The sequence below is a fragment of the Papaver somniferum genome, chromosome 11 (genome assembly GCF_003573695.1).
Source record: "Papaver somniferum cultivar HN1 chromosome 11, ASM357369v1, whole genome shotgun sequence".
NCBI lineage: Eukaryota > Viridiplantae > Streptophyta > Magnoliopsida > Ranunculales > Papaveraceae > Papaver > Papaver somniferum.
The window spans coordinates 58562321-58634409 of record NC_039368.1 but is presented as its reverse complement, the minus strand read 5'-3'; positions in this window follow the sequence as shown (position 1 = coordinate 58634409).

The following is a 72089-nucleotide window of genomic DNA, read 5'->3' as shown; positions in this document are numbered from 1 at the left end:
ATGAGAAAACAAAATGCTCTCAATCATTGTTATACAGTGTCATAGTATTATTATACAACATCAAAGTTCAATTGTATCACAACTTTGACAATAACACTATGGTGATATGCATCACTCCCCCTTAGTCAATACATATCTCAACATGAAAACCACTCCTCCTTACATAATGATCCTTAAACCATATGTATTTGTAGTGTGAACTACATTAATTCTCCCCCTTTTTGTCAAAAAAATTGGCAAAGGTACGAAAATTAGTGAGATCCTGATGAAATTTCCACGGAGATACATAATGACCAAAAGGTGTGTTAACATACCAACAAATTTAGATGCAATCATAAATCCGGAGCTAAATGCATTCATCAAGGAGTTAATGAAGATACAAGATAACCCCTAAAAATTCCACAGCCGCACTCCCCACAAAGATTTGGAAATTAAGCACAAGTTCAAAAGAACCCCCCCCCCCCCCCCCCCCCCCCCCCCCCCCCCCCCCCCCATAAAATGTCATCCTCGAAGGAACAACAAAGGCGACCTTACTTTCACAAGAAAAGAAGGATTTCTTTGGACAACCAAATCACATGAAAACATGAATTTGTATCCAAAAAATTCAATTGAAATAACCACAAGAGAACCCATAGTTAGTTCAATCGAAAAATAACAACCAAATTAATCACAAGAAAACCCATGATTAATTTAATTCGAATACACAACCAAATTAACAACAAAAAGCGATCAATTTAATTGGTCATGCTCGACGTAAGTGAACTTACGGAGCAACAACTAAAATAACCAAAAGAGAATGATTAATTTAGTTGATCATGTTCGACATAGGGAACCTTACGGAGCAACAACTAAGTTAATCATAAGAATGAACAACTCAGTCGATTGTGCTTAACATAAGAAACCTATTTTGGAACAACACAGTATATGCACAAAGATTGTAGATGGAGATCGACCAATACTGCGGAATAGACAAGGATTCATTCTATTTTTCATCACTATTTGCACAATGACATATTTAATCCTTGTAAACAAAAGTTTTATCCTTTATTTTTATCAAAACATGACATAAAAGGCTTTAACTTTTGTAATGTCAAAAGTTCATTCTATCTTCCATCAATACATTCATATCGACATAATAGAGATAACTTTTGAACAAGTACGGGACAATCACAGGTTCACGGACGTAAACAACATATCCCATAACAATTTGCAATATATAAAATCATAAAGATTAAAATTTCAAAAATCATCTTCCAAAAAATACTTTAGAATTTAAATAAATAAATCTAAAAACAATGAAGATGAAAATCATTGGACATAGCTATGTGTACTCACAATAATGGCTATTCCAAACCCTAGCTATTTTTCTAAAAACATAAAAAGAAGATTTAATAGACATTGTGGAGCTTTCCCATGGAATCTACAGATAATTCCTTCTCATTATTGAAAACACCATTGATAATGGGACCATTCAATTCCTCCAAATCTTCAGAAATATCAGTTAGCTCACTAAGTTCTCTTTTTTCGGTTTACTCAAGGTGTTCTTTATTAGAGACAACATTTGTTCATAGTGAGAGATATCTATTATCAGAAGAAATTCCTTCACATAGATACACATTAACTGCTTCTATAGCATCTCTGTTGGTGGTACCTCTAGTTATAGGGGCCATGAGATTGTATCTTTAGAGAAGAAGGTGAAGAACAATAATAAATATACTCTAGGATAGTAAAACCCTAAAGGACCCTGAAAAAGTCTTCACGGTTCATGATCCATTATCACTTTTTAACAAGAAGATATTTATTTTCTCAAAATGGAACAGAAAAATCAACAAAAGATTTACAAGACTTGAACCAACCTTGAAGTAATCCTTATTTTTCAAGTCCCAAAGAATAAGTATATAATCTATTAATATAGTTTAAATAGTAATAGATCAACAGAGTGTTCACATCTTGTGTCACTGAATGACGTTTCAAGGTTTGTTGAGTAAAACAACTTACCTCATTTAGCTCTGATTCTTTTGGATTTCTTCTTGTGCTCAGGTATCTCTGACTGTTTCCCAGGGTAAGATTCATCTTTTGCATGTTATTTTGAAGTTTGGTAATTCTATTAAAGTTCCTCTTGAATCTCCAACACTTACTTTGAACATGACTTGTATTTCCACAAGGAGCAGAGCAAAGGAGGCTTGCTCTGTGAAGATGACTCATGTTATCACAACGCTCAAGATCTTTTGTTCCAGAACCGGTTGAATTTGTTGTGCATACAATCTTACTTTTGAACCCTAAACCTCGTGTGTTTCCAAAAGCCTTTTGACCAAATAACATTGTTGAGATTTTGTCTGAGCTTCCTGACAACCTTTGCAGGTCACACTTGAGAGAGTTGATCTCTTTTTCTTTTAGAAATAGGGTTCTGGTGAATTCATCATTAAGACAGTCAATCTCAAGAGTCTTCACATACAGTGATGATTCAAGTTTATTCAACAATTCTTTCAGTTGAATATTCTCCTGATGAATTTTTTCATATTTATTCATAAATTCTAGGATTTCAGTGTCCGACTCGCATTTACTGGAAATTGAGTTACATGGAACTTCTGCCGAAAAGGCTGAACTTTCCATACTCACTTCAACAATGTGAAAGGTATTGGAACACTGAGGTTCTTCTTGACTTGGATCATTAGAAGAAATAAAGAGAGAAGATGATTTCTCGGATCCTTTGCTTTTCTTTACCATGTCCTTGATCTTTTGTGAAATCAGTGATTTATTAAAATCAACGTGATTAGGAAAACATTCATCATCCCATGAAAATATAGAAGCGTTACTTGTGATGATCACAGCATTGAACGTGTAGGTTCTGACTGTATTCTGATCAAGGTCAAGTAATTTAATCTTTCCCACAAGAGTACTTCTGGAAAGAGTTTCAAGGTTATTTCCCTCAACGATGGCATGCTTCTTAGAATCGTATCTAGATGGCAGCGATCTGAGAATTTTCATCACAATGTCCTTTTCAGGAATAGTCTTACCCAATGCAAAAGATACATTAACAATTTTAGACACTTTGTGATTAAACTCATCCAATGAATCTTCATCTGCCATACGAAGGTTTTCCCAATCGGAATTAATGTTTTGAAGCCTAGCTTCCTTTCACTGGTATTACCTTCGAATACGGTTTCTAAGATATCCCAAGAATCTTTAGACCTAGTGCACATAGTCACTTGGTGCTGAATATCTGGGGTAATGGCATGTATGATAGCATTCAAACCGTCGGAGTTTTGCTTTGCAGCAAGTATCTCGGGAACATTGTATTCACCAATGTTCTTTGGAACGTTCACATTCCTTACTGCCACAGTGGGAGCATCATAGCCATTAACTACATAAACCCATGATTGAAAATCACGCGCTTGAAGAAAGGCATGCATAACAATTTTCCACCATAAGTAATTAGAGCCATCGAAGACTAGCGGTACGTTTATAGAGATAACACCTTTGTCCATATCAGATCGCTACAAACACAGACTTATGAGGTCTTTAATGTGTCTGCCTGCTCTGATACCAATTGAAAATGCGGTGGTCTAACAACCACACCCAACAATTCGTTTGGCAATCTGAGAGGACTTACTCCAATACACTTTCTAGAGAATTAACTAGACGGTTAGACTCAATCTAGAATAAAGTATATCAAAGAGTTTAATATCTCCAACTCTTAATTCAATCCGCAATCAGCAAATAGAAATCTGCGAGCCTAATTGAATATAAGAGGAGTTACTTGAACGGTACCAAAGACCAATGTTCAATTGTCAATCAATGTAAATCAACAACCAAAGGTTGGGTATTCTAATTGATTGATCTTAACGCACAACATGTGATATTTCAATTATATAACAAAATATAATGCGGAATAGAAATAACACAGACACCAGAATTTTGTTAACGAGGAAACCCCAAATGCAGAAAAACCCAAAGATCTAGTCCATATTGAACACCACACTGTATCAAGCCGCTACAGACACTAGCCTACTGCCAATTAACTTCGGACTGGACTGTAGTTGAACCCTAATCAATCTTAACCTGGTTCAAGGTACAGTTGCGCTCCTTACGTCTCTGATCCAAGCATGATACTACACACTTGATTCCCTTAGCTGATCTCACCCATAACTAAGAGTTGCTACGACCCAAAGTCGAAGACTTATAGACAAATCTGTCTCACACAGAAAAGTCTATAGGAATGAATAAATTTGTCTCCCACAGAAATACCCAAGAGTTTTTGTTCCGTCTTTTGATAAATCAAGGTGAACAGGAACCAATTGATAAACCAGACTTATATTCCCGAAGAACACCCTAGGATTATCAATCACCTCATAATAAACTTAATCGACTAGCGAAACAAGTTATTGTGGAATCACAAACGATGAGATGAAGTTTGTTTGTGATTACTTTTCTATCTTGCCTATCGGAGATATAAAATCTCGAGCCAATTATTTCAATTGTACTCAACACGATAGAAACAACAAGATCATATCACGTAACTACAAAGTTAATAGTTGGGTATGGCTTCACAATCCCAATGAAGTCTTCAAGTCGTTAACCCTACAGGGTCTCGATAAGAAACCTAAGGTTAAAGGAGAATCGAATCTAGTTATGCAACTAGTAACATGATAGGATTTCGGAGAAACCATGTATGATAATAACCGCAATCGCATGACGTCTAACTAGTAGACAACGGCAAGTACGGGTTGTTCCCACGAGGAGCGGTGGAAATACTGTAATCAATAATTCTGATCGACTAACCACAGTTTTTGGATTTTTGAAAGAATTAAGGAATTAAAAGAATGGAAACAAAAACTCAACTAAAGTAAACTAAATACGATAAGAGAGAGCGTCGGTAACTAGGGTCAATGGATTCCACTACTATTTCTAATTGAGTACCGAGAAGAATTCGAATTTCAAATATGAGTCTATATCTTTGTTCAATTGCAACACCTATTATTGGTATAACTTTCTCTAATATGACTTGCATCTCCTAAGTATAACCCATCAAAGTATTCCAAGCATGGGCTATCAAATTATAATGACAAGAAAATTATTGAAAAGATAATTTGTAGATTCACAATTGTTATTTGTTTCGTCTAAGCATAACCCATCAAATGATTTAACCTAAGCATGGATTATCAAATACTATAACAAATTGATTTGCAAAACTATCACATTTATGCATTTAGGCTTTTGTATCGTACAAAGCCGGTGAGACAACAACACATATTCTTTATAAAATCAATAAATCATGATTATTGGATTTCGAGATTCATTTTCATAGCCTAATACCAAAATAATTTCAATTTATCTCATAATGGTCTATGTTTAAAGTAGCTTTTTCCATGAACCCTAGTTACGAAATTATTAGAAAGACATGGCTTTCTCAAAAGCCATAAACATATTACAAGAGAAGAGAAATCAAACCAATAATAAATTGCACGTCACCACAATTTAATCCGTCTTCTTCCTCCTTCCGTTTTCGGCCAAAACCTCCACAGCTGCTCGTCTCTTTTTTCTTCTCAATTTCGGCTCTCTAGCCGGCCTCCTCCTTCTGTCTGTTTCTTTTTCTTTAAATAGCAGCTGATGTTAGACATCCGACCAAGACCTAGCAGGTATTTCCCAAGCGCCAAGGCCCAGTCCATCTGATCCGAACCATTTTGTCCTCGAACTTCTGAATCTCGTCACTGCCCAGTTGTACAAGCTCCGACAGACCCTCACTCCACTGGATCACACAGCAACTCCAATCTTCTATCCGTACTAGTCCAACCACCAACACTGAACTCCATCTGCTTTTCTCAAACTCGAGCACAACACAAATTGAAACCAACTCGAACAGCCGCCCCATAGAGAACCAAATGATCCAGCATTCTTCATACGTCTCTTTATTCCCTGCATCATCTCTGCAATTTTATTTCTTCCTCATTTCAGCGCCAGCTTCATAGTTTCTTCCCATGTAATCACTACTGCCACCAACACTTCAGTTCAACAGGCTATAGCCCCTCTGGACACAAGCACCAGCAATAACCACGGTGACTGTTGCCGATTTGATTCTTCACTTCCACACATTACTTCCCTTGCCAGCAAAACCAACTCTCACGCACGACCAAAAACCAAAGTGGTTTGATCACCAGTTCTTCCATGTACTTCAAACTCAAAATGAGCTCATAATCGGCTCCGCTCATCAACCAACTCACGTAACCCAACTTCATTTGTCGATGCCCAGTTCTTTAGGAGAACCCCAACACCAATTTGTATTTCTGGTCTGCTAAGTAGAGCTCCATTCCCCCAGATTCATCTGAGATTCCATTCGTTGCTGTTGCTGTAATTAAGTCGATGCAATTTCAGTGCATGCTACGAACCCCCCTGATTCACATTTTGCAAAAGGTAACAGTAGGCTTGAAATCCTCTCGAACTCCACCTGTTTCTTAAGAATCATAATTCCAATCATTTTGACAAAGAGGAGACATGTGAGCACTTTTACACTCCCTTAGTGGTGATAATGAAGCCACTTTCACTTGCATGTCTCTTAAATCCTAAAGGACTCAGGTGCTTTCCAAACGAAGCTTTAGCCCACTAACTAATCTGTCTGTGAGCTACTTTAGCTGGTGCTAACAAGTAGAAGGTTAACACGGTTTCCCATAGTTATCTCTCTTGATTCTGATGCCTTGTCCAGCTATGAGCAACTTAGGTGATTTTTGCTGCAAATGTCACCTAGCTTCATATTTGAGCCATTATTTTCCGAATGAGCCGAATTCACTTGTACTTTCCACAAAAACACTAAAATCGTGTTATTGGTCAAGATATCGAGTCCTAACTAATAGAAATATGGGTATAAAATGTAGCATCTACATGATTATCATAAAACACAGGAGGTGTGGGGATTAGGTTTCCCAGTTGCTAGAGTTCTCCTTTTTATAGTTTTCAAATCAGGGTTTACAATCCAAGTTACCTTGGTAACAAAGCATTCAATAATCACCGTTAGATGAAAAACCTGATTCAACCAAGCTAATATCTTTTAACCGTTAGATCGAACTTAGCTTGTTACACACAAATGAAATGTACCCTCATTTAGGTTTATGTAACCGTAACTAAACGTGTACACTATGTTGGTTTACAAATAGTTAATCGAGGTTAGCCATATGATTACTCTCATATCGACCTTATTCATCTTAACCATAACTAGTACAAATGAGTCAAATGAAACTAGTTAAAGAGTTGTTCAACTGTTTAGAAAACACAATTGAAATCAAATCGGTTTGATTCACTTGAATCAATCATGAAAATCATATCCACGGTTTGCAAAGATTGCATTCCTTATGATTTAAATGTTTAAGTTCATGGACTTGACCGATTTGACAAAGTAACCAGCTTAAGTATGCGTACGGGTATGTGTACTTAAGCAACCGGTTTTGAGTTTGTAAAGTTTCCAAACTCAGCAGAAATTTTCGGTTCAAAAACTTCCGCCAGTATGCGTATGGGTACGCATACTTAAGGTGACTAGTTAAGAGATTTGCCAAAACCAAACTCAGCAGAAATTCTCGGTTCGAGAACTTCCGCCTGTATGTGTACGGGTACGCATACTTAACCTGTCTCCTTCACCAATTTCGTATACACACATATGCATACTCTTGGCGTCCGGTTTATGGACTTATACACTAATGTGCGAACACACTATATATGCTTATATCCAAAGATGGTTACATCATCAACTCTTTATTTCAATCATTGAAACATTCTTCTATAATGTCAACAGCCGTTTTCACACACTATTAGCATCAAAGCAATTTTCATGATATTGAAATAATCATTATTGAAACCTTCCAAGTCTTACACCAAATGATTGTATCATACAAACCATGTAAGATGTTACTCGGAAATTTTCTTATGATATAAGATGAACTTGGTCGAAGCGAAAGCTTGCCAACACATATTTCGAGAAATATGTAAGCGAGATATACTCAACTCGAAATCTCAAATAATGTATATAGAGAAAACTATATCGTAACACGACTTATGTCTCAATGTAGGAGATAGTATAAATAGTCTTTCCAAGTGATAGATAAGTTCAAGTCTCCACATACCTTTTATCGAAGAAGTTCCACAAGCTCCCCTTAATAGTTCTTCGTCTTCAAGAGATGAACGTCGAGAGATTTAAGCTCAACTACACTACCTATGTCCTAGTCCGAGACATCTACAAATAGGTTAGAAATCAAGACTTATAGTTTTGATCACTAACATTGACAAACATGCTTGAGATAGCAACACATGCGAGTTTGACCGAACAATGCTCTAACATAATGGTTTTCTGAATCTGTACTTGAGCTACATCTAAAATTAATGGAAGAATTTACACAAATTTTTTTTAACCTATAGCAGGATATCCATTCTTCTGATCCTCAACCACTTAACTGGTAATCATTGTTCTTATTCTTTATTACGAGCAGTCACTGGTATATAAACAATCTCAATTCCACACTAATATCATAGATCTATATAATAATTTGTTAACAAGCCCAATTCCACACTAATTAGGGGTTTTCGTAACTATGAATACATTTAATTCTTAAATAATAAATTATCTGGTTCAATTCTAGCTTCATCAGATAATTGAGTTGTAGTTTTTTGCTCTCTATGGACAGTAAAGATTTTTATGCTTATCTATTACACCATTGAAGATTTAAGGTTCATCACGGATTATTGCTATTGGTTTAGGAAATGGATTCTTAAGATTAATGTTTAGTTTTATTGTCGAATAAGGAAAAAATATTTCTACCGGAAATGAGAGATTATAACTGTGGTATTTGCAAAAAAATTAACATCAATTCATTATGGACAAATGCTATCCCACACGACTTTGCGGGATGGCTTCCCGCAAAAGCGACTTCTTTACCGTTGGATGATCAAATCAATGGTTAGATTCACATTCAGGAAAAGACCTGTCACTTTCAGGAAGGACCCACCATTTTTAGGAAAGGATGCATCATTTTCCCTAAAGGGTTCAAGGTTGTTAGATCTGGGTTTTAGTATGATCTAACGGTAAAGAAGCCGCTTGAGCGGGATAGCTTCCCTCAAGGTCGTGTGGGATAGCACTGCTCTTTATTATGTATGCAACGGTATGTAATGAATTTGCAGCAAACAAAGGAAGAAGAAAGAGATACCAACCATGAGAGAGAATAGAGAAAATAAAATAATAGATATGGGACATGTGAAATCTTTGACGTTTTAGAGGGAACAGAGTAGAGAGGTGTAGATACCGTCGAAATCAGTTAGGATCTCTAAATATCCAAAATGGGAATCACATGGAAAACTATTAATACGATGAAGCCGCCACCCAATTTGGGGAGTTGGGACCCAAAAGAGCATTGGTCTTAAACAGAGATTTGGTCCGGGAATCAAGATACGGGAAAGGAAGCTGTGAGGCACCTTGCCCGTCCAATCCGAAAATTGGCTTCTACTTTATAATTGGGACACTAAGGTTTTGATCACAAGAATATACATAAATAAATTATTTTAATAAAATTATAACCTGCAAAAGTACCAAATCATTAGATTTATAATCCAAAACTAGTCATAAAAACCCAAGGTGACCAAACTTGTGATACAAAAACCCCACTCAAATGTTGGGATTCATTAAAACTCCATCTTAAACTAAACTGATACAAAAACCCCAAATTTAAAAAAATTGATACAAAAATCCCAAATTTCAAAATTGGTTTCATCAAATTTTATGATGAAACCAAATTTGATTTCGTCAAATTCTATGAGGTTTCATCAAATTTTATGATGAAACCAAATTTTGTTTTCACCAAAATTTTGTTTTTTGGGGTTTTTGGGTTACTTTTGTTTTCGCGGGTTTTTTGTGGATGGATAGTAACACCTTTGGGGTTAGAACTCGCGGATCGTTTATAACCCGCAAAAAATACCAAATTATCAGATACGCACGATTGAATAATTAACTCAAATTCTAAAATAAAACTAATATTACTATTATTATTACCAAAAATAATCCTTATTGCCAAAAATCAATCAGATAAATATTATTATTATTATTATTATTATTCAAGAACATACAACAGATATGACCCGATCTACTATAAAAAGGGATGAAATCTATTTAGCTTGCCACGTTCATATACTTGACTAAATTGAGACAAAAGAAGCTAATGTTGTTTTTTTTTTTTTTTGCTTAATCAATCATTGTATTACTCAATTAAGAAAAATTACAGCTCAAAGTCAAAGACTGGAAGTCATGTACAACAACCAAAAAGAACTGAACATTTAAAAAGAAGGAGAACAAAAAAAGCCCATTACCAAGAATGAATAATAAAGCCCAAAGTAAAACTAATCTTTACAGAATCTGTAATAGATTTTGTCAGGCATTTCCAGTGCAGGCAGAAATCTGGGTTTTGTTGTGTACTTCTGACAAAATCCCTTGCTTAAACCTGCACCTTTCTTAGCCAAAATATCAGTTGTGGAGTTTATTTCTCTTATATTATGAACAAACTGAATCCTCCATAAAAGTTGCTTTATTCTATGCCATCTTGCTTGAATTATCCAAGGAAGCTTTTTAGTTGCATAAGTTGTTATTACTGCATTTGAATCAGATTGAATTTTTAGATCCAACCTGTTATTTTCCACTGCCCATTCAGCTGCTCCAATGATTGCCATCATTTCTGCTATGAAGTTTGTAGCTACACCCAGACCTCTTGATTCTGCAAAAATCAATTCACCATTTTCACCTCTGTATGCAAAACCATAACCTGATGCTCCTGGGTTGCCTCTAGAGGCACCATCACAACAAATGAGTATCTGATTAACCTCAGGGAGACAGAATCTCAGTTCCACAATTTTCTGGAGTTTATTGGTTGCATCTTTAGATCAAAACTTTTAAATATCATGTAGTTATAATTATAATTCCACATGAAACTTCTTATTCTCAAAGCATAGTCTTTAACATACTGTTTTATTCTCATCTTTACACCACCCAGATTTACTTTTTATTCTTCAAAACATATCATGTTCCTTAAAAACCAAATCTCCATCATAGTTATAGAAGCAGCCAGAATCCACACTTCTTTTACTGCACCACTTTTATGCTTTGCAAAGTTCATTATATCAAATAGAAAATTAGGATTGAAAAATAGAAAAATTCCACCTAGCCATTCCCATATAATCTGACTAAAATTGCACTTCCACAAAATATGATCTATATTATCGGTATCATCTCCACAAAAGTAGCATTTTGAAGCTAAGTTAAATCCTTTACCTTGCATTTTTTCATCAGTTGCACATATTCCTTGGACTATTTTCCATATGTTGCTGGCAGTAGTAGGGGTGCATCACTGGATTCCATACATACCTAGCCCAATCAACTTTATTACATTTCTTCCTTATGAGCTCTGCTGCTGAAGAAACTGTAAACTCCCCTGACAATGTTCCAACCCAAATTCTTCTATCCTCTTGTCCAAATATTACTGGTAGATCCTCCACCTGAAAATAGTTAAGCATTCTCGGAGGAATCAACCATTCACCATTCAAAATTAGGTCAGCTACTTTCATATTTTTATTTTGCCTCATATATTCATCTTCAAAAAATATTTCCTTCAATGGCTTCTCCTTGATCTAATAGTCATTCCACACTGAAATCTGAGTGTCAGAACCAGTTATCCATCTTGTGTATTTATTTACTTCTTAAATGACCCATTTCAAGCCAGGCCATATGGAAGACTTCTTATAACTTGTAATCCATTCACCTGTCAGTTTAGTATACTTTGCTCTCATAAACCTTGCCCACTCTGCTTCAGAGTTTTTAATTTTCAACACCAATTTCATTAACAATGACTTATTAATAACTTCAAGTCTTCTTATTCTAAGACCTCCTTCCTCCATTGGAGTACATGTATTTTCCCATTTCAGAGTCACACATTTTCTCTCATATGGATCTCCAGTCCATAGAAAATTCCTTATCAACTTCTCAAATACTTTCACCACATTAGAAGTCCACTTATAAACTGACATATTATAAATTGGAATACTACTTAAAATGGATTTTACAAGTGTAATTCTATCCATAAAAGAAAGCATTTTACCTATCCAACTTGTCAATCTGTTTTGTAAAATTTATACCACTCCCCAAACTGTACTTGACTTCACACTTCCTGATTTTAACACCACACCAAGATACTTATCAGGTAAAGTTGCTACATTCATTTTCAGCTCATTAGCAATCTGCTGCTTTCTTAAATATGTAACTCCCCCAATAAATAATTTACCTTTCTGTTGATTTATCATTTGACCAGAAGAATTTTGATAATCTTGTAACAGCTTCATCATTTTTTGTATATTTCTCTTGTGTCCATTAAAGAACAAAAAGACATCATCTACAAATAAGATATGAGTTGGCTGCACACCTCTATAGTTGACCATGGGTATGATCTTTCTTTCTTCTACCATTTTAGTAATACTTGTGCTAAGAACATCTTCAGCAATCACAAACAGAATTGGTGACAATGGGTCACCTTGCCTCAATCCCCTACTAACTCCAAAAAAGCCAACAGGGCCACCATTCACAAGCACAGAGATTATAGTTGAAATAAACAATTGATTTATCCAGTTAACACATTTTTGAGAAATCCATACCTCTTCATTACTTCAAAAAGAAATTCACAACTCAGAGAGTCATAGGCTTGAGTAATATCAAGTTTTAATCTTATATTCCCTCCCTTCCTTTTTGTATCTAGTTCATTTATCATTTCAGAAGCCAATACCACTTGTTCTAGAATACATCTACCCTTAATGAAAGCTCCTTGTTGAACAGAGACCATCTTATCCAACAAAGCATACATTCTTGTTGTTATGATCTTGGTAAATATCTTAAAACTGAAATTACTGAGGCCAATGGGCCTGAACTGATTTGGCCTTCTAGCACTTTGTAACTTTGGAAGAAGAAATAAGAATTTGAATTTAGTCCTCTTGGAATGTAGCCTTTTCTCCAACTGTATTGAATGACTTTGATCAGATCTTCTCCAATTATCTCCCAAGCAAATCTGTAGAAAAAATCAGGGAAACCATCTGGACTAGGAGCATTATCTGCATTGAGTGAAAAAACAACATTCTTGATTTCTTGAGCTGAAGGAATATCTTCTAACATACTGTTATCCTCTGATGTAACTACTTCAGGTATAGCATCAAAAATACCCTCAGCAAAAGTGACATTTTTAAATTTAAACTTCTCTTCAAAATGTTGTTCAAGTAACTGTGCAACTTGATGCTGATCATTAATTATAGAATCATTATCATCTTCTAGTTCAGTTATAGCATTTGCAGCTTGTCTAATCTTAATTGAAGTATGGAAAAATCTTGTATTAGCAGCACCATCTCTGAGCCACTGTTCTCAAGATTTTTGTTGTAAAATTGACTAGTGTTGTTGAGTAATCATTTCCTGTTTCCCTCTTGCTACAACCAAGTTATTCAATAATTTTGTATCACAGGGATTCTGATCTGACAAGGTAGTTGCAGCTAAAACCTTCTACTCTGCTTTTGCCAATTTAACTCTAACGTTATTCAATAATGTTAATTGACAAATCCTAATAAAGTCCATTTGGATCAACTGCATGCTTTTCCTTCCACTATACCTAAGCATCAATTGCTGAGAACTTAATTAATGTTCACTGCATGTTTGTAAACGTCAGTACACAAATCAAATATAGTGATGAACGTAAATGCATAGTCATGATATCGAAGAAAAACAAATACTTCTATATATCGGTGGAGCTTTACACAATCAAATAACTAATGGAGAAATGACAAAAAATGGAGAAATAATAAACGAAGTGCTCGGCTGACCTGTTTTGGCAATGAGTTCCAACAATTAATGTTTACTTAGCTCGATTAAGAAGACCAACAATATTACTGCTACTGCAAAACCGTATCCGATTTACTCTTCCAATTGTATTACTAACTTAGCATCTTCTAAAGATTTTTTCTCCTAATCTCTGTACTTATTTCTACAGAAAGTTTTTCTCTCCCTTGACACCTCTGTACTTATTTCTACCGAAAGTTTTTTTCTCTCCCTTGACACCAAAACTAGCTCCCTATTTATATTGTTTCTCCATTAATTATAATCGTAGGATTCATTGACTTTGATCGGACCGCTCACATTAAAAACCTAAATATCATTTCCCATTTTAAAAGTATTATTTCTCATATTCTAAATATTATTACCAAAATGTAAATGATTTCATTTCAACCTAGGATCTTAGTTGGAAGGAAAAAACTTCGGAATAAAGGAACCTAGTATGTCTGACATATTGCTTAGGATCGACGGCCAAGTTATGGGGCTTAGTCGATGGATAAAAACGGACATGAACTAGGTGGACCTAAATGATGGTTTCAACCAAATTTGCTGGGATTAAGTATCCCACAGCAAATTTATATTATAATGGGGTGCAAGAAGTTAATAGATGCATTAAGATATGGGAATCAAGTCAGCATGAGTACATCAGAGACATGGCCAATAATATGAGGATGAAATTTGATAGCTACTGGAAAGAAAGTAACACTTTGATGGGCATTGGGGTTGTTTTAGATCCTAGGTACAAAGCTAAATGGGTGGAGTTTGTTATGAAGAGAGTATATGGTGTGGATCACTATAAAAGTCACTATAACAAATTTGAGCTTGCACTCAATGCTCTTTTCTGTGCTTATGAAACAAACACTACAGCTCCAGATTATTTTGATACTGCAATGCATTCAACTGCATTTGAGAGCTGTGCAGGTACAAGTACAACAACATCATATGGATTTGGTTATGATGATTTCATTATGGAAAACAATATGTTTGAGGTTGAGAAGTCAGAATTGGAGACATACTTAGCAGAACCAGTTCTTCCTAAAGGCACGGATGCTGAAGAAATGAGGTTTGATATCTTAAGTTGGTGGAAGAATCATTCTGCTAAGTACCCAATTCTCTCAAGGATTGCAAGAGATGTATTGGCTGTTCCAGTGACAAGTGTAGCATCAGAATCCATGTTTAGTATTGGTGGCAGAGTTCTCACATCTCACAGGAGTTCATTAGCTCCAGATCTTGTTGAAGCTTTGCTTTGTTTGGGTGATTGGCTGCCAGATCTCACTCTTAGTGAGAGTAATAGTTGTGTTACTGGTAAGTTTCCTTATATCTTAATATTTTACTAGCTTTTACTGATAGTTGTGACTGCACTGACATTGCCACTTTTATTGGCTTATTGCACTGACATTGCTACTTTTATTGGCTTATTGCACTGACATTGCCACTTTGCCAACTTAAGTTGCTTCACTGACATCACTGTCTAACACTTTTCATTTTCCTTTCAAAATGCAGAAGTTGAGGACTAAGGAGGAATACAGTTGGCATTGGCAGTGGAGAATTTGGAGATGGAGGAATGCATTTGCAGTTGCAGATGCAGTTGGCATCCCTTTGTCTTTTCTTTTGCAAAAACTTGGTTTTTTTCTTTTGATAGAACATGTGATGATCTGAACATGTAATTTGGTTTAGAACATGAACATCTGTATGTTTTTTTTTTCTGTGTGTCATGGATTTAGAACTTGTTTGCTTGGATTTAGAACTATTCTATGTAATTGGTTTGTGTTTTAAACCTGCTTTTGTGTTGTCCTGTGACATACCGGTTAATACCGGAAAATTAACCGTTAGCCGATAAGTCCGACGTAACGGAAATGGTTTTGGATTTTACAATTCCGTCGGCATTTAACGGATAACGGTTAACCACTAATTTAAACGGCAACGGTAGCGGCAGAGCCATTATTTGTTACGTTAAGTGCCGTTGACAGGCCTATCTATTATTACCTTTGATTTCTACTTTGAAATCTTGTTTCTTTTCTTATCTGATTCTCTATCTGTTCTCAGATTTAGATCTGTATTTTGCTTCTAAATCAGTTTTCTTCTTCGTCAACTATGGAGAATCATACCTCAAATTCTTTTTTTAATATTCCACTATATCAGTTAAACAACTTTGTTCATCTCAAACTTAAGGAAGATAACTGCATTACATGGCGACAACTCATGAATCCAGTAATTCAGAAATACAAGCTTATGAAGTATCTTGATGGCTCATATCCTTGTTCTCCACAATTCACAAATCCAAGGAATCAGGCAAATGGAGTTGATAATTCTTTATATACAGATTGGATGGATGAAGACTCTTCTATTATCATGTGGATTCACTCAAAAATTTCGGACTCCGTCATCCCTTACTTTTCCAGAGAAACAACTTCTCATGAGCTTTGGACTAGCATTGAAGAGAGTTTTGCAAGGGATTCTTCCATTTATTCTATTGAATTGCGTATAAAACTGCTCTCTCTCACTCAAGGTACTAAAACTATATATATTTTAATCAATAAAATCAAGATCTTATCTGATCAATTGGCTGTTGTTGGTGAAGTTATTTCTGACAAGGAATTGTTTATTATTGCACTTAAAGCCTTAAAATTATGATTATACACCTTTTGCTACTTCTATGAGGCATCGCATTCCACCTATCTCTTGTATTGAATTACACAACAATTTTCTTAGTGAGGAAGTTGTTGTTAATGAAAAAGCAGCTACACTTAAACTTGAGAATGATGCAAAGGATTTCATGGAAAACTCTAGTAGAGGTTCATAAAGAGGTTCTTCTTCTAATTCTAGAGGTTCATATAAAGGTAGAGGCTATGGTGGTGGCAGTTGTTTTCCAAATCCTACTATATTTCATAGATACTTTGCTGTTAAAGGATATCCTTCTAATGTAAAGCAACCATGTGAGATACGTCTTGGTGATGATCATTTAGCACCTAATTGCACTCAAAGGATCAACTTCTCCTACAAAGGTAGACCACATCCTGCTAATTTAAGTGTCGTGCTTGCTACTGCTGATATATTTGATAATGAAGAATGGATTGCTGACAGTGGATCCAACAACTACATCACTCCTAGTGCTAGAAATATGCAAGATGTTACTTCATATTATGGTAGTGAAAAAATTCAAATTGCAAATGGTGCAGGTATGCCTATTGTGATTATCAATATTCTGCGGAGCACGTGTCACGGTTTCAGTGGTCGCATGCATGATAACTGTGCAGCCCTCACTATACAGAAGAACCTGAGTAGCAGAAGACACCTTCGCATATCTACTTTATCTTATCCTAAGAAGGGATACCTCGACGGTCAAGATAGAAAAGTAAAGCCTAGTCTAGAGAGAGGTAGCTGGCGAAGGGATAGAGGTAGATGACATATCTAATCAGCATTAAATGCACAAATCTCTTATCTACACGCTTAATCAAAGCACGTGGAGAGAGATGAGGTGGCAGAGTCTGACTGGAAAAGGTTAGCGGTGAACGAAGGTACAATCTGTACTGAAGCTGGGAAGTTCCCGAAGGAACGTGGGTCAGATGAGGTGGCAGAGTCCGACTGGAGAAAGCATGCGGTGAACGAAGGTACCATTTGTACGGAAGGTGTATCAGAGAACGATGGATCCAAAGACAATAAAGATATACCTGGAGCAGAAGGGTCTATAAATACTAAGCTTCACCAACAAATTAAGGGAATTCAATACCTAGGAGAAGAAGATCTAATCTTAAGCTTATACCTATTTAATGTTTAGAACTTAAGTATTTACTTGAACTTGAGTTCTCTCTATTACTTTGGGAAGCATTTAAGATCTTTGTAACCACCACAACTTAATACAAACAATCACTCATTATCCCGTGGATGTAGAAAAAAGTCGAACCACGTAAATCTCTCGTGTCTCATGATAACTTAGTTCCATTTACATTATACTTTTGTTCTTCGTTATTCATTGTGATCTTGAGTATCTTTTATAACTTAGCATCATCAGTTCAACGGAGTTATCAATACTACCTAGTATCCGATCCTCCGAGTTGTATACATTACGTAGACTATGGGAAAAATTAGTAGTCACAGTTTGGCACTAGAGGGATTTGCTCACCAGCTTGAGTTTTTATGTTCCGTTATTTTTTTTAGCTTACGCATCTTCTTTAACAAAGAGATCTGAGTTCAACATCTATGAATCTCAGTTTCTAGTGATTTGTTCATCCATTATTTTCGTAAGTTCTCTGAGTTCCTAGCCTCTGAAGACTTACTACCTTACAGAAATACAACGTTTTCTGATAAAACGCTTTCGCAAAACGTTAAAACTTTTGTTTTGTACTAAAACAACCTTTTCCGACAAGGTATCCTACAGATCTGAGTACCTCTGACCGCAGAGGAATCTCAGTAAGAATTTAAGGAAAAAAGATCTTCCAAAGCATTTAATAGCCTCTTTTCTTGGAAGATCTGACACCCTTTCTAATTTGTTTTCAACATTTAAGGTTGTTTTTTTCTTCCAAGGGTGTCATAAGAAGTTAAATACCCATCTTTCCAGACATCATTCTAGTATTTTTTCTGAAAAATCTGCTTAGATGTCTTCTGTGTCAGAGCATTAATTGCTACATTTTAACGAAGACACCCAAGTAGCAGATTTTGTCGTTTTTTATGTGACCGCAGGATAACAAAAGACCGAAGGCATTCAAAAACCAAGTGACATACCAACAAGCTCACGACCATCGGTTACGAGAGGAAGATCTCAAAACCCGTCTCCAACAAATCAAATGAATGGAGCAGAGGATGGAAAAGAGAGATAGAAAGAAGAACGACTGTTAACAAACCACATATCCCTGCTGAAGGGATGGCGCAAACATCGGGAGCACAACCACTTTATGGAATGCAGTTACCGTAGCATCCCGATATTACGAAGCCACATGCGGCTAATACAGGGTTACCCAAAACCTTAGCTCATACGGGACGAGGGTTGGGAAACCTAACTCCAATACAACTAGATCCCGACGCTCCGGTCATAAAAGAAGGAGTAGACGACTCTGAGGATCCAGCCGGCAGCACTCCCCAGAGTGGTGGAATCCACAATGAAGAATAAATGGCAGCACAAGTAGCAGCTTTGCTACTACGAAACAAGGAGCATGAGGACGCAATGCACATGATGTCCCAGGAGAACCAGAACCTAAAAGATATGCTGGACGTACAGATCGAAGGTTCCCAAACTCACCCTCCGTTAAAAAGGCGTGAGTACGGATCTATCTCAGCAAGATGAAGGGTGGATCTTAACCCACCAAAGGCTAACCCACCAGAAGCATCCTGGAGAGCACAACATGATACAAACGAGGTGGATACAACTTACAAGCCCTCCCAGTCTTATTACGATGAGACATTTTCTAGAGATGATCACAATGGGAACATGGTCATGGAGAAAGTGGAGAAAATCGGAAATAAATACAAGGCTTGAAAACCAGACACGCGGGAGAAAGGCTAGAAGAGGTACTCCAGGAAGCGCCAACATCTTCGTTGTCTTTTCGCATTTTGAAGGAACCTATCCCCGCGAAATGCCCAGTACCTACGTTTCAGACATACAATGGTACCTCAGATATCGCAGCCCACCTACGGTACTACACTCGTGTCCTTGCCATTGGGAAAGATATGAGGTAGTACTTTGTAGATACTTTCCTGCAAGCTTGACGGGATCAGCATTGGCATGGTATGATAATTTACCAGCAAATTCAATTGACTCTTTTGAGCAATTGTCTACGATATTCTTGGAGACATACATGTACAACAAGTCAACAAAGGCAGGGTTAGGTAGGCTATTTTCTTTAGCTATCATACCCTGGGGAACATTGATGCAATACACAGACAGTTGGAAAAAGACATGCCAAGCAATCGTGAAAGTCAATCCAGAAATTAACATTAATTGCTATAAGTACGGACTTGACAGAGTCTCGACTATCTTCGTGGAGCTTCACAACCGAGCCCTTGATTCTGAAGGTGAGCTTAGGGTTGTACAAGATCGCTACATCAGACTTGAAGAAATCTAGAAGGACAACCCCAGAGCGCAAACAAAGACAACTACAGCTCCGCAACGAACCAACTCTCTGGAACCGATTCCGGAGATACCTAAGAAGAAGAATGAATCCGGGGGCAGAACCATCTCTCGAGACAAAAGATCAAAATACAGGGATGGAAAAGGAAGAGGTAAAGGAAGAGAAGAGTTTGTAGATAAAATCTACACAAAGCTGAACACAACGTTTTCCCACATTCTAAGCAAGGAAGGAGAGAAGCTGAGCTTTCCTTACCCTAATACTAGGGGGAAACAACCTGATAAAACAAAGGATTCTAAGGAGTAATGTGAGTACCACCAGTACTACGGGCATACAACTGACACATGCTATCACATACGGAACACGATTCCGAGATTCATAAACGAAGGCAAGTTCATGGAATATGTGCAAATACAACCAGCGGATACTGAGGTAGCCCCCAAGAAAAGGTAGAACTACCTCAGGATGGAAAATACATCAACATGATCACCTTCTCCAGCGGAGACCAGGACGAGTTACTCGAAGACATCCTCGAGTTGGCTCGGAACAGAAGAAAGCTAGAATCCCACGAGGTGTTCAAGCTAAGTGGAGCACCTACTAGCACTTGGGAAGAATGGATAGCTACGCCATTAACATTCTCAACAAGAGACGTCAACCAAGAAGGCGAGATGCACAACGATCCACTTGTGATCAATCTTCCAATACATGAATGGAATGTTACGAAGGTCCTCATTGATAGAGAAAGCTCATTAAATGTATTGTTCTACGAACCCTACTTACTTATGGGTTTGACAGCTTAGAAAAATGGATTGATCCACTTGCACAATGTATGGTTTCAACGGAGCAGTCTCTAGACCAAAAGGAGAAATTTTCTTGCAGGTATGCGTAGGATCCTTAGTAACCAATACAAGGTTTTGTATTGTGGAAGCACCTTCGCCCTACAACGTCATTATGGGACGACTATGGGTCCATCTATTACGAGGAACAACTTCGACATATCATCAGTACCTTCGATTCCCTACACCCATGGATGAAATGGAAGTCAAAGGTGATCAACAAGACGCAAGGATATGCAATCTAGCATAGGTCAGATTCAACGAAGAAAGAGCTACTGCACAACAACACGAAAGGAAAAGACGAAGGGCGAATGCCAGCGGAGTACAAGACGGATGCTTCAAAGCCCCCGAAGCCCTCTCAGTTCAAAACGCAAGTACCTCCGCCATTCCAGTAGCGGACATCTCTGCTAAATGACAATTACAGAAATGCACTCCTCAACGACCTCAGAAACAAAACTTTTGACCGATGGAACCAACAAATAAATTCAACATCGGAACGGAGATTGAACCAAAGATGATCAACATCGGAACTTTACTAGAAGAGGACGAGAAAATGAAACTACAAAGGTTACTCAGGGATTACGCAGATGTATTTACATGGTCAATGGAGGACATGCCAGGAATTTACCCGAATTTGGTATATCACCACCTTCGGCTCAAGCCAGAAATGACACCATTCAAACAACGCAACCGCAAGGTAGCATACATCTACCAGGAAGCAGTTGAGAAGGAATTGCAAAAGTTCCTAGCAGCGGGATTCATACGAGAAGTCAAGTATCCCACGTGGATATCCAACATGGTAATTGTACCTAAGAAGAACGGAGGCATGCGCATTTGCATCGACTTTAGCAATCTCAACAAAGCGTGCCCCAAGGACAGCTACCCGCTGCCAAACATTGACAAACTGGTCAGTGCAACCGAAGGTCATCAGAGACAATCCTTCATGGATGGATACTCCGGTTACAACCAAATCGCCCTTGCAGAAGAAGACCATGAGCATACTGCATTCTTTACCCCATGAGGCTTGTATTGCTTCACAAGGATGCCTTTTGGACTAAAAAACGCAGGGGGAAAATACCAGCGATTGGTAGACAAAATCTTTACTCCATGGATAGGCAAGATATTGGAGGTTTATGTGGACGACATGATCGTCAAGATCAAAGAGGCGAAAAACCACCTGTCGGTCCTAAAGGAGATATTTGAATCCATGAGAAACTTTCACATGAAAGTGAACCCGAATAAATGCACGTTTGGAGTAACCTCAGGAAAATTCCTAGGATACTTGGTAACTAAGAGAGGAATAGAAGTGGAAACCTAAAGGGTCAGAGCAATAATGGAGATGCCATCTCCGAAAACACTAAAAGGAGTGCAAAAACTAAATGGAATCTTAGCCTCCATGGGAAGATTCATAGCAAGATCATCGTACAAATGCAAAGCATTTTTCGATACACTTAGGAAAGGAAGCAGGTTAATATGGACCAAGGAGTGCGAGCAAGCTTTCAAAAAAAATCAAGGAGTACTTGGCCTCAATACCTATCCTACGGAAGCCGGAGCCACTGAAATACCCACTCTATACTTAGCAGCAACAAGCTACGATGTAAGCGCAGTATTGGTACAAGAGCAAGGGCAAGGAGAAAAACCCATCTACTACATCAGCAAGACACCCAGTCCAGCGGAGCGTAACTACACTAATGTGGAGCAACTTATATATGCCTTGGTAGTGGCAACACAAAAACTAAGGATATATTTTGATGCACATACCATCTGAGTCTTCACAAACGCTGAGATACGTCAAATCCTCGATAGCACGGAGAAAATTGGAAGGGTGGCAAATTGGGATGCAATGATCAAATAGTTCCACATAATCTTTGAAACAAGGAAGGCTGAGAAATCACAAATTTTAGCAGACTTTTTGGCAGACATACCTCTCAGCGACAAATCATAGATAAACGACATCCCAGGAATGGAGGAAGACAAGCAAGAACCAGAGAATCTGCTAGAACCTCAGAATTCACTAAGGTGGGAAATATTCGTAGATGGCTCCTCCAATGGATAAGGCGCATGCATAGGGATTGTAATAACAACCCCTACCGGGGATCAACTCATTTACGCATCCAGGTTAGAATTCGAACAATACACCAATAATATCACAGAATATGAGGCGGTCATACATGGTATACGTTTGGCACAGGAGCTAGGCGTATCATATGTTCGGCTGACTAGTGACTCAAAGTTGGTCATTAGACAAATCGAACTCAAATACCAAACTTTGTATCCATTGCTGTCTTCGTACCTAAATCTAGCTCAGGAACATGCGTCCAAAATCAGCAAAGTAACATTCAGGCACGTATGTCGAAAAGACAACTGATGCCTTAGCATTCATATCATCTATGCTAAAAGACAGAAATACCATCGTCGTGCAAGTTGGAAGGATCTACGAACCTTTGACAGAAGGACCTATCTCAGGGGCTGAGGAGGCTTTGGTTGTTCAAACTCGGTTCATGAGAGAAGCAGATAAAGGAGAAACAAATGAAGAAATAAAAGAATCAGATGACGAAGCTAAAGAGTCTGACAAAGACCAATCCATGTCAGACGAAGATAACATAAACGAAGTGGAAGATGACTGGATAATTCCAATCCACCAGTACCTTGACAAAGGTACCTTACCAGCCGATGTTTAGGAAGCTCGGAAACTCTAATTAAAAGCAGCAATGTACAACATTCGTGACGGAATACTGTATATGAGGTCATTTCTCGGACCTCTAATGCGGTGTCTCTCACGAACTGAAGGAAGGAGAATACTCCAAGACATACACAGCGGAGATGCCGGCAACCTAGTGGAAGAAGGTCCTTGGCGGTCAAATCCAAAATGCAAGGATACTACTGGCTAAGCATGGACGAAGATTCAAAGAACGTGGTTAAGCGATGTGAAAGATGCCAACCCTTTTCTAGGAAGATGAAAGCAACAACAACGGAGCTCAACTCAGTCATCAGCCCTTGGCCATTTGTCAAATGGGGGGTTGATATTGTCGGACCCTTGATAGAGAGAACCTCGAAAATAAAATACCTTATTTGTGTCTACGGATTATTTCACCAAGTGGGTGGAAGAAAATCCTTTGGAAAGAATTGGGGACACATATGTTTTTAAATTACTGTTTGAGCAAATCATATGCAGGTTCGGAATACCAGCCGCCATAGTCTCAGACAACGGCAAGAAATTGCAACGAAAGAACATCGACATGTTGTTTGATACTTTCAACATTCATAAGAACAAGTCCACTCCTATCCTAAGAGCAATGGACAAGCGTAGGCGACCAACAAAACCGTAGAAATGAACTTGAAGAATAAGCTAGGAGCATACAAGAAGAGGTGGTGAGAACAAATGCACAATGTCTTATGGGCGTATCGAACTACAAGAAGGTCATATACGGGGGAAACTCCATTCTTGATGACCTACGGAGCCGAAACAGTCATCTCAATAGAGATAATACTTCCAAGAACAAAAACAGAGGCATGAGAGAAGAATCTAACAACAGACTTGATGTTAGAAAGGCTGGACGATCTTGAGGAAAGAAGGGAGGTAGCTTTGCAAAAGATGGTAAACTATCAACGGAGGTTAGATCGGGAATACAACAAGCGAGTCATCACTCGAAACTTTTGTGATCGAAGAATACGTACTACGTCAGATACCACCATATCAAAGAAAGAAGGAGTGGGGCAGGCTAGCTCCGACATGGGACGGGCCCTATATCATACACGGCATCGCCGGAAAAGGATCATACTACCTAAGAACCCCCAAAGGCAAAATAATACAACACCCTTAGAATGCAATGTACCTAAAAAAGTACTACCCGTAAGAGAATGATGATCACTCAGGAGAAGAAAGGAATGGGCAATAGCCTATCATGTTCTATCCCTGATCAAAGGTATTAAAAACCTTACTAATCAATGAAAGAAACTTTTTGATAAAGAATTAGTTTTGATTAATACAACTAGGTTAAAATAGATAGCCTCCGTCAGGATTGACGATGATGCAAGGCAAGGCATAACTGCGCATATGTCAATCTTGGATCCTCGGGGTGACATCTCCTTTCATGAGGCATAAGAAAAAATAATATATCCTCTACAGAGATACCTTGTCTAAGTAAAGCAGTCTCCGCGCTAAACGCGTAGGGTTACGGTAAAATTATTGCCCACGTAGGGACCTTCGCCACCATGATACCTTCTGGCCAAAGGATATCCGGGTAGGACGTTGAATGTTCCACCAAAGTTTAAGCATACCTTAGCACCTTGTGATAACTTAATTGTGCGATCAATTAGACACAACACGTCTAAACAAAATATTCATACAATAACATGAGTGAAATAATAATTTTACCAAAATATGTCTCACATATCTTAGCAGTTGCAGATAACAAAGGTTCGAACCACCAAAAAGCATTGTTTCAAAGAAGGGAGACATATTAGCTGGAAACATTACCTCAGCTAAGGACATCAACAACAAAGAGGAGTTTTACTTAAACAAAATCTCAAAACAAATCAAGGGTAAGGAAGAAGAGGAAAAACAACTCCATCATCCCGGCGTTTAGCTTCAGCAAAGGCATCATTGATGTAATCAATATCCGAACGATCGAACTGCACCTTCATTTGAGAGGCCTGAGTCTCCAGATCCGAGGCTGATTTTCGACGAAGCTCCATCACCGGAGCGCTAACCTGGTCATTAGCCTACTGAAGCGACTCAGCTTTGAGCTTTGCAGCAGCATCAAATTCACAAGCTATCTCCAACGAAGATACTTGGCCCTCGAGACGGTTATCTTAGCATTTTCACCTACAAGCTGCTCCTAGAGACCTGCGGAAGCGAAGGGGATGAATAAAGAATAAAGACAGTAAGGGGCACAAATTATGTTGTCGGAATAAAAGAACCCTAAGCTACCCCAGACATGGCTAAGGTATTCTTCTAAACTATGCCGGGCTTCGGCAAGATCCACCTCAGCGGCGTCAAGATCCTCCACAAGAGTATCTTGTTCAGTTCGGAGATCCTCAACATCAATCCGAAGTGAAGCATTCTCAGAGTATAAAATCGGGTAAAAATTCTCTAACTCTTCTAATCTCTTAACCAAATATGCATGAGACATGAAAGAAGACTCGGAACCAGCCTTGATAAGTTTATACTTAAGAGAGAAAACCTTATAAGACAAAACATTACACTCTGCAGTAACCTTAGCTAAGGAAGCGCAAGCATCCTCGAAATCTGAATAATACTTTTTACGGATAGTTTCCTGAGATGAGAGGCGCTTCTCCACTAAAGAAATATCGTCTTTTGATTTAAAATAAGATCTTATTTCCACTTAAGAGTTTCGTCACATTCTTTACGGAGAAAAGCCATCTTCTTCACAAGGTCTGCACTATGGGCAGCCTCAAGGGAAATTTGAGCTTCGTTATGAACAATAACGTTCATTAATATGTCAGACTTCTTCTGATAATACCAAACATCGGAGGTCAACTTGGCTACCTACTCCCGGAGATATCTAAGCTCACTAGAGCTACCAGCTGGCAGGCGTAGGTGGTCTCAGGACTATGCTACCAAACAAAAGTAAAAACGAAGCTAAATAAAGGAAGAAATGAACTTATAACTTTGGAGGATTCAACAGCCAAAGCAGAATCAACGGTTTTCGTCCCTCTTCGGTAACTTTTACAGCATTATTAGCTCGCTCAAGAGCCAGCAAGCAAGACTCTAGGAACCTCTGAGCTTTGCTCAGATCGTTCTCTAACAAAGATACCTTGGAAGAAGAGTCAGCATCACTGAAAGAAGGTTATTGCATGCTAGCAAGGGCATGATCCTGACGGGTACGCTCCCGTAGAGCACTCAAGTGAGTATACTTAGCCCTATAAAACTTGAACAAGGTAAAACCAACGTCGATCTGTTTGGAAAGCTGTAAAAAACGAAGCGTAAGGACAAATGGAGATTCAAAACGATGAATAAAACAATAAGGTAAGAATAACTTACTGATAACAATGAAAGACGAGGAAGGAAATCAGCGTAAGTATCCATGAAGGCCTCCATCTCTTGGATTCCACCCCTACGGATTTCACCAAAGTTCCGACCAGAGCGAAGGCAGTCAGGGTCAAAGAATAGATCATTGACCACACGATACTGAGCGGTCAAAACATCCAGCGTTGAGGCAACCTCCAAAGAATCGGTCAGCTGGTGACGATCAACCTTAGAAGAAAAGGGGTCCTTCGAATCACGCAGTATAGCTTCGATAATAGTATCATTAGAACTCCCAAGTCTCAAGTTCTCAAGCAGCTTACCCTTCGCAAGATCAGTAAGAACCCCACCAGTCGCCTGAGAGCGAACTTGGGCCGCAAGTACTAAATACTCACCACGATGAAGACACGACAAGGTGGATGATCTGGGAACATAGGGAAACACCTGACCATAACTACCACCCAAATCCGTATCACTGGAGGAATGAAGATTACCAAGTCCGGTCCAATCTGGCGACGAAGGTGGTGGTACAACAACTTTTCCAACAGGGGAAGTAGAGACGGACTGAGCACTCTTCAACAAGGAGTTGCAGATTGAGCACCAACTTGGCTCACCAATAAGGAACCGCCACCTACTCGAAGATTATCATCCTCCACAGAAACAGCACGAAGGGGACTGGGGTTATCCTTGGAAAAGTCTTCCTAAATTTCTTCTAAATGGGGACTAAGGGCATTGTCCTCAACGTCATCCATATATTCATCATCTTGCTCTTCCTCAGCGGCCTTCAGATCCTCATCAGATTCTTCAACATCAATCACAACCTTCAACTTGCCTTTCTTCTTGGAAAACTACAAGAGAACACATGCGCAAGCTAAGGATCAGGGGAAAAATAGCAAGGGATATGTGAACACTAAGTGATAGACACATTTTTGTGTCTAATTTGATCTCAATACTATATATTGTTGGCACTCGATTTTGTACTAATTTTGTTATTTTATGTATTTGTAGGTATTTTTTGGAAATAAACATTTTTGGAAAATTCTGCTCGAAAAGTTGATTTTGTCACCCGGAGGACAAGTGTTATTCGGACTCTCGCTTTTGGATAAGGGGTAACCTAATTACTAAGGGGCACCCCCAGGTCACCCCAAGGAAGCTGCTATTCGCACCCAAGTTCTGGTTAGGGGGAGGACATCTTCTTCCCAAATTCAAAAAAACAAAATTGGCGGGAAAAAATTGTTATCAACTGGCAGATTTAGGGTTGGAAGTTTGGACGGGATTAAAGGAGATTCAATGGCCCAAATTAAATGGGTTTGTTCCTAGGGCCTAGATAGAGCTGGTATGGGTGTTGGATTCGGTCAAAATTGGTTAGATAACCGGTGGTAATCAAATCAGGGAAGATATTCTAAAATAAGAAAAATATTCTATTCTTGGAATTCTTGGATGGAAGAGACGTGCATGGGTTGATTTTATTGGCTGGAAACAATCTCTACAGCTCAAGGATGACGCGTGAGAAGAGATAAAACATGGAACAATCCGTAACAAATCAGAGAATTAAAGAAAAAAATATCGGGAATATTTTCATTCACTGCCGAGTAATGGGAAGATTTTTTGGATTAATGGAGGAGATTCAATGGTTCAATTACGTATAAATATGTTCCTAATGTGCTACAGAGAGGGTGGTCGAGAGTTTTGGGGAGGTTTGGAGGCGAGCAGAGAGGCGCAGGAGGAGTTGCAGAGAAGTTACCTGCTGCTGCTGCTGCTGCCATTAACACGCCTGAAGAACACGAAGAACGGACCTGCCAGAGCAGTCGTTCTTAAACAGTGACAGCGACAGCGGCTCGTGGGTCGTAGTGTGGGTCTTAAAACGCTACAACAACAGTTTATCTTTTTATCGTTCTTCCTTTTGTAACGGTGAACAACGCCTTTGCAACAGTTATTTCTGTTGCAATTTTTCTGTTCACTTGTTTTACTCCCTTTAATCAACTTTTTGAGCTTAATACGTGTATTTTGAGATTATGATTAATATGAGGAGCTAAACCCCAACACTGGGGTGATGGAGAAAGCCTTATTTCACACTTGGGTAATTATATTTAATTCTTCTCATGACTTTTGCACTAATTTTAATTGAAATTATGATTTGAAAAAATTAGTTGTCATTTGATTTGATGCGGCATGCTTAGCTTAGATGATTTGATGCCTCATGCTTAACATTTACATCTAATATTTGGAGAATTTATCTTGGCAAAAATAAGAGTCAATATATTTTATATATTTACTGAGCTATAATTGTTAAAAGAATCATTATTTGAACCTTAAGAAATGAATTCGGTGGAATCCTAAACCCCAGTACCTCTTGCACCATTGTTAATATCTTTGTGTATATAATTTTTATAAATCTAAAAATCCATTACCTTCACAAGTCCGAGAGTTTGAACCTTTATTACTACAACCACACGAAAAATTTTAAATCAATTTGGCGCCGTTGCCGGGGAATTGTGTTTAGGTAGAATTTTTTTTTTAGATTTATTTTTCTTTGTTCTTTTTTACGTTCTTTGGGTATTTATCTATGTGATACAGGTTTAGAGGCTTGGATCGAAAAGAAAAAAGAAGAAGAAGTTGTCAAAGATTTTTGGCGATTTCATAAAGACTAGGAGCAAATCTTAAAGCAAAAAAAGAACGGAAAGAAGACGAAGGACTTTTTTTTATTATAATTTTTTTTTTTTTAGATATTTTTTTTTATTAATTTTTTTTAGAAACTGTAATTAAAGTTTTTATTTTTGTAATCTTTTATTTTTGGACATTATTTTTTTTTTCCCGGACATTGAACACTGGACATTTTTTTTAAAACCCTACGGAAGGGTTATATAATTAAAAAAATAAATATTATATAAACTGTGTGCAGGGAAGGACGACGATTACTATATCGTCTCGGCCCCTCGGGTTCGTACACGGTATAGGAGTCGTGGCCCGAGTCGACGACAACGGTTCATCGCCCGTCTGGTACGGGAGGTAAGTCCAATCGAAACACCCGCGAATCTCCTGCAAGCGGGTTACTGTCTGCCTTAAGGTGATAATTGTTTGAGGACGAACCGGACTGTCTTTATTTTCCTAGTAAAGGGCAAGGCCTGGCCTAAACAAGATAAGGGTTCGGATTTCATCACCGTTCCCTTCTTGCCCGCCTTAGGAAAACGAAACCTAACGCGAACCCAAGCTTAAAATTTGGAATAGAACGAGACCGATAGGGTAACGAGCTTAATAGGAAACTCGTTCGAAAAATATTGGTTGCTCTTTAAGCACACTCCAAAGTTCATGATGGTTTCTGTGGGTTGAATGCGTGACTGCGCCGCCTTGTGATAGCGGTGAGGCCTTGGGTATCAAAGCTCCACTGAGCTTCCCTCGCCTCAATTCAACTTACTTTGACTCGGATTGATTCCAGAGGGGTTTGCTCAAATTGCAACGAATTCCCTTTCGAAAGATAGAAGCTGGTCTAGAAACAATCTAAGTGGAGCCATCATGCTTTTTGTTTGCTAGAAATCTTTAGGTTTGCTTTGGTGGAGTCGAGTCGGCCTTGTTTGTGATTGTATAGAATCCCTCTGTAGTTTATATTTCTTCTGTGATGAATCCTTTTGAGGAGACGCCACCTGCGATGACGTTGCGAGAATATATGTCTAGAAATTCTCGTTATCAAGAGACGTCTTCGGAAATGACTCTTGGTGAATATATGCGTGGGCAGCGATATATGGATACTCCAACTTTTATTGAGGAATCACCTCTAACGATCTATGAGAAATATTATAAACATAGACCATGTAGTTTGGAACAAAGATTGAGAATTCTTGAATTTCAAAAATTGTATCATGATGATGAGGATAGTGATGATGAAGAATCTGAAATATGTGGGAATAGTGATCAGGAATTTGTTACCCCAGTTGAGCCTTATAATGATTATATTATTTCTGGTTCAGATCCTAATAATTTTAAAAATTATTCACCTATTCAAAAGGACGAGGATTTGACTAGAGATACCCACGTTTCAGACGATGTAGTATATCCTGTTTACGAAACCGATGATGGTTTAGAGGAACCAGTTTATCTTGAGATCGAGTCAAACGATTTAGAAACAATAGTCTTAGATGAACTCGTAGAGATTAGCGAGGATGAACCTGACTTAGAAAAATCAATTGCCGACCTAGAAATTAGGGAGGTTATGACCAGTCTATCTAGAGACGCCGAAAACTCTAAGTTTGGGGGTGAGTATCATTCTCCATGTGCTTTAACTCTTAGTAAGGTCCCTCACTTGGGACTTGACATCAATGCCTCAACCATCTTACAAGATTATCTTCATAATCGTTTTCCAGAACCTAATGATATCCAACAAGAGTCTCAAATGTTAGAAACCCATCCTCTGGTTGATGTGGTTAACCCAGGCAATAATACCAAGATTGATTTTGTTTTCCCACCAAATAGTTTTCTTCCAATGTGGGAACGTATTTCAAATGTGTCGAATATTAAGTTGTGAGACTAAACCTAAATGCCTTAGGAAATTAGAATCGACACATTTGCTTAAGAATGACCACATTCTCACTGTGGTCAATTTGTAAGTCATATCTGATTGACTTAGAGGATCCGCAATTATTTAGGTTATTACTTGTGATTCTAAGTTCGTATTTTGAGTTTTTACAGACTCTAAGACCTAGTGATTCGGATCCCATCTATGAAGAAACGCAGCCAATGAAAATATTCTATTAGACCCTTTCATAGAACCTGAACCTGAACCACAATTAGATATAAATATCTTAATCAGGAAACTAGATAAGGGCATGTTATTCTTGTTCACTTTCTGGGTTATTGTAGTTTCCTTTGGTCAGCTCTTTTCGTTTTGAAACCCACAGTTATTTCGACTGTTACTTTATGGTTCGAGTTGACTAATCCTTTCCTAAGTCTGGCTGAAGACTTTAAACTTAGCACTTCTTGGGAGGTAACCCAATCTCATGCAACACGGTAATATCTTTCCTTAACTCTTTCGCTTCAAATGGTAACAGTTTCTCCTTGTTCATGCTTTTAGTTTCATCTTTAGAACATTGAGGACAATGTTAGATTTAAGTTTGGGGGTATGGGAGAAACTTTTTAGTTGCAATAAATAAACTCCAGAGCCTAGAAATTTATGCGTATTTAGGACAGCACTAACCAATCTAAGTGGATGGAAACATTTTTGTTTTAGGAGTTGAGGAACCAATCTGACTAGATGGAAACATCTATAGAGTCTATTCATAAAAGCACAGAGCTCAGGTGTTAGAAATAACATGATAGTTTCGCCATATCTTGTCGAGTCCTTTTCACTTTCTATTTTTAGTTTTCTTTTGTTTCAAGTGATTTGGTGGGGCACACGATTCAAGTTGTTACCTTTGCTAGGGTGAAATAGAGTGACTGAGTTACCTTTTCCAAAAAAAAAAAAAAAAAAAAAAAAAAAAAGACCGGACCAGTTAGACCAATCGGAATAAGTATTAACACTTGGATAGCAATATGCGTGTGTTCTCCCTGTTTCCGTCGCCTAAGCAAGCGTGGAATGCAGGACCCGTGGGAACTATCGTGTAATCTGCTGACAAGAAGCATGCACTTGGATCCAAAAGATCTATTCATGCCGTTAAGTTAAAAAAAAAAAAAAAAATGGTTATTGTTATGTGTAGTCAACTGCTGGTTCCCTTGTATTTGCCAGTTTGTTGATCTAGATTTAAGTTATTGACCACTGGTTCCCTTGTATATGCCAGTGTGATAATATTAGTCAGACCGGTATCTCAGTCATTTAGGTTAGGTTCACCTTGGCAGAGGCCTTCAGACAGATATGGGAAACACCGTTCACTTTTCAACCATCTACATTTTTCTTTTTCCATCTTCTTAATCTTTTCATGTGATTAGTCTGACTCCGAGTATGATGTCCATCGTGAAACTATCTTAGTAGAGCTCTGTCACTTATATGAATTTTAGTATGCTTGAGTGCAAACTCGTGTACAGCAATTGGAATTTCGCATCAGGGTTCTTCCTCTTAAAGTCAATAATTGTATGCCAACCAAGGAGGTTCTTTAGTGCTTTCCAAGGTTCTGCGTAGATAGCTGGGGTCTGGAGTATTGGTTTTGGTGGGTACACCTCTGATAAACCCACCCGAGATTAACTCGGTCACTTTTCAAGAATAAATTTTGCTCGAGGACTAGCAAATAATAAGTTTGGGGGTATTTGATAGACACATTTTTGTGTCTAATTTGATCTCAATACTATATATTGTTGGCACTCGATTTTGTACTAATTTTGTTATTTTATGTATTTGTAGGTATTTTTTGGAAATAAACATTTTTGGAAAATTCTGCTCGAAAAATTGATTTTGTCACCCGGAGGACAAGTGTTATTCGGACTCTCGCTTTTGGATAAGGGGTAACCTAATTACTAAGGGGCACCCCCAGGTCACCCCAAGGCAGCTGCTATTCGCACCCAAGTTCTGGTTAGGGGGAGGACATCTTCTTCCCAAATTCAAAAAAACAAAATTGGCGGGAAAAAATTGTTATCAACTGGCATATTTAGGGTTGGAAGTTTGGACGGGATTAAAGGAGATTCAATGGCCCAAATTAAATGGGTTTGTTCCTAGGGCCAAGATAGAGCTGGTATGGGTGTTGGATTCGGTCAAAATTGGTTAGATAACCGGTGGTAATCAAATCAGGGAAGATATTCTAAAATAAGAAAAATATTCTATTCTTGGAATTCTTGGATGGAAGAGACGTGCATGGGTTGATTTTATTGGCTGGAAACAATCCCTACAGCTCAAGGATGACGCGTGAGAAGAGATAAAACATGGAACAATCCGTAACAAATCAGAGAATTAAAGAAAAAAATATCGGGAATATTTTCATTCACTGCCGAGTAATGGGAAGATTTTTTGGATTAATGGAGGAGATTCAATGGTTCAATTACGTATAAATATGTTCCTAATGTGCTACAGCGAGGGTGGTCGAGAGTTTTGGGGAGGTTTGGAGGCGAGCAGAGAGGCGCAGGAGGAGTTGCAGAGAAGTTACCTGCTGCTGCTGCTGCTGCCATTAACACGCCTGAAGAACACGAAGAACGGACCTGCCAGAGCAGTCGTTCTTAAACAGTGACAGCGACAGCGGCTCGTGGGTCGTAGTGTGGGTCTTAAAACGCTACAACAACAGTTTATCTTTTTATCGTTCTTCCTTTTGTAACGGTGAACAGCGCCTTTGCAACAGTTATTTCTGTTGCAATTTTTCTGTTCACTTGTTTTACTCCCTTTAATCAACTTTTTGAGCTTAATACGTGTATTTTGAGATTATGATTAATATGAGGAGCTAAACCCCAACACTGGGGTGATGGAGAAAGCCTTATTTCACACTTGGGTAATTATATTTAATTCTTCTCATGACTTTTGCACTAATTTTAATTGAAATTATGATTTGAAAAAATTAGTTGTCATTTGATTTGATGCGGCATGCTTAGCTTAGATGATTTGATGCCTCATGCTTAACATTTACATCTAATATTTGGAGAATTTATCTTGGCAAAAATAAGAGTCAATATATTTTATATATTTACTGAGCTATAATTGTTAAAAGAATCATTATTTGAACCTTAAGAAATGAATTCGGTGGAATCCTAAACCCCAGTACCTCTTGCACCATTGTTAATATCTTTGTGTATATAATTTTTATAAATCTAAAAATCCATTACCTTCACAAGTACGAGAGTTTGAACCTTTATTACTACAACCACACGAAAATTTTTAAATCACTAAGGTAGGGCTATAATATTTACCTCCATAGGTGTAGACTTAGATGCTTCAACCGAAGCCTTCCTTTTCATGGTCCTGGTATCTGCGGAGTTACCACCAGAGCCCAGAGCAGCCCCAGCAGCAGAACCCGGAGCAGTCCCAGCAGAAGAAGCAGGGCCTCGTGAGAAGCAACAGGGTTGACAACCCAAGACTGGTATCCATCATACTTAGCAGGAATAGAGAAAGTTCTACGAGGGACGCTGGGATCTGCGGTAGTAAAACTGTAGGCTCAGGGACCCACCACACGAAGAGGAGTACGCGCCCAGCGATCATCATGATCAAGACGAATGCGGTCAGGCTTCAACAAGAAAAGCTTAGCAGAGTAAGGGATGACAGTCAGACCAGTCTTATCAATCTCCTCCAACAGACGAAGGCTGTTTCCCTCCCTAATCTGCTTAGCAGTAACATGAATACGGTGGGGGACAACACTCCAAGGAAGAAGGTTACTTTTCTGGATGGCATCATCATAAGTAGCATTAAAGTTGGCAGGAATATAATCCTCTCTTGCTTAGACCTCCCAGGAGCAAAGGGGTCATAATACTTCATGGTAGTCTTACCCTTGATACAGTACCATCACTCACGTAGGGAACGCCAGTAATTACCAGTGTACTGCATAACCCCTCGAATCGGAGTTTTGTTCACCGGGTCATACTTAGTGGACATAACATCATAGTAGAAGGGATCTTTTCTACTATACAAAGGCAGAAGCATACCTGCGGCCAACTAGCTAACACTGATCAACAGATTGTTCTTGTCATAAGGAAAACCTCGAATCAAAGACTCGGTGAGAACTCAGGACCATCAACAAAGAAAATATCAAACTTGTGCAGACGAAAAGACTTGGAGATCTCAGACAAAGACAAATTCGAGTAGCTATTCTTATCGCGCAGATGCAACCTTTGGATCTCATAATGAGGTGGAGGAGAAGGAAGATCCTCGACAACAACCTCTTCTACCTCAGCATCCATAGCCATCTCAGGGTCCATATCCGCCTCAGTTCCCTCATGTATCTCAGTATCCTCAGAGGGTGGAGATGGCGTAGCATCAGGATGATCCATCCACGGAGGAGGCTCAGTCGACGATCTAGGCCTCATGTCTTTCCGCGCAGGCTTCTTCGGAAGTCTCATGATTCCTAACATTAACAGGAAGAACAGTTCTTCAACAATGGCAGACATAAAATTGCAGACGACTCAAAAACATAATTGGGGCAAAAATAACAGAACTTTGGGCATGGGTTTAATAAAACCAACCAAAGGAAATGACTTCACCCTCCCAAAAAACGAAATGGAGTATGATTGATCACCACATACAAAAATTTGCAGGAAAGAAGCAATCATGATACATTCAAGGTGAAAACGCGAAACGGAGACAAACCCAAGTTCTCATACAACATGGAGAGATAGAGAAAAATCGAAAATCTCGCATGCAAATACAACAACAACTTCAAACAACCAGAAGAAGAGCAACAGAACCAAACATGGAAGATACGGAAAGCTACGTCAAAATCAAAGGACGAGTATGTGCTAACCTGAATGATGAAGAACGAGCAATAGCTTTTGGGAGACAAAGAGCAAACCAGCAGTCGACATAAAAGAATACGAAAAATCTCTGAGAAAGGGATAGAGAGCGACAGTTCCAGAGGAAAAAAGGAAGTTAATAAAATTCCTTCTTTTATTCTCCTGTTATAGGCGGCTAGAGAATCCAAGAATTTGGATGTCCCAAAATTCAAGGGGAAGTTATTACATGAAAGGACACTTGGGGATCACCCAACCGGTATGTGCAAAAATGGAGGCTTTACGGAAGTTTTTTCTTCCAATCCTACCAAACGGTAGAATATGAAGGAAAAGGGGCAAACTGTGAATATCAATATTCTGCGGATCACGTGTCACGGTTTCAGTAGTCGCATGAAGGATAATTGTGCATCCCTCACTACACAAAATAACCTGAGTAGCAGAAGACACCTTCGCAAATCTACTTTATATTATCCCGGGAAGGGATACCTCGACGGTCAAGATAGAAAAGTAAATCCTAGTCTAGAGAGAAGCAGCTGGCGACGGGACAGAGGTAGATGACATATCTAATCAACATTAAATGCACAAATCTCCTATCTACACGCTTAATCAAAGCACTTGGAGAGAGATGAGGTGGAAGAGTATGACTAACAAAGGTTAACGGTGAACGAAAGTACAATCTGTACTAAGGCTTGGAAGTTCCCAAAGGAACGTGGTTCAGCTGATATGGAAGAGTTCGACTGGAGAAAGCATGCGGTGAACGAAGGTACCATTTGTACAGAAGGTGTATCAGAGAACGATGGATCCAAAGATAGCAAAGATATACCTGAAGCAGAAGGGGATATAAATACCAAGCTTCACCAACAAATTAGGGGCATTCAATACCTAGGAGAAGCAGATCTAGTCTTAAGCTTATACCTCTTTAATTTTTAGAACTTAAGTATTTACTTGAACTTGAGTTCTCTCTATTACTTGGGGAAGCATTTAAGATCTTTGTAACCACCACAACTTAATACAAACAATCATTCATTATCCCGTGGATATAGACAAAAGTCGAACCACGTAAATCTCTCGTGTCTCATGATAACTTAGTTCCATTTACATTATACTTGTGTTCTTCGTTATTCATTGTGATCTTGAGTATATTTTATAAGTTAGCATCATCAGTTCAACAGAGGTATAAATACTACCTAGTATCCGATCCTCCGAGCTATTGGGAAAATTAGTAGTCACACCTATAACTCACAATGGACACTCTAGTAAGCTCATTAATGATCATTCCTTTTATCTTCATAATATCCTTGTAGTTCCTCATGCCTCACACACTTATTGTCCATTCATAAATTTACCACTGACAATAATCGTTCCTTAACAATTGATTCTCATGGCTTCTCTGTGAAGGATCTGAACTCTGGGAAGACTGTTTTCCAAGGACCACATAGAAATGGCCTATATCCATATCATTCCATAAATATCCTATTTTTCTCTCCTCCATAACCAATGACAGTGTTCTTCTGCATAGAAGATTTGGCCATCCCACTTTTCAAACTCTTCAGAAGCTTTGTAATTTACTACATTTATCAAATGTTTCCAATAAACCTTTTTCTTGCTTAAACTGAAAACTCTGTTGAAGTAAAAAAATTCCTTTTCAAGTTTCTAATATTGTTGCACATCAATCTCTGGAGTTGTTACACATGGATCTTTGGGGTCCTTGTCAAGTTGCTTCAGTCTCTGGCAGTTTGTATTATGCTAATATTATTGATGAATATTCAGAATACTGCTGGCTTCTTCATTTACATTCTAAGTATGATTTCAAGCAAGCTTTTATTTATTTTGTACATAGAATTTAAAACCTCTTCTCTCATTCAATAAAAACTATCAGAACTGATAATGGTGGAGAAATTGTAAGTAAGTTCTTAGCACATTTTTGTGACTATAAAGGTATCACTCATGAACTTTCTTGCCCTCATACACCATAAAAATGGTGTTGCTGAAGTCAACACAAACATCTGTTAGGCATCACTAGAAATATATTGTCTCAATCTGGCCTGCCTCATGAGTATTGGGTTGATGCATTACAAACTGCAAACTATTTGATAAATAGACTTCCCACTATGTCTATCAACTACGCTACTCCTTTTCAACAACTTTTTTAAAAAGTGCCAGATTACAATTTTCTAAAGTTTTTGTTTGTGCTTGTTTTCCTTGGATCAAACCCTATACCACCAACAAACCTGAACCTAGAGGCAAACAATGCATTTTTCTTGGTTACAGCCTTCAACACAAAGGTTACAGATCCCTAGATCCTAACACTGACACTGTTTACATCTCTAGACATGTATCTTTTAATGAGGAATCATTTCCTTTCAAGCTATTATCCTCTCCTCCTGCTCCTCATCCATCTCAGCCTTCCTCTATATCTTCTGCTCATGTCATTCCATCTCATGTACCTCAATCCCCATCATTCTTCTTTCACTGTGAATGATCATTCAATGACTACTAAGGGTAAAATGGCATTAGAGTTCTCAAATATTATTTTGCAATATCTTACCCTCTGGATGTAGATCTCCTTAGGAAGGTTCATACTGTTCCTACTTGCACTAGTGCTGCTCATAAAGAAGAAGTTTGGAGAGTTGCCTCAACAACAGAATTCAAAGCTTTAAATGATGTAGGTACATGGTCACTTGTTGATCCCACTGGTATAGAAAATATTATGGGTTGTAAGTGGGTTTTTAGGATCAAGTACAAGGCAGATGGCACCATTTACAAACACAAGGCCATACTAGTTGCCAAAGGGTATCATCAACAACCAGGTCTTGATTTTGAAAAGACTTTTAACCCAGTAGCTAAACCAACAACTATCAGAGTTATCCTATCCATGGGTGTTTAGTACAACTGGAAAATTCATCAGCTTGATGTAAGTAATGCCTTTTTGCATGGAGATTTGAGGGAAGTGGTTTACATGACTCAGCCTCCTGGCTTTGTCGATAATTCCAAGCCTAATCATGTTTATCTTCTTCATAAGGCCATTTATGGTCTCAAACAGGCACCCAGGACCTGGTATGACAAATTAAGTACTGCTCTTTCATCCCTGAAGTTTGTGAATTATGTCTCTGACTCTAGTATGTTTGTTCACAAGATAGTCCTCATATTTTAGTGGCTTTAGTCTATGTTTATGATATTTTACTCACAGGAAGTTCTCCTGCATTCTTACACACAGTGATTGCTTATTTACGACTGCAATTTCCTATCAAAGATTTAGAGGACTTACACTTCTTTTTGGGTCTTGAGATTAAGAGAGATGCCACCTCATTGTTTCTTTCTCATACTAAATATCAGTTGATTTGCTCATTAAACATCACATGGAATGAGCTAAGACTTTTCAAACTCCAATTGCTGCTTCTGAGAAACTCAACAAGGATGCGGGTGAATTGTTGGAACAACAAAGTATAGATTTTTGGTATGATCCTTACATTACTTAACTTGGACCAGACCTGAGATATCTTATGTAGTTAATTTGGTCTGCCAGCACATGCAACACCCAAGAACACCTCATCTCATGGATTCCAAAAGAATTATTCGCTACATCAAGGGAACTATCAGCTATGGTCTTACTTCACCAAAGGGGATAACTTCTTATTAGGCTTTTCAAATGATGACTAGGCAGGCTGCACTAATGATAGACGCTCCACTGGTGGGTATTGCATCTTGCTGGGTCATAATATCATATCATGGAATTCTAAAAAGCAATCAACTGTGGCTCTCTCTAGTACTGAGACTGAGTACATGACTCTAGTCAACAGTGCAGCTGAAGTAGTTTGGATTTGCTATCTTATACATGACTTACATTTTCAATTTTCGGCATTCCTAAACTAGGGTGTGATAATATCAGTTGCATCAGTCTTACCTCTAATCCTATAATGCACTCAAGAATGAAGCATGTTAATATGGATTTCCACTTTTTGAGAGAGCTTGTACAGTCTAAAGCTTTAAATGTCTTTTATGTTCACACTCTTGATCAGCTGGCTGACATTTTACCAAGGGATTGCATTATCCCAGATTTTAGATGTTGCGTGTCAATCTCAGTGTGCTTGCTCTAGCTTGAGGGGGGATATTAGCATAAGAAATACAGTGGTGCAGGATAAGACTTGTTGCAGTGAAGGATAAAATTGTTATACAGATTTTCCCTTATTCAGTTCTCACGTGTTGTTCACAAGCTCTGCCATCTATCTTCTCACACGCTCTTCTTACATGTGTTAAATAAGGGTTGGTGAATCAGTGAAAACACCTGAGTCTATTAAATATCTGTATTATTGTTCTTCTTATCTTGTAATGAAGCTTAGCTTCTCGGACTGTGTAAAGAATTCAACTTTACCATTTATGCAATGTCATTAGAATAACATTTCCGTTAAAAAAAAGGGAAACAATATGCCGTATTGTCCATTATCCCTTTATGTCATAGTGAATTTTACACTCCATTAGTTAGACTCTCTTTTATTTTGAAAGGGATAGATTATTTTAGAGTTTATCTCATAGTCTGTGCTCTAAATAATGAAAGATGAATGGGAATCATGTAAAATAATATTAGGCTTTCTATCACCCATTTTGCAACCGGGTTAATAGTTTTTATACTACATTGATTTTTTTTTTTTTTGTAAATAAGATATTGCATTAAGAGACTAGGACTTAGAAAGAGCCGGGGTTACAAAAGAAGTAGAGACATTTAATCTGGGATTGGAAGAGTTCCCAATATTAGATTTATCTACTATAAGTTGCTTGATACTAAAAACTGGTGGAGATGTTCCCCATTCAACAGGTGAATTCAAAGTTCTAATAAACTTATCTAACATATCCACTACTTGATTTCCTAGTCTAGGAATAATGATAAAACCCAAAAATTGGTACAGAGATGAGCTATTCTATTTGCTTCATTCATACAGGATTTAGCACGCCATGAGATGTTTGTATTGTGTCCATGGATGTAGTTGAAAAGACTTTCACAGTCTTCCTCAATACTGAAATTCTGAATCTGCCTCTATTTAGCCCAAATCGTTGCCTCCAAAACTCCTATAGCCTCCGCCTCTTGTGAGTCGAAACCTGCTGTATGTCCTACTCTTCTCCTTTCATAATCTCATGTATCATTTATCAAGATAAAAGCATAATTAGAAGGTAGTAATTCTGAGATCCAAGTTGCATCTATATTAATCTTTAGTGTATCTGAACTTGGAGCTTTCCATTTAGGAGCTAATTTTTTTTTTATGTTTAAGTTTAGTGGTTTTTTTTTTTTTTTTTTTTTTGTATACCAAAAATCAATATGTCTTTATATTTCCAAAGCTAAAGTAGTAACATTTTTAGTTTTGTCCTCAAAAATTCTATCACATATTTCCTTCCAAATAAACCATATTTTAGTGATGAGAAGTTCTAAGGCAATGTCTGTCCTGGGATTAGTCATCTAGTTTTTGCAGAGCTCTAGAATTGTACTTGAGATATCTAGGTTTAAAGGGACATGATTAGGAGAAGAGTTCCAAATTGCTTTAGCATAAGGGCAATGGAAGAGAAGATGTTATGTTGTTTCTATTTCATTCTTACACATTGTACATAAAGATGTTACATCCTTAACCTTACCAGTAAGTTTAGCATTAGTGGGAAGGGCATTTTATAAACATTTCCATAAAAACAGTTTGATTCTTTCTGAGATGTTTAGTCTCCACGAGGATTTCCAAAAAGACTATGGCAATGATAAACTGACTATTTCTAGACCATTTTCATTCAATTTCTCATACATAGATTTTACAGTAAACTCACCAAATTTGGTTAGCGTCCAACAGAGCTGGTCTTTTCTAAGGTTTTGGTTACTATCTTTAAATAGATATATTTGGCTAATTTTGCTAGCAATGTCAGATGGGAATACTTAGAAAATCAATGTAGAGTTCCATGAGCCAGTTTCCATGTTAATCAAATCTGAGACCCAAACTAATAATTGCTAGAATGACTAAGGTGTTGAATTTTTTTTTTACTCTAGGTATCAAGATATCTTTCCAAATATTGATGTATTGTCCATTTCCTACTTCCATATACTATATTTTTGTACTAATTCTAATCCTTGCCTGATACATTTCCATGTCCAAGATCCCCTAGTTGAGGTTTTGGTCCTAAACGACGATTTATTTCTAAAGTACTTTGAACCCATAGTTTTTACCCACAGAGCATTTGGTTCCGTTAACATTCTCCAAGCAACCTTGGCCAGCATAGAAAGATTAAACTTGCGAGCATCCTTAAAACCTAAACCTCCTCTAATAATAGGTTTACAAATATTTGACTAGGCATTAGGGTAGAAACCTCTACCTCCAGCATCCTTTCCCCACCAAAAGTCCCCTTGAATGGCATTTATCTTATTAGTTATTTTTTTTGGCAGAAGAAAACACCCCATTAGGTAGGTTGGAACACTAGAAAGTGTTAGAGCATTGCTCGGTCGAACTCGCATGCGTTGCTATCTCAAGCATGTTTGTAAATGTTAGTGATCAAAACTATAAGTCTTGATTTCTAGTATACTAAAGCTAAGTCTCGGACTAGGATAGAAAATGCAGTTGAGCTCAAGAACTCCATGGCGGATCATCATACCAGACGAAGAACTACTCAAGGAATTGGTGGAACTTCATCGACAAAAAGGTATGTGGAGACTTGAACTTATCTATCACTCAAAAGTCTATCTACTCTATATCCTATCTTGAGACAAAAGTCGTTTTGCTGTATAGACTTTGATTATACACATTTGCTATTTCGAGCCGAGTTTAACTCGCCTATCTATTTCTCGAAATATGTGTTGGTAAGCTTTCGCTTTGGCCAAGTTCATCTTTACCTAGTGACGAAAGTTATGTTATGTTTCAATCACTTTGAAAATATCTTTGACGAAAAATGGTTTGTGAATAACAACTATATAACGTCCTCTAAGAATGTTTCAATGATTGAAAATGAGAGTTTAGCTTATATAACCAATGATGGATATAAACATTGTTGTGGAAACACATATATGTATAAGTCCTTATCCCTTGAACCGAAGTTTGTGAAATTTGTTGATTAAGAGAACCGGAACAAGAGACGTGAACTAAGTCCACGAATTCAGTCCGCGAACCCAGTCCGCGAACTGGCGGAAGTTCTCGACCCGAGAAAATCTGCTGGAGTTTGAGAACTCCTTCCGGGAACTTAAGTTCACGAACCCAGTACGCGAAATTGAGTTAGGTTATATCCAAAGACGATTGTTTTTGAACTCATATTTATATAAACTAAGGAATGCTAATTGAAAACCGTGGCTATAAAGTTCATGAACTGATTCGAGTGAATCAAATCTTTTTTGCTTCAATTGTGTCTTGTGTAGTTACATATGATTTCCTTGCAATTGAACAACTCTCTAACTAGTTCATTTGAGCTAGTTATGGTGAAGAATAATATGGTTGATATGAAAGTGCTCATATGGCTAACCATTTGGTTAACTATTGTTGAACCAATAAATGTACATGTTTGGGTACGGTTGCACAAACCTAGAAACGTGCATTTCATTTGTGTGTAACAAGATAGGTTTTCGATCTAATGGTTGAAAGATATTAGCTTGAATCTAATCAGGTTTTCATCTAACGGTGAATATTGAATGCTTCGTTACCAAGCTAACATTGATTGCAAACCCTGATTTGAAAGACCATATAAGGGAGAACTCTAGCAACTGGGAAACCTAATCCTCACACCTTATGTGTGATACTAGTTGTGTAAGCTAGAGTCGATTATCCTTTAAACTTTGGTTTCTTCTTCTAAACCAAGTTAACGACTTAAATACTTCATTGGGATTGTGAAGCTAGACCGATACTACTTTCTTGTAGTTGCGTGATCTGATCTTGTTATTTCTATCGTACGAGTGCAATCGCAAAGATTGGCTTGAGATTGATATCTCTGATAGGCAAGATATAAAAGTAGTTACAAACATCTTCATCTCATCGTTTGTGATTCCAAAACATCTTCTTTCGCCGCGTCAATTAAGATTATTATGAGGTGATTGATAATACTAGGCTGCTCTTCGGGAATATAAGTCCGGGTTATCAATTGGTTCCTGTTCACCTTGATTTATCAAAAGACGGAACAAGACTCGTAGGTATATCTGTGGGAGACTGATTTATCTATTATCATAGACTTTTCTGTGTGATAGAGATTTGTTTATTAAAGTCTTCGACTTTGGATCATAGAAACTCTTAGTTGTTGGTGAGATCAGCTAAGGGAATCAAGTGCGTCGTATCCTGCTGGGATCAGAGATGTAAGGAGCACAACTGTACCTTGAATCAGTGTTTGATTGATTGGGGTTCAACTAAAGTCCAGAACGAAATTAGTTTGTAGTAGGCTAGTGTCTGTAGCGGCTTAATACAATGTGTTCAATCTGGACTAGGTCCCGGGGCTTTTATGCATTTGCGGTTTCCTCGTTAACAAAATTCTGGTGTCCGTGTTATTTCTATTTCCGCATTATATTGTTTATCTTTATAATTGAAATATCACAGGTTGTGCGTTAGAATAAATCAATTGGAAATCCGACCTTTGGTTGTTGATTGATACTTGAACATTGGTCTTTGGTACCGTTCAAGTTATCTCTCTAGTATTTGATAAAGACTCGCAGATTTCTATTTGCTTGAGTATAGATCAAATCGAGAGATTGAGATATAAACTCTTTGATATACTTTTATCTAGATTGAGTCTGACTGTCTAGTTGATTCTCGAGAAAGTATATTGGAGTTTTTCCATACAGATTGCTAAGCGAAATATTGGGTGTGGTTGTTTTACCCCCGCTTTTTCAATTGGTATCAGAGAAGGAAAACACTTTAAACCTGATAAGTTTGTGTTTGCTCGATCCTTAAAAATTGTCCCATGGGAAATTTCTTTGGAAAACTTTCTCTTGGCATCTGTAACGCACACCAGAAATCCTTAAAGATTGCTCAAGGAATATTATGGATAAAACCTCTGGTTTCACATGATAACCTCATTTCATCTAAAAAGGAAAATTCAGATGATGAGAATCAATCTAAAGGGAAAAAAAAAAAGGAAAGATTAAGGAAATGTTCGTCACGCTCAAGGATATGGAACCTCATTAGACTAACTCTTAATACTTTTAAGGAATACTATCATAATGGATCAATTGACAAAGATCTATTCAGAGCGTTCGAAAGCGTTTTTAAATTCTTAGAAAAACTTAAGTCTGTTAAGCCTAAGAACCAATCTTAAAAAGGTTCTGTACATTTTAAGCTGTGGAATAATATTGTACATCCTAGGAATCGGAAGAATCTTCTTTCTAGTCAGATCAAACGAAGGATATGAAGCTCTGATTTCCCTGATTATCATCATTACATTGACTATATCACGGGGTCTGTTCACACATATCAACCAGAAATATTGCATGGGAATTCCTCTGCACATTATGCCTCTTGGTAACAAGCCTGGCACTACCCCATTGGTATATATCTTGGAATGGGGAAAAAAATTGTTTGAGATGTGTACAGTTTTGTTGTTCTTTGTTTAGAGTACCAAATAAAGCTTTCTACTGCATCCATCTTGTCGCGGGATGCATAACCTTTGATGTGCAAACGTCTAAGAAAACCCCACTTTTCTTTTGTGGGTCGCGGTTCACAAACGGGTCCAAGCCCATGATAGGGTCTTATAAAAAAGAAGTTCGTGCACTCTCTTCTTCATCCCATCAGTCCGCGTACGAGAACCTCTAGGGTTTTTGTGTTTCCTCCATTGAATCCTCTTTGGAGAAATTTAAATAAAGGGTGTTCAAGGTTCATTGCAAGTAAGTAACTTCCTCTTGGTTCCTTTAATTTTCTAGACCTCATGAATAGTTCAGAAAACTTAAGTGTCTCTAGCATGGATTTACCTTCTTGTGCTAGTGTTTTTGAAAAGATTTCATCTAAAGGTTTTATTCTAGAAAAGAAATTGGATCTATCTAATGGACATGAAGAGGATTTAGTTTGCTTCAAAAAATTCAATCTTGGAAACATCTTTGATGGTCATGGTCAAGGATTTGATTCTCTTACAAGAATTTTCGATGCCAACATTCATGATGTTGATCTCAATAAGATGGAATTCAAATCCATGATAAATAGAGAAAGATTTCTTGTTGATAGAGAATTAATCTCGAATATTACCAAAATTACGTTTTCCTACTAATGATCTTAGTATTGCATTGATGGCATTTGGAAAACTTGGTATCTCCAATCTTTGTCCCTCCACAATTGAAAATTCTTTGTGGAGTCATGAGTTGGCGAAATTGGTAAATTTCCTTGAATCGGGTGTTCAAAGTCTCGATATTTGTGGTTTTATCATTTTTCAAATGACTTCGATGACTTCACCCATCAAGATGTTAGGTTACCCTTGCTTTATTGGTCAAATTTGTGGTGATCTTGGTTTTGATTCAATTGGCAACTCTCTCGGCGTTCCCAAACCGGTTCGCCCCTGTACCTTCAGACGCATAAGGGAGAATGTGTGCAAAAGACAAAGAGACGCTTCCCTTGACGGTTGTGATCCTACCACCTTGAGTCTTCTTCAAAAGATTCACAAGGGTGTGTGTAAGGTCAATTCAAGGGTGAAGTGTGGGAAAGAACAATTGTCATTGGTTGCAACTAAGTTTCCCGTGCTCAAGGAAGAGTTGAACACAATTCAAGCATCTTGGAGCAGTTTCGATGAGGAAGATAATGATTAAATGATTTCTTTTGATTTGCCTATTAAATCTTCTTTTATTGTTTTTTAGAAGAATAACTAGAGTTTGGAATAGCCATTATTGTGTTTACACATAGCTATGTCCAATGTTTTCATCTTCATGTTTTTTAGGTTTATTTGTTTAAATTCTAAAATTGTTTGGAAGATGATTTTTGCAGTATTAATCTTTATGGTTTTATATATTACAATGTGTTATGGGATATGTATGTTTGCGTCCGTGAACTATGATTGTCCCATACCTTGTCAAAATTAAAGTCGTTCGTAAGTCGATATTCACGTATTGATAAAAGAATAAATGAACTTTTGAAAAATACAAAAGTTAAGCCTATTATGTCAATTATTGATGGAGGATAGGTTAAAATCTTTTGTTTACAAGGATTATGTCCATTGAGTGTCGTTATGCGAATAACGATGGAAAATAGAATGAATCCTTGTGTATTCCGTAGTATTGATCTTCCCTGATCCATATTTTTTGTATATAATATGTTTTTCCGTAAGGTGTCTTATGTTGAGAACTATCGATTGAGTTGATTATTTTCCTATGATTAGCTTAGTTGTTGCTTCGTGAGGTACTTTATGTCGAGCATGACCAATTAAATTGGTTACTTTTTGTCGTTAATTTGGTTGTGTATTATGATTAGATTAATTATGGGTTCTCTTGTAATTAATCTAATTGAGTATTTTTGAGTCTCCATGAGTTCACTTATGTTGAGAATTTCCGATTAAATTAATCATAGGTTCTCTTTTGTTTAATTTAATTGAGTATTTTTGGATTCAAATTCACACTCGTATGTGATTTGTTATGTCCAAAGAAATCCTTCTTTTCTTTCGAAATTAAGGTCGCTCTTGTTGTTCTTTCAGGAATGACATTATATGGGGGAAAGTTCTTAATTGAACTTGTGCTTAATTGCCAAATCTTTGTGGAGAGTGCGGCCGTGGAATATAAAAAGGGTTATCTTGTATCTTTAAACTCCTTGATGAATGCATTTAGTTTCGGCTTTATGATTGCATCTAAACAAGATGATATATGCTTTCTTTTGGTCATGAAATATCTCTTTTGGAAATTTCATTAGGATCCCGTGCTTGTACCTTTGCCAATTTTATTGACAAAAAGGGGGAGAATTAATATGTAGTTCACACTACAAATACATATGGTTTTCGGATCATTATGTAAGAGGGAGGGGATTCCATATGAGATGGAGTATTGACTAAGGGGGAGTGATACATATCACCATAGTATTTTTTTCAAAGTTGTGATACAATTGAACTTTGATGTTGTGTAATGATATGACACTGTATAACAATGATCGAGAATTATGTTTTCTCATTGTTATAGCTACGGATTTTCAACAACGATGATGCTGAACTTACAACCTTTGTGATCATTGGAGTACTTGGAAGTGACGAAGATTTCGAGTAATGTTCAAGATTAGACATGTGGAATAAGAGCTACATAAGTTTCTTTATATTTTTTGTATTCCATATGTATTGATAGTTTTGTCACTAAAATTGACAAAGGGGGAGATTGTTAGAGCATTGCTCGGTCGAACTCGCATACGTTGATATCTCAAGCATTTTTGTCAATGTTAGTGATCAAAACTATAAGTCTTGATTTCTATCCTACTATAGCTAAGTCTCGGACTAGGATAGAAAGTGTAGTTGAGCTCAAGAACTCCATGACGGATCATCATACAAGACGAAGAACTACTCAAGGAACTGGTGGAACTTCATCGACAAAAAGGTATGTGGAGACTTGAACTTATCTATCACTCAAAAGTCTATCTACTCTATATCCTATCTTGAGACAAAAGTCGTTTTGTTGTATAGTTGTTGATTATACACATTTGCTATTTCGAGACGAGTTTAACTCGCCTATCTATTTCTCGAAATATGTGTTGGTAAGCTTTCGCTTTGGCCAAGTTCATCTTTACCTAGTGACGAAAGTCATGTAATGTTTCAATCACTTTGAAAATTGCTTTGACGAAAAATGGTTTGTGAATAACAATAATATAACGTCCTCTAAGAATGTTTGAATGACTGAAATGAAAGTTTAGATTATATAACCAATGATGGGTATAAGCATTGTTGTGGAAACACATATTTGCATAACTCCTTATCCCTATAACCGAAGTTTGTGAACTTTGTTGATCAAAAGAACCGGAACAAGAGCCGTGAACTAAGTCCGCGAACTGGCGGAAGTTCTCGACCCGAGAAAATCTGCTGGAGTTTGAGAACTCCTTCCGGGAACTTAAGTCCGCGAACCCAGTCCGCGAACTTGAGTTAGGTTATATCTAAAGACGATTGTTTGTGAACTCATATTAATACAAACTAAGGAATGATAATTTCAAACCATGGCTATAAATTCATGAACCGATTCGAGTGAATCAAATCGTTTTTGCTTCGATTGTGTCTTGTGTAGTTACATAAGATTACCTTGCAATTGAACAACTCTCTAACTAGTTCATTTGAGTCATTTGAGCTAGTTATGGTGAAGAAGAATATGGTTGATATCAAAGTTCTCATATGGCTAACCATTTGGTTAATTATTGTTGAACCAACAAGTGTACATGTTTGGGTACGGTTACACAAACCTAGAAATGTGCATTTCATTTGTGTGTAACAAGCTAGGTTTTCGATCTAATGGTTGAAAGACATTAGCTTGAATCTAATCATTTTTTCATCTAACGGTGAATATTGAATGCTTTGTTACCAAGCTAACATTGATTGCAAACCCTGATTTGAAAGACTATATAAGGGAGAACTCTAGCAACTGGGAAACCTAATCCCCACACCTTACGTGTGATATTAGTTGTATAAGCTAGAGTCGATTCTCCTTTAACCTTTGGTTTCTTCTTCTAAACCAGGTTAATGACTTAAAGAATTCATTGAGATTGTGAAGCCAGACCGATACTACTTTCTTGTATTTGTGTGATCTGATCTTGCTATTTCTATCGTACGAGTACAATCGCAAAGATTGGCTTGAGATTGATATCTCCGATAGGCAAGATGTAAAAGTAGTCACAAACATCTTCATCTCATCGTCTGTGATTCCACAATATCTTCTTTCGCCGCGTCGATTAAGTTTATTTTGAGGTGATTGATAATACTTGGATGTTTTTCGGGAATATAAATCCGGGTTATCAATTGGTTCTTGTTCACCTTGATTTATCAAAATACGGAAAAAAACTCGTAGGTATATCTGTGGGAGACGGATTTATTTATTATCATAAACTTTTCTGTGTGATACAGATTTGTTTATTAAAGTCTTCGACTTTGGGTCGTAGAAACTCTTAGTTGTGGGTGAGATCAGCTAAAGGAATCAAGTGCATAGTATCCTGCTGGGATCAGAGACGTAAGGAGCGCAACTGTACTTTGGATCAATGTGAGATTGATTGGGGTTCAACTACAGTCCAAACCGAAGTTAGTTTGTAGTAGGCTAGTGTGTGTATAGGCTTAATACAGTGTGTTCAATCTGGACTAGGTCTCGAGGTTTTCCTGCATTTTCGGTTTCCTCGTTAACAAGATTCTGGTGTCTGTGTTATTTCTATTTCCGTGTTATATTGTTTATCTTTATAATTGAAATATCACAAGTTGTGCGTTAGAATCAAACAATTGGAAATCCGACCTTTGGTTGTTGATTGAAATTGATTGATACTTGAACATTGGTCTTTGGTACCGTTCAAGTTATCTCTCTAGTATTTGATGAAGACTCGAAGATTTCTATTTGCATGAGTATAGATTAAATCGAGAGATTGAGATATAAACTCTTTGATATACTTTTATCTAGATTGAGTCTGACTGTGTAGTTGATTCTCTAGAAAGTATATTAGAGTTCATACAAATTGCTAAGCGAAATATTGGGTGTGGTTGTTGTACCCTCGCTTTTTCAGAAAGAACTGCCCTGTTCAGAACAAATCTACAAGTTTGAGCAAGGACTAAGCTTTTCCATCCTTTAGACTTGGATTCCATTCTTTCCAGAATGGGAGTAAAGGTTTTTATTTTTTACCTTACCATGAAGAGTGGAGCTCCTAAGTGTGGATCCTTGAGGTTTATATATATTTAATCTTTAGTAATTTAGACAACATCCTTTGATGCTTTGGTTCAACTTTCCTACTAAAGAAAACACCAGATTTTTCAAAATTTATTAATTGTCCTGAGGCCTTACTAAAGGTTGCAATTGTGTCTAATAAGTTCTTCTACTCCAATAGATCAATCATCAGCAAAATAGATATGAGATATTGGTTCAATTTTAGGAGTTATCTTTACCCCATGAAGAATCTTGTTTTTCTCTTGAGTTAGAAGGATTCTGGAGAAAATTTCCATACGGATAATAAATAAATAAGGTGAAAGTGGGTCTCCTTGCCGTAATCCGCTAGTAGGTTTAAAGGTTTCTTCAGGAGTTCCATTTAACAGAACAACAATGGATGTTGTTGAAGTACATTGTTCAATAGGTTGACAAACATCATCATTGAAGCCAAAGGTTTTTAAAGCATTTAGCAAAAAACTCCAATTTACCCTATCAAAGGCTTTCAACATGTCTATTTTAATTCCTAGACCACATGTTCCAACTTTTTTCTTCTTAAATGAATGAATGATCTCATGATCTACAATAATATTATCTGATATTTGTCTAGAAGATAAAAAGGCTTATTGAAAAGGAGATATAATTTTTTCCAAGTAAGGTTTAATTCTATTTGCTAAGAGTTTATCTATAACTTTGTAAACAGTATTACAAAGACCTAATGGTCTGAAATGACTAGGATTTTTGGGTGTTTTAACTTAGGAATCAGGAAAAGATGAGTTATGTTTAAGTCAGGATTCAGTGTTTTTTCCTTAATTTTTTTTTGGATTGTGTCAGTCACCTGAGTTCCCACTAAGCTCCAGTTATGGATGAAAAAGCTAACTGGGAAACCATCTGGTCCCGGAGATTTATTTGGTTTCATGGTTTCAAAACAAGAAAGATTTCTTCCACAGTGGGAATAGCCAGAATCCTAGAGTTATCAGAATGAGAGATGATAGAAGGTATGTCTTTAAAAATAGGATTTTATACATCAGTTTTTGAACAAACTTCAGTAAAGAGAGATTTAAAGTAAGATGTTAATATGTTATAAATTTCCTTTCTATCTTTAGTTACAACATTCTGGTCATTGGTCATACTTTTTATAGTATTCTATTTTCTCCTTCTTATAGTAATAGTATGAAAATATTTAGTGTTTCTTTCTCCTAATTTAATAATATTGTCATCTTGATTTTTGTTTGGCTATAGATTTTTTTCTTCTTCTTCTGTTGATAGACAGTTACTCTATGTGATTTCAGTCTTTCAATTTCTTTTAGAAGTTTAATAATCTTTTTAACAGGAAGGCCAAAAATATTCTTTTTCCAGTCTGTTAATTTTATTCCTACATGCTTAAGATTTTGAACTAGGCTAGTTGGTGCTTCTACATCAGACGAAGAATTCCAGGATTCTTGAATCACTTGTATACATGAATGTTCTTTCAACCAAGTATCATAAAATTTGAAAATCCAGTCAGACTTAGGTAGTTGAATATCTAAAATCAGTAGAATTGGACTATGATCTGAGCCTATTGCTACCAAGTGGGATAAAGAAGCATCTGAAAATTGTATATGCCACTCTGCGTTTATCACTGCTCTATCCAGTCTTTCTTGAATATTTTGATTACCTTCTCTAAGGTTGTCCCAAGTAAAACCATTACCATTAAAGCCTAAGTCATATAAACCAAATCTTTCTTGAACTTTTGAGTAATTTCCTACTATTCACTATTGACTTTGTTAAAAGGAAGGCCTCCTATTTTTTCTGCATTGAAATGGAGATCGTATTCCGACAGATCGAAGGGCTCTCTTTGGAAGATAACGTTGTAAGGCCTATTCCTATGCACATGCCAAAAAAATGTTGTTTGGAATACCAGGTGGCATGTCAAAAGGATTACACCACTATGGGAAAACCAATAAGCGATAGACTTTCTAGCGACCTATATTGATTATATCGCTAGAGATAAAGAGATGCCAGCGATTTTGATTCTAGCGCCAGCGGCTAGTTCTTTATCGCTATAAATATGTAACTTTCAAACTCAAAACTTACCCCAATTTTTTAAAAAATTCTCTTTTTCTCAATCTATATTCTCTATTTCTCAATCTAATTTATTTCTTCTATTTTCTCCAAATGACACAATTAACCCAACTTGATTCGGCAACTCAACTTGATTTATCTGGAGTAGTGCTTGAAGGTGCCATTAAGAAGATATGTGATAATTATAAAGAAATTGGTAAGAAGCAAAGAAGTCTTCAAAACCGCAACTAAGAAAAGGCAAAGAAAGTTCAAGGCAAGGAAAATCATGGCAAAACAAATTTGAAGCCAAAGAAGAAGATAGACAAAGGAGACTCTGTTCATGAGCGCATTGATTGGAAGTTTGGTGAAATGAAGAAGATGAACAAGATGAAGAACATTGTCCCAAATTTTTATTTTTAAAGTCTTTCCAATTATCGTCTAGTTTTATGTCTTGTAAAATGACTATTAATGATTATATCGAAGTTTTAAAATTTTCGAAGTTTAATGAATTTGAGAATTTGACGAATATTGTTCAAAATTAATATTAATTTTATTCTTAATCCAATCTTACAATTAATGATTTAAACAAATATTAAAACTTAATACTTAAGTGGACAAAAGAGAAATTACAACATAAATGTTGGACAATATTTGGGAAAACATTTTAAAATCTGGAAACAACTTTCAAAATGGAATTTTTTTATGTAGATGCGACGATATTCCACACGACACCTTTTCTGAAATTCCATCGTGGTTTCACCACTTCTCAAGTTTGGACCTTCTTGCTGAAGTAAAGCAACATACCTAGTAACTTCCTGGATAATTATACCGAAGCGGTGAATCAACTCCGAAACATCACGATTGTAGAGATTCATTTTTTGTTCTTGAAATTTCTCAAAAATCCTTTGCCACAATGGTTGGAGATTAAATGATGGATCCTGAGTAAAATCAATATAATTCCTGCAAATACATTCATCTTTCGCAGTACTGAATTTTTGTTTTCGCCTCATAAATTGACGTCTCCTAATTTCACTGGCTACATTGGCACGATCAACAGCTCTTCGATTTTCGACAGCACGTTGGTTTGCCATGCACTCAGCATGGTTCATATTATCATCCATGCTCTCTAAGGAATTGGAAGAGTGATGAAAAGAATTGGAGATTGAGAAATTCTAGAGAGATTTAGAAATTATGGTGTGAGTTAAAATGAGACTGAAATTAGGTATTTATAGAGTGGAAAAATAGTAGTCGTTGGATGAGGAACTAATAAGCGTTAATCTTACCACCGAGCGACAGCTTGACTATCGCCGGCGCTTGAGTGACCAGCGAGCGCTGACTTGACCATCAAGCGATGGACACTCTATCGCTCGCTGGAAACTCTATCATGTATGCTTATATGTCAGGAATAACATATAGACATATGAATTTGGCAGTTTGGCATATCCATAATGAATGCATATATACCAAATATCAGTTTTTGCCATGTGCATAGGAATAATCCTAGGAGTATGGAAGGATTTCTCGGATCATATACATAATCTTTCTCCGTTTCATTTGTACAATTAAATGTCTCTTGCTTTTTAACCCATTCTTCTACCGAACTAGGTGTCTCCTATTTGAAATCAAGTGGTCATGTGAACCCCATGTGAAGTATGTTTAAAAATATTCAATAGTGTGGCTTATCTGATGAATGTCTTTTTTGTTTCCATTATATTATTTACTCATACACTATATCTTCTGGTTAATTTATTGGATTGTATTTTCGATCATAATCTTAAATTACTACCAGAAGTGTTAAAGGACAAACCCTGTACTCGGCGCCGATAATTGTACGTTAAACGCGGACAACATTCCTTGAAGCACATAATTGTAATCATATAAGATCAAGAGCTAAACGATTCAATAAACATCTACAATAATGCATTATTGTTTTCGCTGGGTATCTTGCTGGATCAAAAATAAGTCATCATACAGTAATCCCATTGGCGTATCAAAAAGAAATAAAAGGAATTTTATGCATAATGTACCAATAATAAGCTTACTATGTTCAATCCCGACAATCGTTTATTTTCTTTTAGACCACAATTAACAATAATTTTGAGTTTGTTTTCGTGGGTACTGCTGAGTGCTGAGTTGCTAAAGATACTGTTTTCTTGATCAACTTTTCGAATGATTAGTTTTTCAATTTTGTATAAACAGGTCGGTGAGATTCGCGATATATGATCATATGTTTTTGTTTGTGAATAGAAGATAAGAAATTTTCAGAGCCTATCATTAATACTCATGTTTCTAATACTCATGTTTCGGAAATCTGTATGTACGGAGACATTATACATTTGAATGGAAACAATGTTAATGAGACATTATCTGTCTAAGATATTTAATGCCCATTACATTAGATTAGATAAAATATACAATAATCTCAAAAAATCAATCTCTTATCAATTTAAATGGCTACGAACATGTGTTGAGAGAGTAATTTGGATCTCATAACTGGATTAAAAAAATGGATCTCTTAGGTAATTGCAATGGTGCAAGTATAGCCAAAAAGCCAGAAAAAAAAAAAAAAAAAACTAATTCCGTGAATAAAGTTTGGTTGAGCGTAAGTAATACATCCTCTGGTTCAACCGCAGTTTAAATGTGCGTCTCTCATCAGGCGTATTTTATATCCTCGTCCCACTTTATATTTGTTTTAGATTTAAACGTAAATATAATCTTCGCTCCACCATCATACGAATGTTATAGTTACACCCCACTATAAATGGACACTATACATACATTCGGTATCATATTACTTTTAACTTCCGCTCGACCAAGTATAGTTTTGGTCCAGATTTCAGACCAAATATACTTTGATTTTCAATTTTTTTCCACCTTTTGCTCTTTATTTCGTTCCACTGCATTCAGTTGCTGGACCAAATTTTTAATTTTGGTCGTCCGTTGTGGATGCTCTTAGGTTGGTTCCTGTGCACTTAGTATGTGGTCTGTTTGTAGTATTGCAACCATTATGAGTACGGAAAAGTGGAAGACATAAATGTTTTCGTGGTACAAGTTATTTATCACTTAGCCACGTGCGATATTGAAAGCAACGAGTAATGGAACTGTGGGTATGGAAAAGTGACACTCATGACTGGTTAAGTGGTATATTTACCAGTTAGACAGGTACGATATAGACTCTATCAAGCAACGAAATCTCTATATCGCTCAGTCGTCGCTCAGAGGTTCTCCATTCAGTGGTCAAAAATTCACCGCCTATGGATATTAACTTAAAATTTATTTCAACTTATGTTAGTACCGGAATTCCCGTTAGGTTCTACCCGTCCTAGTCTACCAAGATGACCTCACTTTTCTTAGAATAGTATGAGGGAGAGTTGTCTTTCCATTATACGTTTTCCTTTCTTACATAGACTTTCCAAAAACCCCTTCTTTTTATGACACCTTGCCATGTGTCCTAAACCTCCTTAATTACTACTAATGTCGTCCCTTCTCTAATATAACCTCCTTCTTCCTTGTTAATTCCTTCATCGTCCCTTCCAACTCATGGATACTTCTTTGGTGTACTTGGGCCTTAGTCCCCATGTTCTATGTGTAGCCTTTCCCATCTTTGGGGCAACCTAACCTGGTTAAAGGGAACTATTTTTCATGTATCAACATTAGTCCCTTGACTATGAGGTTAGTCGTAAGATAACCTTATAGTTACACTCATATGATCGAGTCAGCATACACATGTCTTTGTGCATGGGGAAGATCGCCGGTTACTGCCTTGTGAATGGTGTCTCTCTCTCATATATATATATATATATATACAACCGGTTCCTTCTCATCGTATTCCTTAATTTCTTCTTCTTTCCTCCTTTTGTGGGCTACTCGACTTGCATGACTGACTCTCTCCATAGGCACGTGCTAGTCTTAGCACATATTTCTGCACTAACCTCTGTGATGTTCAAGCATGACGAACTGAAGCGTTTGCTGCTTGTGAAGGCTAAAGTCGAAGCGCTACGGGAGCGGAGAATTGCTAACAGGCATGACGCGAATACTAAGTTTAGGGAGGTGTCTGAAGCTTATCAAACCGAGTTAGATATGGAGCCAGCGGGTCGGGTGTCGTCAGAGACTCAACGCGCTCATGCCGCTACAGCATATGGTGCGGCTAATCAGTTGTATGCAGATTCCTTAGCGATGGTGGCTATAATAGACCGGGCTATTTCAGATTGTCGCTCTGGATTTCCAACCTAGTGACGCGGACAGTCCTTGGTCACACTATGGTCTTAACAGCGACCACTTCACTTGTACCTCATCCTTCTGTTGAGGACGAACTAGCGCGCTTTCTTGTTCTATGGGAGGAAGCGGGAATGTTGTGGACTCTTCGTTCGTTCCACCGAGACAAGACGCGTAGAGAATATGATTAACACGAGGACACCCTTTCACTTTCCCAAGGGGCTGGGGCCGAGGACAAGATCATTCAGGATATTACTAAATGAGTTCACGAGGCTGATCAAGATTTACGCTTGGCTGACATACAAGTCAGCGATAGTCTCCTGATGGTGGAGTCTCTGGACGTAGACATTATTCGCTGACCTTCGTCATTGGTAGACTAATTTTTTTTTAGTATATGTTTATTATTATATATATTTTTTAAAATATTTCTCGAAGTACGGCCCTCTTTCGATGCTTTCCATGTGTCAGCCGTGGTTTTGTGGTCGTTGTAATCGTTCATGCTTTCTTTATTCTCTATAAATATGTAACTTCAGCTTCTTTGAGCTCCAACTTGTCTGATTATTTCTTTTGTTCTAAATGGCATATGTTCTTCATGGTTACGTACTTTCACTGACGCCAATACCCTCGCTGGTTGACCCTCGATATAAAGAGGAGGAACTCACAAGGCTTTTGCTAGTAAAAGCGGAGATTAAAGCACTCAAGGCGCAGAGGGAGATTGACAGGGATGCCAAACGGGCCCAATTTTATGATCAATACGATACATTCCATATGGATGAAAGGGTTCGAGCGAAGGGGCGCGTAAACGTCAAAATCCGCCGTGCGTTAGACGAGACGGTTAAGATACGCCAAGCTGCCGATCATCTCTTTGAAGAGCCCGTTGTGATGATGGCCAGTATAGATCAAGCCATAGATGATTGCCGTCTATCTATCTCTGAGCGGGCTTCCCCTCACTTGCACAGGTATACTTTAACTCTTGCAGCGGTCTCCGCGCTTGTTCGCTCCTTCGATATCTCTGGTGAATTGAGGCGTTTGCTCCTTTTGAGGGGGAAGATATATATGTTGTTGGCTTCTCGGGTGATGCACGTGGACAAGATGCGTGCGATTTATCATGGTCGATAAGAAATGCTAGTCGTTGCTCGTAAATCAAAGGTTCCCAGCGAAATAAAGGAGCTCGATTAATTGGCTAATAAAGCTGATTATGCATTGGATACTGCTATTGATCAGCGTGAGGAAGTGCTCCTAATGGTGCATTCCATAGATGCAGACATTGCTCATTATCGTGTGTTACTATCAGATGATGAATGAGTGACAGACGACTTGTTGTTGTTAGGTTTAATTAGTATTTTTTTTAGCTTTCCTTTGTACTCGTGTATTTATTCTATATAGTGTATTTCAGTCCGTCTGCCTTCCTTCTATTTCTCTATTTATGAGGGTTTAATTAAGGATATGCTTATCCCATCCCCCTTTTTAATAGGGACGCTGGGTAGGAACTTGTGATAAAGCGTATTTACACTCTCTTCCCCTCCCCACCCCTTTTTTTTAGCGGGGATTGGGAGGGCGGGATGTATGTTAAACGCGCCTACTCCCACCTTCGTTTTTCTCAATGGGAGTTGGGTGGGCGGTATGTATGTTAAACGCGGCTACTCCCCTCTTTGTTTTTCTCAACATGGAACTGGGAGGGAGGGATGTGTGTAGAACGCGGCTACTCCCCCATTTACATTCCTGTGTCTTTTAGTAAGTTTGCGTAACCGATCGGGTGCCATTGGCGTTCCCGCAGTCTTTAATAAATTTGTCAGTCAATCGGGCGCTATTGACATTCCTGCAACTTTCAGTAAATTTGTCAGCCGATCGGGCGCCATTGGCATTCCCGCGGCCTTTTGTCAGTCGATCGGGCGCCATTGGCATTCTCACAACCTTTTATCAGTTGATCAGGTGTCATTGGCATTCCTGCAACCTTTAGTAAATTTGTCAGCCGATCGGGCGCCATTGGCATTTCTGCGTCCCTTTGTCAGTCGATTGGGTGCCATTGGCGTTCCCGCAACCTTTTGCCAGTTGGCCAGGCACCATTGGCGTTCCTGCAACCTTTAGTAAAATTATCATCCGATCGGGCGCCATTGGCATTCCCGTGGCCGTTTGTCAGTCGATCGGGCGCCATTGGGATTCCCGCAACCTTTTGTCAGTCGATCAAGCGCCATTGGCATTCCTGTAACCTTTAGTAAATTTGTCAGCCGATCGGGAACCATTGGCATTCCCGTAGACTTTTGTCAGTCGATCGGGCGCCATTGGCGTTCCCGCAACCTTTTGTCAGTCGATTAGGTTCCATTACCATTCCTGCAACCTTTAGTAAATTTGTCAGCCGATCGGGTGCCATTGGTATTCCCGCAGCCTTTTGTCAGTCGATCGAGCGCCGTTGGCATTCCCGCAACCTTTTGTCAGTCGATCAGGCGTCATTGGCTTTCCTGCAACCATTAGTAAATTTTTCGGCCGATCGGGAGCCATTGACATTCCCGCAACCTTTTGTTAATCGATCGGGTGCCATTGGCGTCCCCGCGATCTTTGTTAGTTGTTACGAATCATATATCAAAATCGGCTTTTATCCGAAACAAGAGTTTTACATTGATCTGTTTATGCATAAAACTTCTTTATCCATTTACAGTTGATAGGTGACTTGACCTTTGTGCCATTCATGCATCTGAGCTTGTAATATCCACTTTATGCTACCTTCTTTACTCTGAAGGGTCCTTCCCAGTTCGCGGCGAATTTCCCTTCACTAGCATTTCTTTGCACGTGAGGAGCAATATTAAGAACCAGATCGTCTACCTCGAATCTCCTTTCTTTTACGTTCTGATTATAATAGTTTGTTGTGCGCTTCCTGTACGCCTCAACAAACCGTTCCTCCCGGGATATCCTCTCGTCTATTGTATCTAAATGGGCAAAGCGGCTTACTTCGTATGGTGTCGTATGGATAGTCATTGCTACCCTCGCAGATGGAATTTCAATCTCTCTCGGTAAAAGTGCGTCCTCCCCATAGACCAGAGAATATGGCGACGCCCCCGTGGAACTCTTTTTCGAGATTTTATATGCCCACACCGCGAGCGGGAGCTGCTCGTGCCACTCTCTGTGGTGGTCCTCCAATGTCCTGCTCAAGATCCAGATGAGCGTCTTATTGCTCACCTCTGCTTGCCCGTTCCCTTGAGGATAGTAGGGGGTTGACGTATGAAGCCTCACATTATATTGCCGTAGAAAATCTATTACATCCTTGTTGACAAACGACTTTGCATTATCCGCCCTGATAATCATGGGCGCGCCAAATCTGCAAATAGTTTCCCCGACATAATCTTTGAGAGGTATCGCTTCGATCACATTTCGTGGTGTACTCGGTGGAGGTTATTATGTACTTGTGGCGCTTCGAGGACATCGGGTTGATCTGACCTATAATGTCTAAATCCCAACTGTGGAACGACGATGGTGTTACCACGCTATGCAGCAGGGTGTGGTGTGTTCTGATTAGGTCTCCGTGTGTTTGGCAGTTGAGGCATCTTCTCACATGTTCTGCAGTATCACTTTCCATAGTGGGCCAGTAAAACCCTCCTTCATAGAGCTGTAGAAACAACTTCTGCATCCCTTGATGTTATGCATTGTGGGACCGAGTCATTAATTCAGCGGACTCCTCGTCCGATAAGCACCTTAACATAGAGTTACTATAGATTCTGCGTAGAGAATCCCCTCATGCATGAAAAAACGCGTCGCTTTCTTTTGGATTTTTAAGGCCGCCTGCCCGTCACTGGGTAATTTTCCATTTTGGATGAAATCCACATTTGGTTGTCTCCAATCTACCCCGTCGGCTGTGCATACTTCGGCGGGTTGTGGTGGGGCTTGGCAATCAGCGCAACTGTCTTGGAGGCCGCTTCTTGCGCTGACATACTAGGCCAGTATACCCCTCTCCTATAAAGCTTTCTTTATAGATGGAACGCTGCAGTTTTCCCACATGTCGTTCCGTGCAGGTCCTGGAGTATTTTTTCCGCTTCTTTCTTATTTACGCATCTGGCGAGGGCTCCCCCTGTTGCTCGATAGTAAAGAGCTCCTTGGATCAATACGAATTATTTCAGAGTTCGGGTAGGTATTACACGATCCTCTTCCGTTTTGGTCAGATCGTCGATGTAAGTCCGCCTCCAATCATCCGCCTCCTCGAAGGACATATCTTCTTTCCAGGTACTGGGCAACTCATTCCTCTTAACCGTTACTGTTCCCTCTACCTTATCATTCAATTGCATCTTTATAGCTAGTGTTGCTAGGGCATCTGCGAGTTTATTCTTGCATCTGCCTGTATGATCCAGGGTCGACCCTGTCTGACTAATCAGGTTTTGGGCCTCTGCTCGATACGGAGCTAAATGTGGCTCCTTGACGTGGAAATCCATGTTGACTTGATTAGTTACCAACCTCGAGTCACCTTTTATTTTGACGCCTCCCAAGCCGAGATCCTTTGCCATTCTGATCCCTAGGATCAAATATTCATATTCGGCTACCTTATTACTACAAGGAAAGTCCAACTTTGAATGAATACGAGAGAAATAATCCTTTTGGTGCTTCGAACACTACTCCCTCTCCTCCGACAGTATCATATGACGATCCATCAAAAAACATGGTCCAAGGCTTGTTAATATCAGCGGCAGCTACCTCTCCCGGCACCCGGTCATGAATCTCGTCATCTCCTTCTCCAGGAAACATAGTCATTAGGTCAGCGATGGCTTGCCCTCGTACTCCTTTAGGTCGCTGATAGCCGAGTTCGAATTCTGATAGCTGCAACATCCATCATGCCTTTCTCACAGTCAAGATGGGCTTAGAGGCGAGGTAGGCTATGGGGTTTGCCGCGGCCACAACGATCATCTGTGTCAGGAGGTATGGCTTTAATTTTTGTGTTGCATAGATGAGGGCTAGGCATGCTTGTTCTACTCGTGGGTATCTCAAATCTGCGTCTCTTAAAACCCGACTCACGTAGTAGATGGGTGATAATTCATTTCCTCCCATATCTTGTGCCATGACCGCCCCTATGGCCGATCTTATGAACGTCGTGTATAAGTAAAGAGGCACTCCCTTTATTGGTGGTTTGAGAAATTTTGGGCTGACGAGGCACTGCTTTAATTTTTCAAACGCGACCTGTTGAGTTTCTTTCTATTTGAAGACGGTCCCTTTCCTTAGTAGGGGCAAGAACGCCGACATTATCTAAGCCAAACCAGGAATGAAGCGTCGTATATACGATATCTGCCCTATAAACGCCTGGAGCTCTTTGGCATTAGTCGGAGGTGACATGGTCATGATTGCCTCGACCTTACTTGGATCCACCTGAATCCCTTCATCGATTACAACGAATCCCAAAATTTTTCTGTATGTAACCCCAAAGGAGCATTTGAGCGGGTTCATCTTGAGTTGGTACTTCCTAAATCTTTTGAAGACCCTCTTTAGGTGAGATTAGTGACTCCCAGTCTCTGAAGTCTTCACTACGATGTCATCTACATATACGTCCACCGTCTGATGTAGTAGATCGTGGAATATGGATGTCATGGCGCGCTGATACGTGGCACCGTCGTTATTTATCCCGAAGGGAATCACTACGTAGTATAAGTTCCCATATCGAGTTTTGAAGGAAGTCTTTTTTGCATCCTCTTCGGCCATCTTTATCTGGTTATATCCATTAAACCCATCCATGAGAAACGCGTCTTGCCTCCAGTTGCGTCCAGAGTTAAGTCGATGTTGGGAAGTGGGAAATCGTCTTTGGGACAGGCCCGATTGATATACCTATAGTCCACGTAGCACCGGATCTTTCCATTCTTCTTCACCACTGGGACGATGTTGGCTAACCAGGTCGGGTGCTGAATAGGTATGATGAACTTGGATTTCAACATGTGTTCCACTTCTTCCTTTATTGCGAGGGCGGTTTCCCTCGGGAACTCTCTACTTCTTTGTTTTATCGGCTGGAATTCAGGAGACACTCCAAGGTTATGAGCTACGAGGCTGCTTTCTAGACCCGGCATTTCATCATAATCGTAAGCGAAAACATCTCTGTATTCCCTGAGTAAGGCGATCAATGCTTCCATTTCTTTCTCGTCCAACCTTTTATAGATCATGATTGGTCGCTTGTCATTTTCTGTTCCGATGTTAATTTCTTCTACATCATCCATGGTGAGGTCTTTAGGATCCCGTTCTTCCATAGACCGTGTATTCGCACCGAGTAGTTCCTGTAATTCTCTATCATCGATTGTATTGTAAGGTAGATCATTTAGGTTTTGATCGTCTGAGGGGGACTCTACGTTGGGTGTGTCGAAGGTTTGTGTGCTTTTAGATGCTCCTCCGGTTAATTGATATAAGCGATACACGTGTCCCCCATCCGGTCTTGAGAAACGTTGGAACCTCGGTTGATCTTCGTGTTTCCGCTTTCTTTCCTCTGGGAACGTCACCCTGGACGGGCTGAATACCGACTTGGTTGGCTCCGTCTTCTCTTCCTCACCCCATTTTGGTAGCAGGGTAAGTTTTACCTCGGTAATTTCGTCCCCTTCCTTAGCCAAATCATAAAAACCGCGTGTTCCATATAAGCTTCTTCCGGGTCAAAGGGGTGGCTCGTGGATGGTATTCGTAATTGCCTTCCTCCTATGTTAGTTTTGACACACTGGTGGTATATTGACGCTACCACCTTATGGTTGAGTAACCACCCTCGTCCTAGCAGTACATGGAACGTCGTGTCGTCTTCCAGTACATAGAAAGGGGTAAGCCCGCGAATGGTACCAATCTTCATAACCAAATGGACGATCCCGATGGCCGTCTGAGTATGTCCTCCGAATCCTTTCACCGTTGTGGTTCGCATTTTGACTGCCGACTGTTGCACCCCGAGAAGGCCTAGTGTGTATGTAGAGATTAAATTTAGAGATGCGCCCCCATCCACGAAATCCCTCTTCAAGGGAATCTTATTGATATGTGCGGTCAGATACAGGGATCTAAGGTGCTCTCCCGGATAGCAAATATCTTCGTCTGTCAATACGATATCTTCTTTGGGGAGGGAATCGTAAGGATTTCCTGCCGCAATTGCTGCAATAGCTTTGGCCGCTTTCCTGCTTTGATCCTCACTAAAACCCAGCGAGTCAAAAAACTGATGGGCCAACACTGTGCCCGTGAATTTTCCAGCGATGCCATTTGTGTTTGTAAATGCGTAACCTTCTATGGTGACCTCGCATGCTCCTTTGTCCTTTCTTCCCAGGGTTTCCATTTGTCTCCGCTGGGATAATGAGAAAGCATCATTACCTGATTTTGAGTTGCTTTTCCTCCCTCGGAATCCCCTATTTCGATTTCGCCCACTTTCAGTTTCTTCTGAAACATTCTTCTTAGGTTATAGCAGTCGACCGTGGGGTGCTATACTCTGCGATGGAAGTGACAGTACCTGGCATTTCTCTTCTGGATATCGTTGGGGTCCGCCCTTGTTGAAGGTAGCTGAATTTCTTTATTCGCTACCCACTGCTCCAGGAGTCCGATGATCTGCTCTTTACTACAAGGAAACGACGGAGGAAGCGGTTGGTCCCTGTATGACTGATTTGTTTGCGCGCTCCAGCCTTCTTGGTTGTTGTTTGCGCGGGTGTTCCTTGGTGTTGTTGAGACAGTGTTGACTGCGTTGCGCCAGACATAATTCGAGTTGCTTTCTTCAACACAATCGGCGATCCTCACTGCGGAGTCTTCCAGCTCGACGAAAGTTGGAAATCAAAAGTTCACAAGGATTTTCTTGAAATATGGTATCATTCCTCGTATGCAGATCTCCATTAGTTCATTTTATTTAACGTCCTCATGGCAATCCAGTGCGAAATGTCGAAACCGAGTGATATACTTCCCTATGTCTTCCCCTAACCGATGGTTACACTTACTCAAGTCGATGGTCGTAACTTTCCTTTTTGCGGAGTAAAACTTTCTGAGGAAGTGTGTGGACAGGTCCGTCCATGAGCTGATGCTTCCGGGTTTTAGGTTATCATACCAAGAGAAGGCCGTCTCAGACAACGACTTCGGGAACTCCCTTAGGCATAATTTCCCATCAGAGGCTCGATCGTTCATAGAAGAGATGAATCGGCTAGGATGTTCTCGCGCATTCCCTTTTCCGTCATACACTTTGAACTTTGGTGAGGTATATTCTTCTGGATATTGATAATCCACGATCTCAGGGGTGTACAGGCTTGCCATAAAATCATGGTTATTCTGTTTTACCACTTTGTAGTTCATCTCGAAAAACTTGTCCATCGCCTCCTGCGTCATCATTCCGTGATCCTCTCCTTTATCCTCGGCGCTTTCTAAGACTTCCTTGGCGCTTTGCTCGTTGCTAGATTCTTTTAGCAATTTTCTCAACTCTCTTTCCCTGCGGATGTGTTCCTCCAACTCTTTCTGCATTTCCTTTAAAGTAGGTTGCGCAGGTGACGTGCTTCCACCCTCTAGTTGCTTATCCTTCTCCCGCGTCGTTTCAGGTCTTCTCGCTTGTAAGATTGGGTCTGTCACTATCCCTATCCGCTCCCATTCTAGGTTAGGGGGCGGATTATTCAGCTGACCGCTAGTCGCGTTTGGGCTAGTATCGCTCGGCTGCATTATGATAGACTAGGCACGAGCCTCCGGGTGTGGTCGCCAAATGTTAATACCGGAATTCTCGTTAGGTTCTACCCGTCCTAGTCTACCAAGATGACCTCACTTTTCTTAGAATAGTATGAGGGAGAGTTGTCTTTCCATTCTACCTTGTCCGTTCTTATATTGAATTTCCAAAAGCCCCCTTCTTTTTATGACATCTTGTCATGTGTGCTAAACCTCCTTAATTACTACTAATGCCATTCCTTCTCTAATATAACCTCCTTCTTCCTTGTTAATTCCTTCATTGTCCCTTCCAACTCATGGATACTTCTTTGGTGGACTTGGGCCTTAGTCCCCATGTTCTATGTGTGGCCTTTCCCCTCTTTGGGGTACCCTAACCTAGTTAAGGAGAACTATTTTTCATGTATCAACAACTTACACTTAAATCTCTCAAGAATTTCTCAATCTCTCACTCTTCATCTAATCTAAAACAAAAATACACCAATCACACTTTATTCACACTTTATTTACAGTTCGCAATTTCCTAATTTTTTTGTAATATGGATTCTCAAATTTAACCTCAATCTTAATCCCAGGACAAAAGTACCAAAGTTCGGGGTTGAAAATATACTATTGGTGAAGATGAATGTATTTTTTGTTATTATGTTTATTTTACCCAAGATTGTACCAATGGTGCATATCAATAAGTTAACACTATGTGAGAAAATATATATTTCACAGATATGAATATCAAACCATGAACATCAATAGTCGTAATCCAACCAGGTTGTCAGGTCACTTCGTTTTGATCAATAGGGAAGTAGCCGTATACGTTGTTGTGCGATAATGCAAGCCAAGAGATGCGGGGAGAGTGATGATTTTGATGCTGGTGTGGAAACAAAGTGTCGTGCATCTTGGCAACATTAATACGGAAAAAACTCACATTTGAAAGTTTTTACCATATTTTAAAAGTGTTGGCCAAATTTAATCTAGAATTATTAGCATCTAATCAGTAAGTACCTGACAAATCACCATACACTACACAAAATTCTTCACAATTTTCACCAGGTCCATCAAATCTTTTTTATTCACAAGATACCACAGCAAACCCAAATTCCAACTTAATTATCAATGATGGCATAAAGAGAAATTTACCAGAGAGAAACAATGTGAGAAGATTAGCTCAAGAAGGAGGAATCTCTAAAGGTTTTAACATGTTGGAGTTTATGGAACATCAAAAGACCGTTGAAAAGCAATCGGAAAGTTCAAAATACGGAGCTGAAAAAAAGTCGGCTTTCTTAAGAAAAATTTGTTTGTGACTACGACAAGCATAAGATTCTTAATGCGAACAATTCAATAATGAACAAACAGTAAAAACATGTACAACAACTGCCTTTTGAAAAGCTCTTAAGAGAGATCGAACAAAAATCAACATTTAACAACCCAGTCGGTGATGATAAGGATGACAATGATGATGATGAAATCGATATATATATATATATATATATAGTGGAACCTCTTAATTTGATAATTGATGTATTAAATTGATTTTTAAAATATTGCTTCATTACGAATTTTGATTTGAAATGATATATATATTTTTTTAATTTTACCTAATTCTAGTTAAGAAGATTTAATTAATTATAAGACCACGTTAACTTCATTACATGGTATTAGAATCTCAAACGGGTAATGAGAAACTCCTTGAAGATGTGAAAATGATCTTCGTATTCGAGATGTTTTTTTTTTCATATTTGCGATTTCTTTTGAAATCGCACAACAATTTAATCATAAGTTTTCCCCTAATTCTATATCAGTCAGAACTAAAACTATTGTTTTCTTATTGAAAATAGTCGACAAAATGATGTTGCATGAACCTGGTTGTGAGGTGAAATGAAAAGGGTACTAAGTACACCACAATTTTTTCGAAATCAACCTATGAAAGACACCTTGTATAATCTAATACAAATAAGCACTGTCAAAGAGATTACTTAAACAAGATGTACACTTAGTATATAGAGTAAGTTGGAATCCGAACCAAACTATGGGATCAAACCAAGTGATGGATTAACTTACAAGTGTATTTACTTTAACTATAAAGAAAAAGCAAAATAAAGGGAAACTAAAGTAAGTCATACGACACATAAAATTTCGTTAACAATAAAAACTGCAAGGCAAAAAAATCCGGGGATCTAGTCCAGTTTTGAATATTCTCATAATTAAGCCGATATACAAAGACTAATATAACTTCGTAAAGTTGAGACGAAGTAAAATAACTCCAAGTTTCCCAGTTCCTTCAGTATCCCCCAGCCTAAAACCAATCTGGTCTACGCACGTGAACCATAAGATAGATTCCACCATCTTTATTTGCTTCACCTGATGCGAATCCTTCAATCACTCAACTCCATTGGATCGTATTCTAAAAATTTAAAGAACTAATTTGTTTCAATACCTCTCTTTCAGTCTCCCAAATCAACAAGTTAATCAAATATACAGCTGAGTATAAAGGTTCTTCCGTTTAATCAATATAAACTTTTTTTTCCGGTTAGATGATCGAGATTAACGAAATAGTCAATCTTAGTTTACAAACTATTAGAGTAGATCTCAAAGAAAAACATAAGGGTATATTGTCGAGCTATACAACAAGATATAAAAGTCTATACGAGATAAACCAGATTGTCGATTCCCGGTCAATCTAGTGTGCACGAAGTTATCACAAAGATCAGAATACCAAAAGGAAATTTTCTAGTCTTCAATCTTCATTCTTCAAAGTACATGCGCACACAACTTGACTCCACTAATGATTGAACACACACATAACGGAGTCCGTTAACAGTGGACGATCAAATGTCATATCTTCAGACCTTGAATCAAAAGATTCGTATCTGAAATCGTTGATCCTTGAACTAGTTTGCGTGACCTTATATTATAAGAGAATGATCACAAAATAAATAAATTATATATATCAAGGTGTAACTTCACCTTTAGTAAATCAAATCAATAATCGAAGACTAAAATAACAATATCATTCTAGTTTCCCGCCAACGATACTACTAGTGCTTCTTTGATCCCACATAAGAGATTTCACCTAATTAGGATACTCTCCTCCAAACGAGTATTACAAGAATACTCCAGTGGTATAACACACAAGCAGTTAGTTAAGTGTATCCAAGGGATAAGTTTGTAAGATTTACAAACTTCACTATTAAATGACCCAGGGTAGTTTGGACAAAAAGGAATTACCAAATCTGAAGATACTAAATATATGTAATACATGTTTATTTTTGGCTTTATTAATATTCCAACTGTAATTCAACTCATACACCGAAATATCTAATTAATGACAACTAATATTATCTATCATACAACATATACTTTATTAATATAGTCATAAGATAGCATAAAAATTACGAATATCAAAATGATTTTTAAAATATTTCTGTTCGGGATCTGACCTTGAGTATCAAGGAAAATACTTGAAAATTAACTAATAAGAGTTTAACATATGTTCAAAATATTATATCGATATATTATGAACTTTCCATATTAATCAAACACATTTTTGGTATCTACGCAAATCTCTATAGTAATAGATAAACCGATAACATTTATATTAGATCCATGGGATCGGTCCTAGTAGTCCTTGAGATCGGACCTAGTAGTGATCCTTGGGGATCGGTTCTAGTAAAGTTCCTTGTTTAAGGGATCGGTCCTAAAATCTTTTGATTTTTTCAATTACGAAGAAAGTTCTGTATATCTACTTACTTTAACTCATGTAATTAAACAAAGTCTTCGAGGTACGAAATCAACCTGAAATTTCAACATACTAACTAACAACAAGTTATCAACTAGTGTTATGTCAGATCCAGGAAGTCCAAATATCTCAATTGTTAGAGCACTGCTCGGTCGAACTCGCAAGCGTTGCTATCTCAAGATTGTTTGTCAAGTTTAGTTGATCAAAACTATAGTCTTGATTTCTAGTCTACTTATAGGAGTTTTGGACTAGGATAGATTGTGTAGTTGAGGTTTAGAGTTCACGGCGCCTACAACTGAAGACGAAGATCTACTGAAAAAATCAGATGAGCTTCATCAACAAAAGGTATGTGAATACTAACACTTATCTATCACTCAGAAGTTTATTATATTATATTCTATCTCTTATTGAGACAAAAGTCGTATAGCGATATATACTTTCATATCATATACATTTGTTATTTTGAGCTGAGTATAACTCGCTTATCTATTTCTCGAAATATGTGTTGGTAGCTTTTTGCTTTAGCTACATTCATCATTATTCTTGACGAGGATTTTAGTTGGAAACAATTTGTTTGTTGGAAAGTAAATAATAAGTCAAAAGATGATCATGTGGAAATTTCCTTGAAACATCTTACATGATTTGTATGAGACAGTCATTTGATGTCGACTTGGAAAGTTTCGTATTCATCATTCGATCACTTGAAAATTGCTTATAAGCTAATGGTTTGTGTGAGACGGCCGTTGTTGTCTTCTAAGAATGTTTCCATGATTGAAATGGGCGTTTAGAACTAAAACCCATGTCTGGAAAACATCACAGTATGCGAACTTAGTGTACACACTGTGTTGGCATGATTTAGGTCCGGAAACCAAGTTTGCATACCAGTATGCAAACAGTTCTACCTGAGTTAGGTTCGGAACGACCGTTTGTGTACCCGTTTGCAAACTGTTGGTCAAGACCAAAGTCCGGAACTAATATTTGCGTACCTGTTTGCAAACTTAGTGGTCAAAGTTCTAAAATCGGTATAGTATGTTTACATACTCATGAGCAAATATATTTATGAAATAAGGAATGCAATCTTTTCAAACCGTAGATTAATGTTTATGAAATGATTCTTGTACTTTGTACATTACAAATCAATCCGATTTTGCTTTAATTAGATCATATATGCTTCTATGTGATTGTCAACAATTGAACAACTCTATGAAACACAATTAAATTCATTTGAATATCTTTCATGATTTATTGATCATCATAGTTATTCTAGATGTGTTAGATGAATGTGGTTAAGACAAAAGTGTTCAAATGGCTAACTTTGGTTAACTATTATTGAGCCAACTCAATATACATGTATAGGTAGGGTTACCCATATCTAAATGAAAGTATACTTCATTTGTGTGTGACAAGCTAAGAACATCTAACGGTGGATAGATGTTTCTTTAGTTTCAAGCAAACTTAGCTTGTATCTTAAAGAAACTTAGTTTCAAGCAAATTTTCATCTAACGGTGAATATGGAATGCTTTGTTTCTAAGATAACTTAGAAAACCATGATTTGAAAGGCTATATAAAGGAGAACTGTAGCAATTGAAAACATAATACCCACACCTCCTGTGTGATACTAGTTGCCACTAGAGTCGATTCTCCTTTAACCTAGGTTTTTTCGAAAACCATTATAGGTTAACAAGTTAAAGACTTCATTGGGATTCTGAAGCCAGATCCAACTATTTTCTCTGTAGTTGCGTATTATGATTTTACTTGTTCTATCATGTTGAGTACTGTCTTCTCTAAGATTTGCTCGAGATTTATCTCTGATAGGTAAGATATAAAAAGTAATCACAAAGCTTTTCGTCTCATTCTTTGAGATTCCACAATAACTTGTTCTACTACCATATAGTTAATTTATAGTGAGGTGATTGATATTTCTAGGATGTTCTTCGGTAATATAAAAAAGGATTATCAATTGGTTCATTTGCACCTTGATTTATCATAAAACGGAACAAAAATTCATAGGTATTTCAATAGGAGACAGATTTATGTATCAGAATAGATATTTGTGTGGGAGACGAATTTGTTTATAAGTCTCTGATTTTGGGTCGTAACAACTCTTAGCTGTGGGTGAATCAGATAAGGGAATCAAGTGCGTAGAGTCCTGATGGTGATTCATAGGTTTAAGGAACACGATTGTACCTTGATCAGTGTGAGATTGGTTATGTCTCAACTAAATTCCAGTCCGAAGTTAATTTATAGTGGGCTAGTGTCGGTAGCGGATTAAATTAGTTTGGTGTTCAAAATTGGACTAGGTCCCGGGTTTTTTTTTCCGCATTTGCGGTTTTGAAAATGTGGGGGTTTAACAACCACACCCAACAATTCGTTTGGCAATCTGAGAGGACTTACTCCAATATACTTTCTAGAGAATCAACTAGACAGTCAGACTCAATCTAGAGAAAAGTATATCAAATAGTTTTATATCTCTAACTCTTAATTCAATCCTCAATCAACAAATATAAATCTGCGAGCCTGATTAAATATAAGAGGAGTAAACTTGAACGGTACCAAAAACCAATGTTTAAGGATCAATCAATTTCAATCAACAACCAAATGTTGGATTTCCCA